We start from the raw sequence: 72,089 nt of genomic DNA, 5'->3' as shown, positions 1-72,089 counted from the left end.
CTGCAGAGAGCAAGGAAAGGTTGTGGCTGCCATTGGAGGAGCCACATCATCTCTCTCTATTCAGATGGGGACCCTGCTTGACCTCTACCGTTTACCCCAGGTGAATGAGATAGAACCTAATACATTCTCTGTTCTTCTGTACAATCTAGCAGTCACAGCAGTAGTATTAGTAGTAGATGTAGCAGGAGCAGCAGCAGTAAAAACAAATGCATTTGTGTATATCTTTCAAAATTAAAAAAAAAAAAGTTTATATATGTATTTCTTTTGATCCTCACAACAACCTCATAATGAAGATATTCTTATAACTCCCGTTTATACCAGAGACTACTGTGACTGAGAAAAGTTAGATGGTTGTTATGCAGCTAAAGATTAACTGGGATACTAATTAATCTGGGTTTTCTTAGATCAGTTTAGCTCTCTAGTGACTGAACAAAACCACTGTCCTCATCATCAGAGAAAATAAGCAACTCCTAAAAAAGCAACCATATTGTGAGCCAAGAAGGCTTTTAGACTTCAACCCAAGAAAGGATCTGAAAGCAAAACTAGTTCTATTTGCCCATTATACAGATGAGTTCAGTAATGATTGGAGAAGTTAAAGTGTTTACTCAACACTACACATTTTACAGAAGGAAGAGAACTGATTAAATCTTACTGTTATTGGCTTTAAGTTGAATGAACTTTCAGTGGTTTCTACCTTATTCTATGAGCTTCATTCTTCATAATCTCTTAGTCCCTCACTATTAGTCCAGAATTTATTGAGATGAGAATTATTTATAAAAGGATACTGAGCATGAGCACTGATGTATAAGGTGCTTGTTTTAGGCAGCACTGGGAAGCTTATGCACAGAGCTGTCCTAAGAACTTCATATTTACATTTACGAATGGACAAGAATTTGAGAACATTCTTATTGTTAATAACTTTAATAATGGGCACAGAAGGAGAGCAGAAGCATTCGGTGCAAGGAGTGACATTTCAGAAAGCACCTCATCTTTTCCAAACTGAAAAGAGAACCCTCTGGGCACTGTAGTTTAAGCTGGCTGCTTAGTGAACTCTGTCAATGGTCAGTCAGATGGGTGACTGTTTTGTGTGTTCAGAAGAAAGAAGAAATTTGGGGATGATTTCATGGAAGAGAAATAATAAATATTTAGATTGTTTGCTTTAAAGGAAATAGAGGTCAGTATTGAATGTGGAAGTATGCATATGAAAAGGTGAAGGACTGGAAGCCTTTCTCCATTTCTATCCACATTCCTTATTTTAAAGCTCTCCTGATTTAACCTAACATTATTTAACTATAATTTCTTTACTGATACAGATTCAATATTTAAGGCTCTTGGAGAAAAAGCAATTGGGATCTTTGTTGTATCACTAACATTAAAATTATAAATAGTCCTGACCATATACTTAGAGAAGAGTAAAAACAAAAACTTCTAAGCTCAAAGAGTATAGGAATTAACTCTAGATGTCCTTGTGGAAACATGACTGAACTGTCTAAGGGAGGGATTCATGAGAAGCCTTCATCTAGGGCCTTTGTTGCCAGATGATATAAACAGCAGGAAGTCTGGTCAAGAGAAGAGGCAATCTGTTCTATTCTGGGATTATTTTTCCTTGATCCTGATCAGACAGAGCATGGCTGGATAAGTTGAATAAGTCTCCTTCACAAAAAGGCAGAATCTTCCCTACTGTGACGTGTGGGTATATATGTGATCCTCAGATCTGAAATACTATTTGTCATAGAGGATTTGAGTTTTTATCAGCCCTCTTATGCAGTCCACGAATATCTGTATTTGTCAGAGACAAATATCCTTGACAAAGATTGTGGTAATGATCATCAAATTTTCAAACAGGCGTTCTGATGTGTCTTAGAGAACAAACAATACATATGAAGTTGTGTCTGATGATAGTTAATGTGGGCTCATCTGTAGAGTAATGGGGTATAAAGAGTCATGAATGTCTTACATGGTGTTTCCATGTTTTCCATAGTGTTCATGTGTATGAGAACTTTAGAGAAGCATTAGACCACTTATGTGCAGTTTAGGACATGTTTCAGCTGTTTTTAATCATTTTAAAATTGTATTTATTTATTTTCTTAAATGTTTACAAGCAATTGTTACTATATCATATTTCATTGCTTCCAATAATAGCATGTCAAAAACAATTTTTTAATGTTCTGAGCTCCCCATTCTCTTTCTCTTTCTTCCTTTATGGTGTCCCTACTTAAACTGGTAAGCGTGCAGATATCAGTTATACATGTACAATCATGAAAAACATTTGCTATTCATTCATTTTTGTAAAACAGAACTCAAAAGAAAGAAATAAAAAACAAGAAAAATAGTATGCTTCATTCAGGATTCAGACAATATCAATTCTTTTTCTATTGATGAAACATATGTCTCTTCAATAGTTCCCCTAGAATTTCTTGATTCATCGTATTGATGAGAATTTCTAAATCATTCAGAGTTCCTTATGGTACAATAGTACTATTTCAGTGTAGGAGGCTTTCCAGGTTATGCTCCCTACACTTTACAACTTTATACCTAGAACTTTCCAGGGATTTTCTTTTCCTTCTCATTTATATCAAACTATCTACATTCCCTAATCATCATACACGGTAGTTAGTATAGCCATTTTACAATAGAAATATGTGCATTTGACTTCCAATCTTTAGCCATATTTTTGCTATGGCTAAAGATTGGAAGTCAAATGCACATATTTCAACACAACTGCTTAAAGAATTTAGTTCAAATTAGTCCTTTCTCACTTTTGTAATAATATTGGTATATAGATTGATCAAAGGTATTGCTGGATGGAAGGATATGAACAGTTTTAAAGCCTTTTGATCATCTTTTCAAATTTTTTCCCATAATAATTGGAGCGGATTACAATTCCAGTGTGTTATGTCCCCAGTTTACAATATCCCTTACAGGATTTTTTATGATTCTCTTTTTCGTTATGTTAATCAATCTAATAAGTGGGATGTGGTACTTCAGAGTTGTTTCAATTTGCACATCTCTAAAAATAGTGACTTAGAATTTTTTCATATGCCTGGAGATAACTTTATATTTAAGAAATGAAGTCAATCTACAATACACATTGCCCAGTTTGCTGCTGAATTTTACCAGAGACACTTCTTACAAAAATTTTCCACGTTTTCTGCTTTCCTTTTATGTTTTTGGGATATTTGTAAATCTGATAGGATTCTTTTCCTACATCCAACTCATTTTGAATTGCATTTCTCTAATGTTGAAAAAACATTTTTTTGTTTCCTGTTTGTTTTATTTATAGCAATGATACATGAAGAAGAATGAGCTTTATCATTATACTTGAAAAGTCATATTCTTGGACAGCTTTAGTGATTGGGAGGATGTCAGCTACTCAGCTACATTGTACTGGGGGTGTCTTTCCTGTATCACTCATTTAGATCTCACTAAACTCCTTTAGCAATCTCAGTTTTCTGATTTCATAAAGCCAGAAATACATATTCAGGGTCTACTGGAAACCAGTTAGATTTTCTTGTTGAAAATACCACAATTAAAACCCATAATGACATCTATAGGTGAATATTATTTTGTCCCAAATTTAAAAAGTACACAGTTCTGATCATGTGGTTTTCTTTCATTCACCAAAGAAAACCTTGTCTTCAGCCTCAATCATATAGAGCTGGTTTACTCTAGAAATTTGTTCTGGGCCAAAGATCAAATGAAGAAATAATTTATATATTCTGGTTCCCTTGGGAAGCTTAAGGAAGTTTTGTTACTTGAATACCTTCAATAAGTCAGTGTCTTTTTGAGAGCTCACAGAGACTTAGACTTTCAGAGAGAAATTTTCATTTATGATAAACTACAATAAAATCTAAAACTTTCTTCTAACAATAAATACGCCCATTTGACTTTGTATTTTACTTAAGTTCTTCTAACAATAAATACGCCCATTTGACTTTGTATTTTACTTAAGTTCTCTCAGGAGCAGCATGCACCTGCTCATCCATATTTTTTCCTCAGCCAGATTACTTCCGGTCCATTTGATCGCAGTCTTGCTGACAAAGTCCAGTTTCCTTCCCTCTATCAGATGGCCCACAAATCCTCTTCTCTTCACCGAGGAATTGTCCGCTTATTGGCATATTTTCAATGGAACTGGATAGGTCTGATTGTCTTTGATGACATGAGAGGTGAGGAATTCCTCAAGGAAATGAGAGAGGAAATGAAAAAGAACAGAGTTTGTGTGTCCTTCACAGAGAAGATCCCTCTCAGTGAGAGAAAAGTTAGGGAGACCTCTGAGGCCTTCACGTCCAGGATCCTAATTTCAGAAGTCAAAGTCATTGTCATTCATACTGACACAGACTCATTAACAATTATGGGAACCCCACCATCATTTTTATTTCCAACCAAGAAGGTGTGGATTGCCACATCTCATTTAGACATTACAAGGAGAGCCCTGTACCATTATGGTTTCACTTTCCATGCTTCTCTCTTCTTTTCACACTTGACTAGTCCACTCCCTTGGTTTGAGACTTTTATCAGGATGATTAATTCTCCTTTAACTATGAGGAACAGTTTTATTCAGGCACATAGGCCATCACCTTTGAAATGCTCAGATCAACCAGATATCCCAGAGCAAGATTTATATTTACCAAATGCCTCCCTGAAACATTCACCTTTTTACCCTGTGGACATGACCCCATCCGCCTTGGGTTACAACATCTACAATGCTTTTTATGCTGTGGCTTGGGCTCTCCATGAAATACTGATGAAAAGATCTGAGAAAAGATCCTTGGGAAATGAAGAATCTGCATTGCCTCGTCCATGGCAGGTAATACGGAAAGAGTGGTGCCTTTTTAGCTATGATTTTTTGAGTATGTATTTTAGTATGAAATGGGACATGGGAGACATTGAAGATTTTTCAATTTCTAAAACTATTCTAATTGTGTATTCCAAAAAGTTTTTATTGTTGGTTTCCAATATTTGTCAAATAGCATATAAAGTTCAGAAGAAAATTCCTTCCTAGAGTCTTAGAGTTGTAAATAATCTTAGGTTTCATATTTCCTATTTAGCTCTGGACTTCTTTTATCAGAAATATTTGAAGGCCCTTTATTTCATTAGGAACCCATTTTTTTTCCTGAAGGACTGAACTTAGGATTTCCAGGTAGGTGATTTTTACTTGTAAGCCAGATCCTTTTTTCTCCAAATTAGGCTGTTCTCTGCACTCTGATCTTTCCATTAAGAAGGTGGGGATTCTTTTTTCTTCCTCAATGTGGTTCCAATATATAGATGTGTTTCTTTCTGCATCCTTGCACTATTTCCTCCTTCACCTTGGAAGTCTAGAATTGGGCTATAGTATCCCTGGTGAGGTCCTTTGGGGATCTTTTTCAGTAGATGATCTGTAGTTTCTTTCATACTCTATTTCCCCTTCATATTCTAGAAAGCAGGAGAAATTTACTTGATACTTTCTTGAAATATAGAATCCATGTTCTTTTTGATTGTAGAACTCATGTAGTCTCATAATGTTAAATGATTTCCCTTCCTACTCTTTTCCAGGTCAGCATTTTCCATTGTGATACTGCATACTGTTTTTCATTCTTTTTCCTTTTGGTTTTGTCTTTAATTTCTGAAAACATCATTACCTTCTACCTTCTTAGTTCTAATTTTTAAGGAAATATTGTCCTCAATGAACGTCTACATTTCCTGTTCAATTTGTTGAATTCTGAATTTTAAGGCTTTTTTCTCTTCTAAGTCTTTTTCTGCTTCCTTTTACATCTCTCTCATTTTTATTAATACTTTTTTCTCTACTTCTCTGACTTCATTTTGAAAATTCATTTATAACTCTTTTGTGGCTTTAAACCAATTCTCAATTTCCTTGAGGATTTTGGATATAGGAGCTTTGACTTTATTTTTTTCTTAGTATAGATTTTTCATCTTCCTGTTCATCACATTAATTTTCAAGGAACAGGATAATTTTTGGTTGTTTGCCAATTTTCCCAGCCTATTCTTTGATTTTACCTGTGTATTGGAGAAGTGCCCTGTTTCCAGGGTAAAGGGGCCAATGTCCCAAGCTTCAGGAATTTTGTGCAGTTATATTCAGGGATTCTTCTAGGGAGCTGGAAGTTTCACTTCTCTTAAGGTTGTCTGATCTTGGAAGAAATCTCTTTATTAATGTCTTGGCCTCTATTCTGTTCTGTGAATCTTGTGTGATAATTGTTAGGATTACCAGGTGAGAACTCAGGTTGTCTGGACAGTGACAAGGTGACAACACAATGACAAGGTGAGAATTCAGCTTGTCTGGACAATGACAAGGTGAGAACTCAGGTTGACTGGACAGTTCTCTAGCTCAGACCTTTGGTTCAGGCCTTTAAAGGGAGTTTACACCTTAGGAATTCTAAGAGGAACAAGTTCATTGGTGGAAGTATTTCTCCAAGCCCCATTGAGTTCTCACCTGCCTATTTTCTGGGAGGATAAAAAAAGGGCAGCATTGGGTCTGAGAGAATTGATTCTGGGCTGAAAGGACAAGAACTGGAGGAGATTCAGAGCTCCCAAGAAACCTGCACACAGAGGAAAAGATTTTACAGATCTCCTCCCAGAGAAGGATCATGATTGAGCAGACGACCAGACCCTCACAATTCAAGAACTTTACAGATAATTATCTTCCTAACTCTCCAACTGTGAGTCAGGAAGATATGCTCGATCTGGGTACTGGCAAAACAACCAAGTCATGCCCCAGGGCTTTAAAAGAGACCCCTGTAATACCCTTCTGACAAGCTCTTCAACCCTCTTAACATCTGTGGTACAAGAACTGCTGCAATGACTGCCACTCCTGCAGCCTCTTCAGGTGTTCTTTATTCAGTGGCTAAGGTATTGAGCTCCTGGTTGTCTTTGAATGTCACACAAATGGTTTGATAGTCTATCCTGGAGATGGCAGAAAACCACTGGAGATAATCAAGGATGGGAGTGTCAAAGTCTGGCCTGCACTTCAGAACAATCCCTTCCCAGGCAGGGTGGAAGGTAGAAGAGTAGAGGTTTAGTCAGAGGCAACCAGCAGGAGGATATTGCAATAATCCAGGTGTGAAGTCATGTAGATGTTCCAGTAGCAGAGAACAGGAGGGGAACATATTAGAGAGATTTTGCAAGCAGACCTTGGCAATACATTATATATAGGGGGCGAGAAACAATGAGGACTTGAGTGTGAAACTGAAACTACAGACCCAGGAGATGCAGGCAACCCTGCAGGTGGCAGAGGTTAATTTCTGTGTCCCAGAAGAAACCCAGATTTGACCCCACCTAAAAATCAGAGCACAAGACTCCATAAATTCTCATGTCCAATTGCCTTTCCTTGAGGTACCGCTTACTGATGAGCATTTCTCTTCTTTTTCAGCTGCACTCCAACCTGAAGAACACCCAGTTTAAGAACATTGTTGGTGAGCAGGTGTTTCTGGATGAGAACAGACGGACAGAGGCCCAGTATGCCATTATGAACTATGGATACTTCAATTATGATAATGATCATCTTCTGTATGTGGGGGACTTTATCCCAGAAGCTCCGCCCGGTCAAGATTTTACAATTTGTGCAAATGTCATAGTGTGGAACCTGTGGAGTTCAAAGGTCAGAGACATTATTATTATTTATGCTGCTACACAGGAAGAAACCTTGACTTATGTGGTGTACTCTCCATTATTGACAGGTGCAGCTGGGTGGGAAAATGGCTAGAATGTAAGACCTGGTTGTCTTTCACTTGTCATAAGTTCATACATGTGTCCCCTGTTTTCTCTGCAGCAATCCTCTTTATCATTTTTATAACATTATAATACTTTATTATATTTACAACATCTACATAAGTATATTGTTAAATGCACAGAGAAATTTAATTGCATATATATATATACATATATGTAAAGTTATATGTATGTGTTCACACAGATATCTATAAATATAATATGTAGTTCAACAAATCTCCAATTTCATATTCCCATTTTTTGCCATTTTGAAAGCAGGCATAAATATAATTTTAATTTGTATTGTTTCAACTTATATAGCAAAGAAGGAAAAAACCTTTAACTTTACACAGCACAACATAGAGATTCAATATATAACCATGACTTTCCATTACTTATTGTTTACTTTCTTCCTACAAGATGTATATATGTATCTATATATCTATTTGTATGTGTTTGTGTGTGTGCGTGTGTACATGTGTGCAAAACAAAAGTATCCATGTTCTATCTCTCTTTGCAGGTAAATTGTTTATAGTTGTATCTGTCCTTTGTAATTGATTTTAGAAGGTATAGCACACAAAATGTCTTAGACTTCAAAAGTTGTATTAGAAAACCATTGCTGTTACTGTCCACAATATTTCTTAGTTCAAATCAATTTATTTTTTATTATTTCATGCAAATTTTCCCCTCTTTTTCTAAAATCAACCAGGTCACCATGTCTAATAGCACACCACTATTTTCTCACTATTTTATACACCAAATCTTATTTAGTCACAGTGGATAGAACACCTACACTAGAGCCAGGGGGACCTGAGCTTACATCGAGTTTGAGACACTGAACACTGCTTAGATGTTTGACTCTAATCAAGTTGCTTAATCCCAATTCATGCACACACACACACACACACACACACACACACACACACACACACACACATATTCACTCACAACCAAATAAGACCAAACTCTCTTAGAATTATCTTTTATTATCTAATTGCTGAAATGAATCAAGTCCATCAGAGCTGATCATAATCTTACTCCTCTGTAAAATGTTCTCAGGGTTCTGTTCATTTCACTCAGCATCAGTTTAATTCAATCTTTCTGAAATCATCCTAGTCATTCTTTCTTACAGAACAATAATATTCCAGTAGACTCCTATGCTATAACTTATTTACCCCTTCCCCACCTGATGGGAATTGACTCAATTTCCAATTCCTTGTCCCTATAAAAAGAGTTGCTTGAAACCTTTTTTCATATATGTGTTCTTTGCCCTCTTTTATGATCTCTTTGAGAGAGATACTCAGTAGAGACACTGCTGGATAAGAGGATATGCACATTTTCTTAGTCCTTTGAACATCATTGCTCTCAAGAATGGTTGAGTCATTCCAGTACTCCACCAATAATAATTAGCATCCAAGTTTTTCCATATCTCTACCAACATTAATTATTATCTTTTTCTGCCATCTTACTCAATCAGAGAATGTTAGGTTCTCACTAAGTGCTACGTTGGTACTTGACAATTCTCTAGTTCTGGCCTTTACTGGGAGTTTTCCTTGTGAATTCCTGGGGAGGAGCTTGCATGCTCAGGAGGAGCAAATTCATTGGTTGAAGTAATTTTTCCCTGAAGCCCTTGTGTTATCCCAAGCCCATTCTCTGGGAGGATAAAAGAGGGCGGCATCTAGAGATAGGGAGTCTTGTCGAAGCCAGACTTGAGGTGGCTCTCTGGAGGGAGAGAAAGAGTCTCTACACCAGGTCAGAATTGGAGGCAGTTAATGACAGTAGATCTCCTCCCAGAGAGTGATTAACAGTCTCTGGAGATGACAGCACATTACAAGAGAAAGTTTCCTTTATTTGGACTTTCATAGTCAGTATTGATTTAGAGCAGTAGTCTTCAAACTTTTTAAATAGGGGGCCAGTTCACTGTCCCTCAGACTGGTGGAGGGCTAGACTATAATAAAAACAAAAGCTCACACTCTGTATCTGCCACTCAGCCCATTTGCCATAACTAGGCCGGCCACACAAACCTGGTCAACGGGCTTCTTCTGGCCCACAGGCCATAGTTTGAAAACTCCTGATTTAGAGCATATTTTCATATGACGAGAAATGGCTTCAATTTCTTCATTCTGAAAATAGTTGGTTCATTCTTTTGACCATTTATCAATTGGGGATTGGCTTATATTTTTATAAAATTGACTCATATACATACATAACATATATATATATATATGTATATATATATATATATACATATGTGTACATACATATATAAATCTATGTATTTATGTATTGAGAAATGAGACCTTCAAAAGAGAGAGTGCATTAAAAAAAAAATTTCCAAATCTTACTGGTTCTATTCAAATCTTGGCTATCCTGTTTTTTGTTGTTGTTGTTGTTGTTGTTGTTTTGTTTTTGTTTTTGTTTTTTGTTTTTTTGATTTTTTTGTGCAGAATGTTTTCCATTTGATTACTCAAAATTATCTGTTTTGCATGTTTAATGTTCTCCATTTCTTCTTTGGTCATAAATTCCTCCCTTCTCCAAATATCCAAGGGATAGATCAGCCTTTATTCCCATAATTTGCTTATAGTATCACCATTTATGTCTAAATAATGAATCATTTTTTTTTCTTATCTTAATATAATACTTTGGATGTTGGTTAATGTCTAGTTTCCAGGTTTCCCAGCACTTTTAGTCAATGAGTGCATTCTTCTCCCAGAACATCGAGTCTTTCATTTTATCAAACACTAGATTACAATAATTGTTGACAATTCTGCATTGTATACTTATTTTATTCCACTGATCCACTATGTTTTTTGCCAATACCAAGTACCTTTGAAAGGTACTGTTATAATGGTTTTATTTCTATAAGTTCTAGACCTTATTTGTTTGCATTTTTCATTATTTCATTAATTCCTGACATTTTGTTTTTCCAGATGAATTTTTAAAATTATTTTTCTGATTCTAAAAAGCAAGGTCTTGGCAGGAGGATTAGAATGGCACTGAATAAGTAGATTAATTAGAATTAACATTTGATTAGATTAGCTTGGCCTACAAATGAGCAATTGATATATTTCTGATTGTTCAGATCTCACTTTATTTGTAGGAAAAGTGTTTTGTAATTCTGTTCCTATTTTTCCTGCCTTTATCTTAACAGACAGACATCCAAATATTTTATATGCCTACCATTATTGTCTTTTTCCTTTCCATACCTTGCTGCTAAGATTTATTGGTAACATATAGAAATACTGATAATATATTTGTTTATTTTACATCCTGTGGAACTGATAATGTTGTTAATTGTTTCTAGTAGCTTTATAGTTGATTCTCTGGAATTGTATAAATATAACATCATGTTATCTACAAAGTGTGATAGATTTTTTTCCTGCACAAATTACCAGATTCATTCAAAAATTTCTTCCATTCTATTTGCTTAAATTAACACTTCTAGTACATTACTGAATAATAGTGGTGAGAATAGGTAACCCTATCTTATTGTAGATGTGTTGAGCTTATCCTCATAAACATATAATATTTTCTGAAAGGTTTAGCTAGATGCTATTTATAATATTTAAAAGAACTCCATTTATCCCTATGCTCTCTAGTGTTTTTAATAAAAAGTAGATGTTCTATTTTCCAAAATAATTTCTCTGCATGGATGGAGATAATTGTATGACATCTGTTACTTTTGTTTTTGATATAGACGGTTATGCTGATAGTTTTCCTTATACTGAGCCAGCCTTGCATTTCAGATATAAATCCCAGTTGGGCATAATGTATTATGTTTCATGACAAGCTACTAGAATCTCTTTTCCCTAGGTTTTTGCATCAATATTAATTAGGGAAATAGGTTTGTAATTTTCTCTTTCTATTTTGGAGTTTTTTGGTTTCCACATCAATACAATTTCTATGTCATAAAAGAAATGTGGTAGAACAACTTCTTAAATCATTTTTTTCCAAATAGCTTACACAATATTAGAATTCATTGTTCTTTAAATGATGAAGAGAATTCACTTGTTCAGGAAATTTTTTTGAGGGGATTGAGTTAACTGATTTTCCAATTACATTTTCTAAAATGAACCTCTTTAATTATGTTATTTCCTTTTCTATTATTTGGGATGAGCTATATTTTTCTAAGGATTCATTCATATCCTTTAGATTCATGTCATTTTTATTAGCATAAGTTTGGGGAAATTGTTCCTAATTTTTGCTTAAATTTCTACTTCATTCATGATAAGTTCATGCTGTTCATGATTCATACTGGTAACTTGATTTCCTTCTTTCCTTTTTCTAATCATATTAACCAAAATTTAATCTATTTTGTTGTGTTTTTTTCATAAAACTCAAATTTCAATTTTATTATTAATTCAAGTTTCCTCCCTTTCAACTGTATCGATGTCTAATTTAATTCAGAATTTCTGTTATTTAATTGGAAATATTTAACTTGTTCTAACTCTATCTTTTTTACTTGAACCCCCAGTTCGTTGGTCTCCTCTTTATCTATGTTATCCACAAGAACATTTAGAGACATAAATATTCACCATTTACTGTTTGGCTGCAATCCATAATTATTGGCATGCCATCTTATTATTGACATTTTCTTGGAAGAAATTATTGACTTTTCTATCATCTGTTGTTAGACTTACTCATTATTAATGATTGAATTATTTACTTTCTAATTAATTTTGGGTCTACTTTTCCATGGTCATTTATTAGAAGTATTTTTTATTGCATCATGATCTGAAAAGCATACATTTCGCACATCTGTCTTTCTATATTTGATTCAGAAGATCTTATGCTCTAAGAAGTTTTTGTAGAAGTGCTATGATCCACTGAGAAAAAGATCTATTCTGCTCTATCCCTTTTCAATAGTCTTCAGAGCTCTATCTTACCTAATTTTCTAAAGTTCTATTCACCTTCTAAACTTCTTTCTTGTTTACTTTGTGGTTGGATTTATCCACTACTTACTATTTTGTCGATCCTGGTTCTATTTTCCACATCATTAGTTTCTTCAGTGAAATATTTTATGTTTTCTTCAAAATTTTCACTTAATTTTTACTTTTGTTTCATTGATTTTATTTGCCTACTTGAGTCATTCGTTTCCATCTGTCAGATTCTAAGTTTTAGTAACTACATTTTTTTTTTCTATCAGTGTTTCATCTTCTTTTGCATTTGGCCAATTATAAAAATGCCCATGGACATGGAAATGGAAATTTTGTTCCATGGCTTTTTAAAAATTTCTCTAATTTTATTTTTAAGGTATTATTTTCTTTTTCAATTTGCTCAAATTGATTTTCATTTTTTAACAATTTTTTTAATAATAGCTTTTTATATACAACACATATGTGTGGGTAATATTTCAACACTGGCCCTTGCAAAACCTTCTATTCCAACTTGTCCCCTCCTTTCCCCTCTCCTCTATATGGCAGGTAGACCAATACATGTTAAATATCTTTTTTTGTGTGTGTGTGTGTGTGGTTTTTTTTTTTGAGGCTGGGGTTAAGTGACTTGCCCAGGGTCACACAGCTAGGAAGTGTTAAGTGTCTGAGACCAGATTTGAACTCTGGTCCTCCTGAATTCAGGGCTGGTGTTCTAGTCACTGTGCTACCTAGCTGCCCCACATGTTAAATATGTTAAAGCATATGTATTTAACACATGCAATACATATATATATATATATATATATATATATATATATATATATATATATATATATATATATATATATATATATATATATATACACACACACACACACACACATATATATATATATATACATATACATATACATAAAAGGATCTTAAAAGAGAGCTAGAAAAAAATGGGTAAAGGAAAGCTTTGCAATAGGTTCAGGATAACATATGTAGCTCATTAAAAGATAGAGTAGAAAAAGAAATCAACTCCCTGAAAAACAGAATTGTGAAATGGAAAAGATAAACAACTCCCAGGAAAACAGAATCTGTGAATTGGAAAAGGTAAACAATTCCAAAGAAAAGAGAATTTATGAACTGGAAAAAGAAAATAATTATTTTTTAAAAAACTTGGCAAATTGGGGAAACATTTCATAAAACAATACAACTCACTAAAAAACTCAATTGGACAAATACAAAAAGAAATAAAAAAGTTAACAAAGAAAATCATGCTATGGAATATTATTGTTCTGTAAGAAGTGACCAGTAGGATGATTTTAGAGAAGACTGGAGAGACTTACAAGAACTGATGCTAAGTGAAATGAGCAGAACAAGGAGATCATTGTATACTTCACCAACAATACTATATTATGATCAATTCTGTTGGACATTGATCTCTTCAACAATGAGAAGATCAAAATGTCTTCCAATGAACAGAAGCAATTACATCCAGAGAAAGAACAATGGGAAATTAATATGGACCACAACATGACATTTCTGCTCTTTCTGTTATCGTTTGCTTGCATTTTTGTTTTTTTCTCTCAGATTATATTTACCTATGTGGTAGGGACGAGATCAGATCCACCTTTAGGTCTAGCGCCAATCTGATTTTGGCTTCCACAGGGTCTGAAATCTGCTCTCTTTCCCTATAGAAATTATCAACACTTAGTTAGAGCTTGCATTGCCTTTTTGCTCATTTTAAGGAAAAAACACAAAAGCTACAGTCTACTTATGGGAGGCAATGTCTTATGTCCAAGCTGCCTCTGTAGACAATAGCAAGTGGCAATGAAGCTGCCTTGAGATTAGCCATTGTGCTGAAATCAGTGGCAGAGGGAAGGCAGTATCTGCACTGGGAGCAGTGACTGTGGCTGCACTTGGATCATTCTGAGTCACTCCATTTGTTGGGTGGGTGTGTCCAGGTCTCTAGAGACTCCAGCATTTTGGGGTTATGGCCTTTACCCCTGTGTTTATAGCTTCTCTGCTGATCTACTGGCTTGCTGCCAGGGCAGAGTGGCAGCCACTGTGCTAAAGTGCTCCCCCCAGATTTTCCACCAGCAGAGACCACACCCCGCCCCTTTCCAGTCTGCTCAGCATGAGCTGTTTCTTGTGGTCTCACTGCCTGCCTGAGGTCTGTGCCTGGCCTAACCCAGTCTGTCCCCATGCACGAGCAAAACAGATCTTTTCTGGAGAATTTCGAGAATATTTTCAGTTGGCAATATGTTGTACACCCAATATCCACAGGTTCTGACAGTCAAGCACTAATTCTGAGGCTGAATTTTGTTAAAATTGATTCAGGGTAAAGGAGAGCTTAGGAAGACTCATGTGTTCTCTCCAGCATCTTGTTACCCCCCCCCCAACCAAATTGATTTTTAAGAAATAATTAATTTCTATATATTTTTATTTTTGCCAAATTCGTTTTTTAAAGAGTTGTTTCTTCTAGACATTTCCATATTTCCTCTTCCAAGCTTAGGTTTTATTTTCGCCATCATTTTCTTTCATAATTCTCATTCTTGCACATTTTTTCTGTCATCTCTTTTTTAAGATATTTTTTGAGCTTTTTCAGGAGAGCCTTTTGAGCTTAACAAGAGTTCATATTCCCCCCTTAGATTTTATTCATAGGCATTTTCTCATTGTTACCCTCTTCCAGTCTTCTATTATGATTTTCCCTGACTGATATCTCTTTATGGGCAGAGCTTTTTTTTTTCTTTTGCTCCTCTTTTCACTTCTAAAATTTGAGCTCTGTTGCTTGGACACACAAGAGATATCCTCAAGCTTCTTTTGCATAATAACAGGGGTCTCTCATTGACTGTGTGGGGCCAATGGTGCTGCAGGCTTTGCCACTGGACTGGCTTGCTGAGGTTTACTGACTCCCAGGTTCTCTTCTATGTTTGCCCTGGATGTCTCACAGCTGAACTGCTGATGCACTGGCTTTCTAGATGAGGACACAGTAATCACTATTACTGTACTTTGGCTAAGTGACTCCCACTAAATTCCCAATGCTGGACTTCTCCAGGCTGTCCTAGATGTACCCTATGTCTGCCACAAAGGTCTGTCTTGAAGGCATATTTGAAGCTCAAAAATTACATTCCAAATGTTTCTGGGTTCTGTCATCGGGCACTTGTTCTGCCAAAAGTGTACACCACTCCTTCGCCAATTCCTTCAATTTCTCTTTCATCATCTATTATTGAAGAAAACATTTCCAGTACAATATTGCATAATAATGGTGTTAATGGGCACCCTTGTTTAACCCTTGACTATATTAGGAATACTTCTAGGCATATAACATTCACATTACTTTGGGAAAAGTACTTGCAATACAATGGCCACCCCCAAGAAGAAGCTTCAAGGTCTTTTTTGGGATCTCTCCCACATCTATGACTGAGACAAGGGAAGTCATCTTCTCTGTAATTGGCCAACATATAGACTATCCTTAAATGATCAGGGTGTGAAATACATTTTTGTGAATGGTTCAATAGGAGAAGGTTTGTCACTGAGTGTTGCAGAAGAGTGGGTGACAAATGCAAAGAATAAGTTGGATCATGTGATAATTCAAATACACTTTTAATTCTGTATCTGTGGAGGTTGTTCTCAAAATCAGAATGGCAAAAAACAGCTGCGTTTTTCTTCACAAACATAAATAGCTATCAGTTAAAAATGTTTATTCTCATCTCCTGTCACTATCTTAGGTTCCCTCTGCAGTATGTAGTGCCAGTTGTCCTGCTGGATTCAAGAAGTTGCCTTTGGAGGGGAAGCCACCTTGTTGCTTCAGCTGCTCCCCATGCTCAGAAGGAGAAATCTCCAGTCATAGGGGTGAGTTACTTACTGCAAGGAACCCTAGTTCTTGGTAATTTGGGGCAGTACTAGCATGTCTCTTTGGGTCTTCACTGTGGATGTGATAGGGCAATAAAAAAGTGAAGATCACAAAAAAGAGGGAGAAACAATGAGGAGAAAAATATTTTTTAGGAAACAGAATGCTGAAAGCAAGGGTGGATCTGGTGTGTCACTGAAGCATTCTAGATGCTAATTTCAGATCTCATGGACCTGAAACATAGGGTGAAAATAAGGTGAATCCAATATTTGAAATACTAGTTAAAAAAATCCAATGAAGGATTCAAAGAGAATTTTTCTTTTAATTAATTGATGAAATGAAGGGATTAAAGGGTTACCTTTTCATTGTTGAATATATCCTGGAAATGGTTCATTTCTCTTGGGATTTTGAAAAGGAAAAATGACAAAACAAAAGAAACATGTTTTCTGTAAGAAACTTGCCAGATATTTGGTAAGTCATTATTCAATCAATCAATCAATAGTCATTTAGTATGAGAAGAAGTTGGTCATAAATAATGGGACAGAGTGATAAAGAGGAGGTGAATCCTTCATTAAGGGAGATTCTATTTCAAGAGAGGAGACAAGAAGACACACACTGTATCTACCAAGAAAATGTTTAAAAATTCATATAAATTCAACAATAGTAATTGTTGAAAGATGTAAACTGGGAGATGGAAAGAATGAGGAGTATTGATATAGGCACCACTTTAACTTGAGTTGTTGCCCAACCCAACACAGGAAAAATCTGGATGTTTGATGCTAAAGGTCTCCACTGTCTAAGCTTACTGTCCTTAGTGATTAGGTTAAGAAGAAAAGGTGACATCACTTTATGTAAAAGGAATAAAGAGAACTTGAACCAAAGCCAACCAGTGATCAAGGGCAAGAATAGTTTTGATCTGACCAGTGTACCAAGTAACTTACCAGTGACTGTGTCATCCCAGTAAAGAGAGAATGGGGTTTTGTGTTCTATGGAAGCAGAAGGACTTGTTGCAGCTCTCCTGACTATTTCCTGCTGTGGGAATCTAGGGAAATGTTTTAATCTAAATTTTAAGTCCTTGTTTGTCTCCTGCAGATGCTGAACTGTGTCAGAAATGCCCAGAGGATGAATATCCCAATGAGCAGAGAGATCACTGCCTCCCCAAGACTGTGACCTTCCTGGATGTGAATGACCCTTGGGGGAAGGCAGTGACAGCTGTAGCTCTTTCACTTTCATTCCTCACAGCCCTGGTTCTGTGGGTCTTTGTGAAATTCCAAGACACTCCCATAGTGCAAGCCAATAACAGGAACCTCAGCTACCTGCTCCTCACCTCCCTTTCCTCCTGCTTCCTCTGCTCCTTGCTCTTTGTGGGCCGTCCCACCACTGCCTCCTGCCTTCTGCAACAAACAGTATTTGCAGTTGTGTTCACAGTGGCTGTTTCCTCCATTTTGGCTAAAACCATCACAGTGGTTCTGGCTTTCAGGCTTACAGGACCAGGGAGCAGGATGAGGATATTCCTTCATCCTAGAGTGCCCTACTGTGTTGTTCTCATCTGCTCCGGAATTCAAGGGCTTTTCTGTGCCATCTGGTTGGGGACCTCTCCCCCCTTTCCAGAAGCAGACACACACTCTGAATCCAGGCTCATCATCCTCACATGTAATGAGGGCTCTGCTTTTGCATTTTACTGTGTTCTGGGCTACATGGGCTTTCTGGCCCTGGGAAGCCTCACCGTAGCCTTCCTGGCCAGGAACCTGCCTGATGCCTTCAATGAAACCAGGTTCATCACTTTCAGCATGCTGGTGTTTTGCAGTGTCTGGATCTCTTTCCTATCCACATATCAGAGCTCCAAAGGGAAAGCCTTGATGATAGTGGAGATCTTCTCCATTTTGGCTTCCAGTGCCGGGTTACTGGGCTGCATTTTTATTCCCAAATGTCTTGTGATTCTCCTGACATCATGGGAAAATAACACAAAACAGAACAAGAATCAAAGGCCTTCCAGGAGCAAGAATTTATCTTTTTTTAAAATTTGATATCTTTATTTGCCCCAGTTTCATTTAAAACACTATTTTTATCTTTATTTTTAAAGCTTTGACTTTCACATTCTCTCCTTTCTTCCCCAAGCCCAGAAGCATCGAGCTTCCACATGCGCAGTTGCATAAAATATTTTATAAATATCATAATGCCTACATGCATCATTCCTTAGCTTAATAAAAAGAACATATATATATATATTTAAACCTGTGTTACATCATCAGTTTCATCATAAAGCCCTTGAGAGTACTTTTGGATCATTGTGTTGTTGAAAAACAAAGTTATTTGCAGGTGACCAGTCTGCTATATTGCTTGACTTTGTACACATTATCTTTTAGTTTTCATATTTTCATGTATATCTTTCCGGATTTTTCTGGTCATTATACATAGAGAATCATCAAAGTATTCCATCACAATTACATACCACAATTTCTTCAATCATTCTGCATTTGATGGGAATTCTCTCAATTTCCAATTCTTTCCCCAAGTGACATCCAGATTTTTGTACATATAATTCCTTTTTCTTTTTTCTTAATCCTTTTTGGGTTTCAAGCCATGTTAGTTTTAGGTGGCTGAATTTGCCTAATTTTATGGCCTTTCAACATAGATCATATATTTTTATCAATATCAATTGGGGATTGGCTCATGTTTTAATATATTTCATTCCTTTATCTATACATTTGAGAAGAGCTGCTACATCAATGAAAGTTGCTTCAAAATTGTTTTTACAATGACTGTTGCTAACTGTCTTTCTCCCATTAATTCCATTTTTTTCAATTTATCCCTCATCAAAGGGGTTTACTTCTCACCACACTTTTCACAATATCCCTTCTTTTCTCAGCCTACCCCCTTCTCATATTCATTTTTCCTCCTACTATCTTCCAAAATAATATGGATTTCTATAACTATTTTGAGTGTGTATGTTATTTCTTCTTACAGTCAGTTTGACTGATTGTAATATTCACTCACTGTCCATCCCCTCCTTTCTTCCCCTCCACTAAATGCTGTGTTTCCTCTTTAATAGAAGATAATTTATGCCATTCTCCTTCTCCTTTTCCCTTTCTCCCAATTCATTCCTCCAGCCCTATAATTTAATGAAATTTCTTTCAAAAAGAATTATATCAATTCACACCTATGCACTCTCTTAATACACACGCCTTCTAACTTCCCTAATAATGGGAAATTTCTCATGAATTACATGGAAGAATGTCAGCAGATAAATCAGGTTAAGTCTCTTATCATTTCCACTTGCTGATTAATTACTTGTGATTTTCCTGAGTCCTGTAAGTGAAAGTCAAATTTTCTGTTCAGCTCTGGCCTTTTCCTCACAAATACTTGGAATTCTTCTATTTTCCTGTATTTTTCTGTTTTCCGTAAGGTTTCTCATCAGTTTTACTGGGCAGGTGATTCCCCACAATCCTCTCTCTGGTTATACAAGGCTCTCTTTATCAAAACCATTGGACCTGGTCTGAAGCATCTCATTGTTGAAGAGAGCCACATGTTCCTGAATTGATCATCATATAACCTTGTTGTTGCCATGCACAATGATCTCCTGGTTCTGCTCTGTTCACCATCATCAGCTCATATAAGTCTCTCCGGGCCTCTCTGAAATCTTCTTGCTGGTCGCTGTTATAGAACAATAATTAGAGTAGAATTTTTTGGGATATTTCTGGGATAAAAGGCTTGAAGAATGTAATAGGAACAAGGCCTTCCTGAAGTACACAATTTTTGACTCTGTTACAATAAGTAGAATGTTACCACCAAGTGCTACAGTTTATCATTGTTACAATAGGCAGACTTACTGCTAATCTCTGTTTAATGTTCAATGCAAGTCACAAGGAAGAGCAGGATGTGTATCTGTAATCTTGAAACATTCACTAAGTAACCTGAAGAGTCTAGTGTTTTTGCAATATGAGCTTAGAGAAAATACAGACCCTGGCTCTCAGAACAATAAATGGAATGCTTAGATGGTACCTGGCTGGTTCCTGCACTTTTGTTTCCACACTCATCCTAGTTGGGGGAGCGGGCATCCACATGGGGCACTCAGCTAGACCTGAATGCCATTGCAGAGGAGAGGGGCCTCTTGATGAGCTCTAGGATTTAGGTAAAAGGTAAAATCACTATCTCCAGGCTAACACAAGAATTAGGTAGAAGTAACACTGAGTTTTGTACCACTGATACCTATGTAGTGCACATAGTGAATCAGAATGGGGCAAAAGCAATCAGGTGACAGGGACCTAGAATGTTACCTGAAAGTATTAAAGAAGCTGGGAAAGGAAAGAGAATTGGGAATTACTACAGGACAGTTACAGGAATTTTTAGAGTTTATAGAAAAATGCTGTTTTTGGTTTTCACAAGAAGGAATAATTCATGTGGAGAAATGGAAGAGAGAGGGAAAATCAATGAGTGAATATTTTAGAGAAACAGGGCCAGGAGTTTTTCCAGTTATTATATTTTCTAGCTGAAACATTTTGAAAATCTCTCTTCTGCCTCCAGAGGGGGCTGTTTTAAGTTCTAGAGTGCTTAAAGTAGATTTATCTGCTAGTTCTGTGGAGGAAGAAGACTTGCCCCAAGTTATAGAATGTGTAAATGTTAACAAAAAGGATAATTCACAAAACCTACAGATCCCTGGGTAGAGGAACAGATCTGAAGGGAAACTAAATTCTTACAGAAATGAATTAAGTAGATGAGTTCAGGAGGCAATTAAGAGAGCTAAAGAAAGAGAAGACATCTTTTTAGAAATGCAGTTAGCTTTGCCTGTTATTGAAACCGCAGATCCAAGTAATCCAGGACAAAATAGGAGAAAATATCAAGCTCTGGACTTGTAATTACTGAAAGTGTTACATCAGCTGCTTCCAGTGATGGTTCCAATAGTCCACATGCCTTTACCCTGTTAGATTCAGTCTCATGAAGCGCCTCGCCTCCTTTAGCCAGGTGTTCAATGGCAAAAACCACCTTAGAAGGAGGACATTAATTAATATGGAAGGCAGCCGTTTTTTAGGAATGGCAAGACCAAGTCCAGATCAATGATCACACCGGGGTCAGAATCACCTTTGAGATTCTCACTGGAATGGGAGTAGTTAGTCAGTGAAGAAATCAATGAAATTATGAATTAATCGCTTATGAACAAGTGATGAAGACAGCTAGAGCAGCATGGGTAAAGATACTTGGGAAACCTGGCAGAGAGACAGCAGACACAAAAATCATCCATGGACTTAATGAGGCCTTGGCTGAGTTTGTCAGTCACTGAATGACAGCAGTTCAGTATTCTCTCAGGGATGGGGAGATAGCCCAGATTTGATTAAGACAACTTGCCCTTGAAAATGCTCATGGAGATTGTAAAAATGCATTATCTGGGGCCAAACCAGAAATGTCTTTAGTAGAAATGTTCTAAAGCTGTCAGAAAGTTGGAACTCCTTTCAAGCCCCGGCAATGACTGCTGCACTGAATCAGGATAATCACAATCTCAGAATTTTTCAAACTGCCATGGATGCCATAATTGGGGACAATGGGGTCACATGAAGATAAATTTTAGTAACCAGAAGGTTTCACCACGTTGCAATTCAGCAGATAAACTTTTGAATTTATGTCTAAAATGTTGGAAGGGCCCAGAGTTGTGCTTTTCAATGTCCTTCTCAGTATAACATGCAGGCTAATGAGATATTGGAAACTCTCCTCAGGGCCAGCTCCAGCCCCAGATGATGGGAAGCACACTTTCCCTTATTCCCCCCAAACTGTGTCTGCAACCAATACCTTAAATCCTACTTATTGACAATAGCAGCGGTAATACATGTGACTCCGGGAAGGACAGGCCTTGATTTATGTTCCTCGATGTCACATTGAGTGACTGACCATGTGGGAAGATGTTCTCTCTCAACAGTAGAGTCTCGCGTCTTCTTCCTTTGGGCATAGGAGGGCTCATGTCAGCACTTAATTCACAGTCACTGCAAGGATTTATGGCTATTCCACAAGCAGTAGATTCTGATTTCTGAAGGGGAAATGTGTATTCCTCGCTTGCTGCTCCTCACCAGGACATTAAGTAAAAAGCAGGAAAGGACAGCACAGTTACTGATAATATCTTACAAAAGAGTAGAAAGAGAATATTAAAACGTTCTGGAAGTACAGGAAAAGAGGAGTTCGGGATGCAATCTATAGCTGATTCTAGGCCACTTTTATGGTTGGAAATAGAAGGAAAACTCTTTGAAGGGTCGGTGGACACAGGAGCTCATAAGTCGGTGATGTCACAGTGCTTTTGCTCAAGCTTGGCCAACATACAAGCGCACAAACCTTTATTAGGCATAAGTGCTACATGGTTATTGCAGACAAAGGAGGATAAAAACGGCCGTTCAAATCTGAGGCTTCCTACTTCACTGTGCAGAGGACGGGCCAGGCCCCTCCCTGTGCAGCTCAGGGCCAGGGACAGCCCTCTCCTTGGCAAAGGAAGCTGGACTCTCTCTCAGGGACATCTAGCAAGGGGGGGATGTGAGGGTACCTAAAAATGCCCTGGGCCTTCACTGGAGCTCTTTATCCTGTAACTAAAGGAAAGCCTATGGTTCCCTGGCCCCTACTTTTGGGGCCTTCCCAGCTCCATTTTCTAGGTCTTCCTCCCCTTCCCCAGCTGCAGCCAATGGGATCCCCAGCATTGCCTGAGTCTCAGGTCCTGTGGGGCCACCATGTTCTCCCCTTCCTGGCTGCTCCATCCCAGAAGCCCCTTCTCCCTTTGCTGAGTGGGTATGATGAGAATAATTTCCAACAACAACAACAACAACTGGCATTTTTTGGCCCTTTAAGGTGAGAAAAATCCCCTGTGTGTATATAGTGTACCTGTATATGTAGGAAGTTGTAAAAATGCACATGGACATATATTCTTACACACTTTTTGTTTCCTTTGAGCTCTGGAGCCACGTGCTTCCAGAAGACATCTTCTGCCCCCCAGGTGTGTTCTCTGTTTTTTATACACAAGGTCCTGGCACACAGTAGGGGCTTAACAAATGTTTCTTCCATCACCCTCCCCTTTGTACTTCAATTTTCCTTTGGCTTTATTTTGCTTTTCTTGCTCAGCCATTGTTTAATCACGTCCCTCTCTTTCTGGCCCCATTTGGGATTTTCCTGGCAGTAATACTGGAGTGCTTTGCCATTCCCTTGTCTACCTCGTTTTAGACATGAGGAACTGAGGCAAACAGTGACTTGGCCAAGGTCACACAGAGAGTAAATGTCTGAGCCCGGATTTGATCTTAGAAAGATGTTTCCCTGACTCCAGGCCAGGGCTCCCACCCCTGCCCCACCCAGCTGCCCCTTCTTCCTTTAGTTCTGTACATGTTATATCTCCCCCAGAGGAAGGTAAACCAGAGGGGGAGGCCTGTCACTTTTACTAGGCATCTAATAAATGTGTGAGGGGTGAATCGAAGGCCTCTCCAGCTTTTGGGGGATACACAGAAGGAGTGTCCCAGGAGGAGGAGGCCTCCAGGGCTGGTGAGCTGCTAGAATGGACCCACGTCCCAGGGAGACCCCGAATCCTGGGAAACCCGAGTGTGCAGGGAAAGTCCTGGAGCGTCCCGCTCGCCCCCCGGGGCTGCAGTAGTAACTGCCAGGTATAAAGTGCCCACTGTGTGCCAGGTGCTGTGCTGAGCCATTCACAGACATTAACTCATTTACTACTAATCATGGTTGTGGCCAGAACTGGGAACAGAGCAAGGGGCTGAGTCAGTGGGATTGACAGAGACAATGGTTCCCTCCTTCAGCCTGGCTCAGGGGGATTGGTCTGACCCTACAAGGAGATGTTGGGCTGGAACCGGAAACAAGGCCCTGAGTGGGATTGAGGAGAAGTGGTTAAACCCAGGTCAGCATTGATTTAATCCTACAACAAAGAATGGTTCCCAGGGGTGTCATGACAGGGGTGTGCTCAGTGAGGGGCACAGAAGGACGAGCTCTCAGGCCCAGAAGAGACAGAAGCACCAGAAGCTCCCGGGGCAGGGACAGATTCATCCCATTGTCCTCCTTGGTGGTGGCTGAGGCTGGAGCACAAACCTATGGAGTCGGGGGGAATCAGAGGCAGAGAAGGAGGCGGGAGCTCAAGCTCTGGGATGGAGGAGAGAGAGAGGCCCCCAAGAAAGCTAACGGGGCCAGGAAAGGAGCCGAGACTTGGAAAGAGACAAATAAGGATTTGGACTTTAACCCCCGGCTGCACTTGTGGTGATTACTGAAGTGAAAGGAAGCTCCCAGAGACCCCAAGGAAACCGAAACCAAGAACATTACAAATAATAATAATAATTACTACTGTTTATGGAGCACATCCTATGAGCCGGGCCCTGTGCTAAGGGCTTCACAATCACCTCATTTGATCCTCACTGCACCCCCAGGAAGTAGGTGCTATTATTATCCCATTTTACATCAGGGCAAACTGAGTCAATCAGAGGGATTTCCCAGGGTCCCACAGCCAGCAGGTGCCTGAGGCTGCAGTGGGACTCGGTTCTCCCTGGCTCCAGCCTGAGCTCCATGTTCTGCCCCCTTAGCTGCCCCTTTGTTCAGGCCAGGTGCCCCTGGAGCTCCTGACTTAGCCCCTGCCCTCCCCCTTAGCTTGACTCTCTCCCTTCCCAGAGAACAATAGACTTGGCCAGAACCATGGAGAGCCCTAGGCCCCTCCCCCACAGGCCCCCACTGTTCTGCCTGAGGCTGAACTAGATCATGGACCTGGAGCCAGGAGCCCTCAGAGGTCAGGAGTCTGACCCCCTCCTGCTCCAGAAGACACCCAGGGAGGTCAGAGATCTCAGGCAATCACAGAGGTCAGCTGGGATCCCCCTGGGGGTAAATGATGGGGGATCAAAGGAGCCTGTGCTGAGAACTCCCTCTGTGCCGGTCACTGTGTAAATCAAAAGCCACATGGGAGGTTTGGGAGCTCCTGGTCCCCGGTTCTAACGGCAAAGAGGCCCAGAGAGGGGATTGAGCTTCAAGGCCTGGGAAAAGGTGCTCAGGGAGCCCTGGCAAAGCAGGGGCAATGCTGCCTGTTCTTGTGTATTATTCCCATTATTACAATGCTCTGTGGGTCAGATATGGGCGCTCCTGAGCCCTCGGGAATCCCCATTTCCTTCTGTTTTAGGAGCTGTGATTACTGAGGAGGCAGCGCCCTGAAAGTCCTTCCCTTCCAGGAGGATGATGGGAACATATTAGATGCATCTCAGATGCCTGGTTCTGAGTCCTTGCTGTTGGGCCTTCTCTCTGTGGGGAAGGAAATGAAGATCCGTCCTGCTGCCAGTCCCCCTGTGTGTCTCCTGTTCCCTTTTCTAGCCAGGATGGCAGTCGTCTCTTCAGTGTTCTGGATGGGCTGCAATGATCCCCTCAGAACCTGGAGCATCAGTTCCACCTTGTCTTTACCAGAAACTCACTCCAACATCCCCAGCTAAAAGCGGTTCCTGAGGAGGGTCAAAGTCAAAAGAAACAAAGTTCTGTGGAATTCCCAGAGTTCTCTGCCAGAGGGGGAGGGCTGACTGAAGTCTCCTTGTCCAAAGGCTCCCAGCAGGATCCCAGATGAATCCACCTGGAAATGAAGTCCTTACAAACCACTGGTCTCTACCACAGCTTCTTTACTCACAAAATGTCCCAGGAAATGTTGTGGTTCTTGTGTGTGTGTGTGTGTGTGTGTGTGTGTGTGTGTGTGTGTGTGTGTGTGTGTGTGACTGAAGCCTCCCTCATTCCCCCAATATCCTCTGCTAGGAGCACTTTGAGGAGACCCCACACAGGAGTCATAATGAAGCTTTGTTTTAACATTATTTTTTCCCTCAGATTATTCCAAAGTGGGAAGAACGAGCCCCAGAGAGGACCCTGACCTCCCCATGTGGAGGGGCAAGTTCCCTGAAGGTCCAAGAGTGGATCTTCCATTGGAAGGGTCTCAGATTGGACAGGGACAGTTAGGGGACAGGAGGCAAGTTCTAATCTGGCCTCAGGCACTTACTGGAACCACTTTGTGACCCAAGGCAAGTCCTTCACCTTATTTCCTTCAGTTACTTCATCAGTCAAAGGCCTTGGAGGGGGAGGGGCAAAGCCCTCTAGGGAAACCTCAAGATGAGGTCACTGAGAATTAGACCTGACCAAAAGGACTGAACCTTGCAGGGCCCATTTCCTAGATCTAGAGAAGGAAGGGACCAAACTAGAATCACCAGGTCTCTGAGGTCTCTTCTGACTATATGCTCCTTTATCTTGTTATAGGTAATCAGGTTGGGAAGATGGCCTGGGATCACATAGCAAAGGCAGATTTACCAAAGTAGTTTGTATTTGATTCTCTTCATTTTTCATCCTCAGCTCTGACTGGTTTTCACTGCCAGGAGCAGCATCCCCTCCCCCAGGACTAAACTGATTTCCTGAAGTGGAATCACTGAGCAATATGTCCCCATCTCATGCACTCGGGGGCCTCTCCCTCAGACTGGAGGCTGAAGGATGGAGCCATAAGCTCTGCTCCAAAGGCTTTCTGACTGCAGGAACTCCCCCTGTGACCTTCTCTAAGGGCAGTGGTTGGGAGTAGGAGGGAATTAGCTTTTGGGTAAAACCTCAGGATTGTTCTGCTCCATATTGTGTAAAGGCAGGCAAGTCATTCTAATCCCCTGGGAGTCATTTCCTCATCTGTAAAGTCAAGATTTCATGAAAGATTTGCTGCAAATGTCTCTGGGACTTCAGAAGTCTTTGCTCCCACCGCCCAAAGTGCAAAGGTGAAGCTGAAGATCCTGTGATATTAATCTCAGGTGGGGAAGATGGGCCTGCAGGTGTCTTTGTTCTGGTTGTTGGAGAGTAGAAATCTGTCCTCAAAATCCTGGACTGAGGAACCTCTGAGGCTCCTTTCATCTCTAACAGACGGATGTTACAATCCTACAGAAAGAGGGAGACCCACTAGCAGAGGAAAACTCTGAGCACTGGACTTTCTGTAATGACTCTTCTAAATGGATTTCACTGCGCCCTGAGCCTGGGACCTGGCTCACATGGACTCTGGTGCAGGGAACTTATGAGCATCAAGGCTACAATTTTACTGACTTTTAGGGAAATTGTCATCTCGGAATGATTTAATAAATCTTGTGACCTACAATGGAATATTTCATGAGGTTTCTCCATCACGGGCTGAAGTCAGGTCACAAAACTATTTTCCTACAAAAGGCACTTCTGGGATGGAACCTGACTTGGAACAAGGAAAAGAGAGGTCAAAACATAATTTTGCACTTATGATTTCCCTGGATGCAGGGACTCAGCTGGAGATGCCCCAGGCAGGCTGGTCCCCAGAATTCTTCTGAGACTGAGACTTCTCTGTGGAATATGGTGTAAGAAGAATGGACCCAATAACTATCTAAAAATAAATGTACCGGCAGACAGAGAGAAAGTATATAACGGTCACTCATCTTGCACCTTTGTCCTTGTCTTGCACATGGACCTGACCAATGTCCCTCTGTTTCCTCCAGGGTGACCTGGAGATCAGAGCCCGGGCTTCTGTAGATAGACAGGTCATGTCTGGTGCTGAAAAGTTCCTCCTCAGTCCCTGACTCCAGCAGCTGACTTGGCAGTAGTATCAGCAGTCACTCCATTTCTCAGAGTTAAAACTTTGGTTACTGTTCAGGGAGATGTGGCCCCATATTGTGAGAAGCATTTCTCGCCTCATTTCTTCCCTTGCTGTGTCTCTGCTGCTGCAGCTTCCAGGTTCTAGGCAGGACTGCTATGAGGATCAACCCATGCGTTACATCCGTGGAGATGTGGAGATCGGCTTCTTTTTACCCACATTATCACCTGAAGTGAGCAATGTAACCGGAGCAGAGCAGTTTCAGAGGCCTCCTAACAAGGCTTGTAGGGATTATAGGTAAGTATCTCTCTCTTCCTGGGCTCATTTTCACTGTGAGGATGCAAGAAAGGTCCTCATTGTTCAGTATGAGTCTCTCTCCTCTCTCTGTCTCTTCATGTTTGTATCTTCTTGGCAGCTTTCATTGTGTCTCCTACCTTCAGAGTTGAAGAAAGGAAACCTCTCTCCTCTCTATACTTTTATAAATATTTATAAGAATTGTGTATATTTTTTTATCTAAGGAATAAGGCCATTAAATGGTAATTCCTTTAATGCTTTAGTATGTTTCTTTTTATTCTATTTGATGTTCATCATCTAGGAAAAGGGGGAATTTTGAGCTAGAAAGAGAAGTTTCACCACCCATTTTGAAACATTAAATCACAATATTTTTCTAAATCAAATGCCCTTTTCTGTGTTATGAATTATTTGATTTTTCCTTGAGAACTGCACCCCATGGAGAAGGCAAGGCCCCTATATTGTCAGCACTGATGATAATTTGATGCAAATTGAATATAAGTGAGTATAATGTCACAGAACCTTATTTCTCCCTTCCATTATATTCTTTAAAGTCCACAACTATCCATGTCTTCTTGTGGAATGAGTGAATGGCTCAAGCAAGTAGAGTTACGTGAGGACATGAAGCCAGTAGTCCTCACCCTTTAAGAAATTACAAAAATAAACGTATATTGGAACAATGTGTATGGACAGAGGCTAGTTTGAATTCAAACAGAAGAGCTAAACAGCTATTGCAGTCCTTAGTTGTGTCTAAATGTTGACAAAGTCCCTCTTCTGAAATAATTCTGGGTGAAGGTTGTTTTAATGTTCCGTAATATTTACCATTAATTCACCAGAGTTATTGACAAAAATTTCCAACAATTCTTCATGTCGGCCTTCACCCTGCATGAGATTAACAGGAATCCCAGTCTGTTGCCCAACATTTCCCTGGGATACAGTATGTACAACACCTATTTCAGTGAAGAAAGGAGCTTGGAGCACTACCTGTGGTGGCTATCTGGAACACACCAGCTCATCCCTAATTACAACTGCAGAGAGCAAGGAAAGGTTGTGGCTGCCATTGGAGGAGCCACATCAGCTCTCTCTGTTCAGATGGGGACCCTGCTTGACCTCTACCATTTACCCCAGGTGAATGAGATAGAACCTAATACATTCTCTGGTTTTCTGTGCAACCCAGTAGTCAGAGCAGTTGTGTTGGTGGTAGATGTAGCAGGAGCAGCAGCAGTAAGTTAAAATGCATTTAAAAATACCCTTAATAAATTAAAATGCTTTACATATTTATTTCTTTTGATTTTCACAACAAACTCATAATGAAGATATTCTTATAACTCCCATTTATAATGGAGACTATTGTGACTGAGAAAAGTTACATTGTTATCATGCAGCTAATGATTGACTGGGATACTAATTAATCTGGGTTTTCTTAGATCAGTTTAGCTCTCTAGTGACTAAACAAATCTGCTGTCTTCATCATCAGGGAAATTGAGCAACTCCTGGAAAAGCAACCATATTGTAAGCCAAGAAGGCATTTAGCCTTCAACCCGAGAAAGGATCTTAGAGCAAAACTAGTTATACTTGCCCATTATAAAGATAAGTTCAATAATGATTGGAGAAGTTCAAGTGTTTACTCAACACGCACAATTCACTGGTGGAAGAGAACTGATTAGATCCTACCATTTTGACTTTAAGTTGAATGATCTTTCAGTCTTTTACATCTCATCCAATGAGCTTCGTTTTTGATAATCACTTAGTCCCTTACTATTAGTCCAGAATTTACTGAGATGAGAATTATTTATAAAAGGAAACTGAGCCTGAGCACTGATGTATAAGGTGCTTGTTTTGGGGAGCACTGGGAAGCCTGTTCACAGTGCTATCCCAAGAACTTCGTAAGCACTTTTAGGAATGTACCAGAGTTTGAGAACATTCCTGACGTTGTGCTCAAAGAGGATACTATCTTTATTAATGGGCACAGAAGGAGAGCAGAAACATACAGTGCAGGGAGTGACATTACGGAAAGCACCTTATCTTTTCCAAACTGAAAAGAGACTCTCGAGCACTGCAGTTTAAGCTGGCTGCTTAGTGAACTTTGCCATTGGTCAGTCAGATGAGAGACTGTTTTGTCTCTCAAGACAAAATTAGGGATGATTTCATGGAAGAGAAAAAATGAAAATTTAGATGGTTTCATTTAAAGGAAATGGAGGTCAGTTTTCAAAACTGAATATGGAACTATGGATATGAAAAGATGAAGTAGTGGAAGCCTCTCTGCATTTATATCCACCTCCCTTATTTTAAAGCTCTCCTGCTTTAACCTAACATTATTTAACTATAATTTCTTTAATATCCAATATTTAAGGCCCTTGGAGAAAAATCACTTGGGATCTTTGTTGTGTCACTAACATTGAAATTATAAATAGTCCTGATCATATACTTGAAGAAGAATACAAACAAAAACTTACAAGTTCACAGAGTGTAGGAATTAACTCTAGATGCCCTTGCTGAAACATGCTGACCTGTCTCATTGAGGGAATCTTGAGAAGGGTTCATTAAGCATCTTTGTTGCCAGATAATATAACTGCAGGAAGTCTGGTCTAGAAAAGAGAAAACCTGTCACATCTGGGATTATTTTTCCTTGATTCTGATCAGAGAGAACATGGCAGCATAAGTTGAATAAGTCTCCTTCACAAAATGGGCCGATTCTTTCCTACTGTGATGTGTGGGTATATATCTGACCCTCAGATCTGAAACACTATTTGTCGTAGATGAATTGAAATTTTATCGGCCCTCTTATGCCGACCATGAATATCTGTTTTTTTGTCAATGACACAGATGTTCGGCCAAAGATTGTGGTAATGATTAACAAATTTGGGGATAGACGTTCTGATGTCTCTTGGAGAGTAAACAATACATTTCAAGACATAAATAGAGGGAATTTCAGATAGAAATTGTTATCTGTGATAAACTTTACAATAAAATCTAAAACTTACTTCTAAAAATGCATATGCCAATTTGAATAAGTGTATTTTACTTTAGTTCCCTCAGTAGCAGCATGCACCTGCTCATCCATATTTTATTTTCTCATCCAGATTACTTATGGTCCATTTGATCCCACTCTTGGTGACAAAGCCCAGTTTCCTTCCCTCTATCAGATGGCCCACAAATCCTCTTCTCTTCATCGAGGTATTGTACACTTATTGGTGTATTTTCAATGGAACTGGATAGGCCTGATTGTCATTGATGACATGAGAGGTGAGGAATTCCTCAGGGAAATGAGAGAGGAAATGAAAAGGAATAGAGTTTGCATGTCCTTTACAGAGAAGATCCCAGTCAGTGACAGAAAAAGTAGGGAAACAGCTGAGACCTTCAAGTCCAGGATCCTAACTTCAGAAGTTAAAGTCATTGTCATCCATCTTGACACAGATTCCTCAACAATTATGAGAAACCCACTAGGATATTTATTCCCAACCAAGAAGGTGTGGATTGCCACATCTCATTCAGACACTACAATGAGAGCTCTGTACTATTATGGCTTCATTTTCCATGCTTCTCTCTACTTTTCACACTTGACTACTCCAGTCCCTGGGTTTGAAAATTATATCAGGAAGATTATGCCCCCTTTAAGTAAGGGGAATATTCTTCTTCAAGCATATAGGCCATCACCTTTGAAATGCTCAGATCAACCAGATATCCCAGAGCAAGATTTATATTTTCCAAATGCCTCCATGAAATATTTACCTTTTTACCCTGTGGACATGACATTATCCTCCTTGAGTTACAACATCTACAATGCTTTTTATGCTGTGGCTTGGGCTCTCCATGAAATACTGATGAAAAGATCTGAGAAAAGGTCCTTGGGAAATGAAGAATCTGCATTGCCTCATGCATGGCAGGTAATATGGAAAGTGTGCTCCCTTTTTAGTTATGATTTTTTGAGTATGTATTTTAGCCAGAAGTGGGACACAGGAGACATTGAAGACTTTTCACTTTCTAAAATTATTCTGATTGTATATTCCTCAAAAAGTTTATTGTTGGTTTCCAATATTTGTGAAATTGCATATAAAGTTAAAATGAAATTTCCTTCCTAGAGTCTTAGAGTTGTAAATAACCTTAGGTGTCATATTTACTCTTGAGCTCTGGATTTTTTTATCATAAATATTTGAAGGCCTTTTATTTCATTAGGAATCCATTTTTTCCCTGACGGACTGAACTCAGGTTTTCTGGGTAGGTGATCCTTAGTTATAAGCTAGATCCTTTTTTTCTCAAAATTATCCTATTCCAAGCACTCTGATCTTTCAATTAAGAAGATGAGGAGTCTTTGGTCATCCTAACTGCAGCTTCTTTCTGCCTCCTTGCACTATTTTGTCCTTCACCTTGGAGGTCTAAAATTGGGCTAAAATATCCCTGGTGACTTCCTCTGTAGATCTTTCTAAGTAGGTGTTTTGTGACTTGTTTCCTACTCTATTTTCCCTTCATATTCTGGAATGCAGGAGAAATTTATTTGATACTTTCTTGAAAGATAGAATCCATGTTCTTTTTCATTGTAGAATTCTTGTAGTCTTATAATATTAAATGCTCTCTCTTCTATCTGTGTTCCAGCTCAGCATTTTCCATTGTGATACTACATATTGTTTTCCATTATTTTCCCTTTTGGCTTTTTCTTTTATTTCTCAAAGTGTCATTACCTTCTACCTTCTTAGTTCTAATTTTTAAGAAAATATTCTCCTCAATGGGCCTCTATATTTATTATTCAATTTATCCAATTCTCATTGTTAAGGCTTTTTTTCTCCTCTATTGTCTTTTTCTGCTTTCTTTTATATCTCTCTCATTTATCTTCACAATTTTTTCTCTATTTTCCTTTGAAAAATTTCAAATTTCATTTTGAACTCTTCTGTGGGTTTTGATCTATTCTTACTTATTGTGCGGATTTTGGATAAAGGAATTTTTACTTTGTTATTTTCTTCTTAGTATGGATTTTTCATCTTCCTGTTCACAGTGATTTTCTATGATCAGACCCATTTTCTGTTGTTTGCCAGTTTCCCCAGGCTGCTATTTGACTTTATTAGAGTAGTTTATTAGAGTAGTGCCCTCTTTGCAGGATAGAGGGGCAAATATCACAAGATTCAGGAGTTTTGTGCAGCTATTTTCAGGGATTCTTCTAGGGACTTAGAAGTTTCAGTTCTTCCAAGGGTGTCTGATCTTAGAAGAAATATGTTTATTAATGATCCAACCTCTAGTCTGTTCAGTGACTTATCACAAGAACTTTTTCCTGCCCTACAAGAGTGAGAAGGTCCATATTCTGATGTTGCTAAATGTTCTGCTGTGCTAGTTCTCTTCCTCATTCTCAAACTGTGAGACAGGAAGGTGTGCTTGATCTGGGTACTGCAAAAACAAGCAAGTTCTGTCCCAGGGCTTTAAAAACGACCCCTGTAATACCTTCTGACAAGCTCTTCAACCCTCTTAACATCTGTGGTCCAAGAACTCCTGAAATGGCTGCCACTTCTGCAGTTTCTTCAGGTGCTGTGTATTCAGTGGCTACTGTATTGAGCTCCTGGTTTACACTGAGTGCTTTGAAAGTCATACAAATGGTTTCATAGTTCATCCTGGAAATGGAGAAAACCACTGGAGATTATCAAGGATGGGAGTGCCACAGTCTAGCCTGCACTTCAGAACAATCCCTTCCAAGGCAGGATGAAGGGCAGAATAGGAGAGGTTTAGTCAATGGCACCACCAGGAGCCTATTGCAATAATCAGGGTGTGAAGTCATGAGGATGTTCCAGTAGCAGAGAACAGGAGGGGAACATATTAGAGAGGTGTTGCAAGGATACCTTGGCAATAAATTAATAAAGGGGGTGAGAAACTATGAGGATTTGATTGTGAAACTGAAATTATAAACTAGATGTGTCCCAGAAAAAACTCAGATTTGATCCCACCTGAAAATCAGACCCCAAGACTCCATAACTTCTTATATGGCCTTTCCCTGATGTACCGCTCATTGATAAGCATTTCTCTTCTCTTTCAGCTGCACTCCTACCTGAAGAACACCCAGTTTGAGAACGTTGTTGGTGAGCAGGTGTTTGTGGATGAGAACAGACGTACGGAGGCTCAGTATGCCATTATGAACTATGTATACGAGTTTTATAATGATCGTCTTTTGTACGTGGGGGATTTTATCCCAGAAGTTCAATTCAGTCAAGAGTTTACAATTTGTGCAAATGTCATAGTGTGGAATGCATGGAATTCAAAGGTCAGACACATTATTAATGTTAATTTATGATCTTAAACAGGAAGAATCCTTGACTTATGTGGTGTACTCTCCATTATTGATAAGTGCAGCTGGGTGGGAAAATGGCTAGACTCTAAGCCCTGGTTCTCTTTCACTTGTCATAAGTTCATATATGTCTCCCCTGTTTTCTCTGTAGCAATCCTCTTTGTCATTTCTTGCACCACTATAATACTTTATTATATTTATGCACATCTACATAGGTATATTGTTAAACACAGAGAAATTTCGTTGCATATATATATACATATATATGTACATTTTTATCTATGTATTCACACAGATCTAGAAATATAGGTAGTTCAACAAATCTTCAATTTTTAGATTTCATTTCATATTCCCATTCTTTACCATTTTCAAAGAAGGTATAAATATATTTTAATTTGTATTTGTTTTCAACTTCTATAGGAAAGAATGAAAAAAATCTTTAACTTGTATGCAGCTCAACTTAGAGAATTTAATACATAACCATGACTTTCCATTTCACATTGCTCACTTTTTTCCCAAAAAATGTATCTGTATATCTATCTGTTTGTGTTTGTGTGTGTGTAAACAAAAGTATCTATGTTCTATCTCTCTTTTGCAGCAAATTGTTTATACTTCCACGTGTTCTTTGTAATCTATTGTAGAAGTTATAACACACAAAATGACTTAGACTTCAAAAGTGTTCCTTGAAAACCATTGCTGTTACTGCACAAAATGTTTCCTTAGTTCAACACATTTTACTTTTTGTTATTTCATGCAACTCTTTCCCTCTTTTTCTAAAATCAATAATGTTATCATGTCTAATAGTACACCACTGTTCTCTCACTATTATATACACCACATCTTGTTTAGTCACAGAGGATAGAGCATGGACCTTGGAGCCAGAGGGACCTGAGTTTACATCCAATCTGAGACACTCTACACTGCCTAGTTGTATGACGCTGAGCAAGTCACTTAATCCCAATTCACACACACACACACACACACACACACACACATACACACACACACACACACTCAAAACCAAGACCAAAGTCTATTAGAATTATCTTGTATCACCTTATTGTTGAAATGAACCTAGTCCAGCTGATCATCATGTAATCTTACTACTTTGTAAAATGTTCTCCAGGTTCTGTTCATTAGTATTAATGTAATATCTTTATCTCTGGTACTCCTCAGTAAGATTTTGTGTTCTTCCTTATCTCTTTGAATTGTATCTATTTTTGATTTTACTTGCTCTAGGATCAGGATCATTACTCCTGCTCTTTTTTTTTTTTTTTTTTTTTTTTTTTTTTTTACTTCAGCTGAAGAATAATATATTCTGTTCTACTGTTTACCTTTAATCTATATGCATATTATTGCTTCACATTTGTTTATTTCAAACAATATATTGAGGATTCTGGTCTTTAATCCATTCTGTTCTCTACTTCTCTTTTCTGGCCATGTCCATCCCATTCAAATTAAAACTTAAGATTACTAACTCTGTATTTCTCAGCAATTGATGTTTTCTATATTATACTTTTCTCTCCCCCTTCACCCTCCTCTCCAGTCTTTTACTTCTGATCCTCTCATCCCTCAATCTGCCCTACCCGTTTTCAATCACCTCCTATTTTCTTTATCTTGTTCCCTTCTACTTCTGGATTCCCTTCCATTAGCTTTCTTTTTTTTCACAGTCCCATTTCTACTTAAGACAGTGAAATAAATTTCAATACTTAACAAAATATGTAGGATATTCCCTCTGTGAGTCCAAAAGAAGGAGATTAAGAGTCCACCCATGTTTATACCTCTCCCTTCTTTCCTTATACAGTAATAGGCCATGTGTGCCTCTTTGAATGATGTCATTAGCTCATTTTACTTCCCCTTTTTCTTCTCCCAATGCAATTATTTTCCACCTTTAATTTATTTTTTATATTATCACTTTAATGTTCACTTATTTCTATACCTTCTGCATAGGTACACTTTCCCTCTTTTTTATCCTGATTTCACTTTTTTCTCTGATACTCTTTACTCTTTTATTTAAAGTTCCATTTTAATTATAACTTTGGTCTTTGCATTGGAAAAGATTGAAATTTTCCTATTTCATTAAATATCTAATTTCCCCACAGAAAGATAATGCTTAATTTTTCTGAGTAGCTGATTTTTGGTTTTGTCCAAACTCTTTTACCTCCCAGAATATAGAATTGTAGGCTCTCAAATCCTTTAATGTAGTACTTTTTAAGTCCTAGATAATATTGATGGTGGTTCTTCGATTTTTGCTTCTTTTTCTGTTATCTTGAAGGATTTTCCCCTTGATTATGGAACTTAGCTGCAATATGCCTCAGAGGTTTCATTTTAGTACTTTTTAAGGAAGTAATCTCTGTATTCTTTCTTTCTTTCTCTCTGTTTTTTAATTTAATTTAATTTTTTAATTAATTTTGTAATTATAACTTTTTTTGACAGTACATATGCATAGGTAATTTTTTTTACAACATTATCCCTTGTACTCTCTTCCATTCCGAATTTTTCCTCTCCTTCACTCCACCCCCTCTTCTAGATGGCAGGCATTCCCTTACATATAAAATATGTTATAGTATATCTTAAGTACAATATATATGTGCAGAAAAGAATTTTGTTGCTATTTTTTTTTTTGCAAAGGAGGAATTGGATTCGGAATGTAGAAATAATCTGGGGAGAAGAACAAAAAATGTTAACAGTTTTCACACATTTCCCATTGTTCCTTTTCTGGGTGTAGCTGATTCTGTCCATCATTGATCAATTGGAAGTGGATTAGCTCTTCTCTATGTTGAAGATATCCACTTCCATCAGAATACATCCTCATACAGTAGCATTGTTGAAGTGTATGATGATCTCCTAGTTCTGCTCGTTTCACTCAGCATCAGTTGATGTAAGTCTCTCCAAGCCTCTCTGTATTCATCCTGTTGGTCATTTCTTACAAAAAATAATAGTCCATAACATTCATATACCATAATTTACCCAACCATTCTCCAATTGATGGACTTCCATTCTTCTTCCAGCTTTTAGCCACTATGAAAAGGGCTGCCGCAAACATTTTGGTACATACAGGTCCCTTTCCCTTCTTTAGCATTTCCTTGGGATATAAGCCCAGTAGTAGCACTTCTGGATTAAAGGGTATACACAAGTTTGATAACTTTTTGAGCATAATTCCAGATTGTTCTCCAAAATGGTTGGATTCTTTCACAACTCCACCAACAATGGATCAGAGTCCCAGTTTTCCCACATCCCTTCCAACATTCATCATCATTTGTTCCTGTCATCTTAGCCAATCTGACAGGTGTGTAGTGGTATCTCAGAGTTGTCTTAATTTGCATTTCCCTGATCAATAGTGATTTGGAACACTTTCATATGAGTGGAAATAGTTTTAATTTCATCATCTGAAAATTGTCTACTCATATCATTTGACCATTTATCAATTGGAGAATGGCTTGATTTCTTATAAATTGAAGTCAATTCTCTGTATCTTTTAGAGATGAGGCCTTTATCAGAGTCTTTAACTGTAAAAATGTTTTCCCAATTTGTTACTTCCCTTCTAATCTTGTTTGCATTAGTTTTGTTTGTGCAAATGCTTTTTAATTTGATGTAATCAAATTTTTTTATTTTGTGATCAATAATGATCTCTAGTTCTCCTTTGGACACAAATTCCTTCCTCCTCCACAAGTCTGAGAGGTAAACTATCCTATGTTCCTCTAATTTATTTCTGATCTTATTCTTTATGCCTAACTCTTGGACCCATTTTGATCTTATCTTAGTATGTGGTGTTAAAGGTGGGTCCATGCCTAGTTTCTCCCATACTAATTTCCAGTGTTCCCAGCAGTTTTCATCAAATAATGAATTCTTATCCCAAAAGTTGGGATCTTTGGGTTTGTCAAACACTAGATTGCTATTTTTATTCACTATTTAGCCCTGTGAACCTAACCTATTCCACTGATCAACTAGTCTATTTCTTAGGCAATACCAAGTGTTTTTGTTGACTGCTGCTTTATAATATAGTTCTAGATCAAGTACAGCTAGACCACCTTCATTTGATTTTTTTTTCATTAATTCCCTTGAAATTCTCGACCTTTTGTTGTTCCATATGAATTTTGTTGTTATTTTTTCTAGGTCATTAAAATAGTTTCTTGGGAGTCTGATTGGTATAGCTCTAAATAAATAGATTAGTTTAGGGAGTATTGTCATAATAATTATATTCACTTGGCCTATCCAAGAGCACTTAATGTCTTTCCAATTATTTAAATCTGACTTTATTTTTGTGGCAAGTGTTTTGTAATTTTGGTCATATAATTCCTCACTTTCCTTTGGTAGATATAATCCCAAATATTTTATATTCTCAACCGTTATTTTGAATGGAATTTCTCTTTGTATCTCTTGCTGTTGGATTGTGTTGGTAATGTATAAAAATGCTGAGGATTGATGTGGATTTATTTTGTATCCTGCAACTTTGCTAAAGTTCTGAATTCTTTCTTTTTTTTTTTATTCATTTTTCCAAATTATCCCCTCCCTCCCTTCACTCCCTCCCCCCGATGGCAGGTAATCCCATACATTTTACATGTGTTACAATATAACCTAGATACAATATATGTGTGTAAATACCATTTTCTTGTTGCACATTAATTATTAGCTTCCAAAGGTATAAGTAACCTGGGTAGATAGACAGTAGTGCTAACAATTTACATTCGCTTCCCAGTGTTCCTTCTCTGGGTGTAGTTATTTCTGTCCATCATTGATCAACTGGAAGTGAGTTGGATCTTCTTTATGTTGAAGATTTCCACTTCCATCAGAATACATCCTCATACAGTATTGTTATTGAAGTGTATAGTGATCTTCTGGTTCTGCTCATTTCACTCAGCAACAGTTGATTTAAGTCTCACCAAGCCTCTCTGTATTCCTCCTGCTGGTCATTTCTTACAGAGCAATAATATTTCATAACCTTCATATACCAAAATTTACCCAACCATTCTCCAATGGATGGACATCCATTCAACTTCCAGTTTCTACCTACAACAAAAAGAGCTGCCACAAACATTTTGGCACATACAGGTCTCTTTCCACACTTTAGTATTTCTTTGGGATATAATCCCAATAACAGCAATGCTGGGTCAAAGGGTATGCACAGTTTGATAACTTTTGGGGCATAGTTCCAAATTGCTCTCCACAATGGCTGGATTCTTTCACAACTCCACCAACAATGTATCAGTGTCCCAGTTTTCTCACATCCCCTCCAACATTCATCATTATTTGTTCCTGTCATTTTAGCCAATCTGACAGGTGTGTAGTGGTATCTCAGAGTTGTCTTAATTTGCATTTCTCTGATCAGTAGTGATTTGGAACACTCTTTCATATGAGTGGAAATAGTTTCAATTTCATCATCTGAGAATTGTCTGTTCATATCCCTTGACCATTTATCAATTGGAGAATGGTTTGGTTTCCTATCAATCAGGGTCAGTTCTCTATATATTTTGGAAATGAGACCTTTGTCAGAACCTTTACTTTTAAAAATATTTTCCCAATTTGTTACTTCCCTTTTAATCTTATTTGCATTATTATTGTTTGTACAGAAATTTTTAGTTTGATGTAATCAAAATCTTCTATTTTGTGATCAATAATGATCTCTAATTCTCCTCTGGTCATAAATTCCTTCCTCCTCCACAGGTCTGAGAGGTAGACTATTCTCTGTTCCTCTAATCTATTTATGATCTCATTCTTTATGCCTAAATCATGGACCCATTTTGATCTTATCTTGGTATATGGTGTTAAGTGTGGGTCCATATTTAATTTCTGCCATACTAATTTCCAGTTTTCCCAACAGTTTTTTTCCGAATAATGAATTTTTGTCCCTAATGTTGGTATCTTTGGGTTTGTCAAAGATTAGATTGCTATAGAGGTACCCTTTTTTGTCCTTTGTATCTAATCTGTTCCACTGCTCTACTGTTCTATTTCTTAGCCAGTACCAAATGGTTTTGGTGACTGCTGCTATATAATATAGCTTTAGGTCAGGTACACTTAGACCACCTTCCTCTGACTTTTTTTTCATTAGTTCCGCTGCAATTCTCGACCTTTTATTCTTCCATATGAATTTTGTTGTAATTTTTTTCCAGGTCATTAAAATAGTTTCTTGGGAGTCTGATTGGTATAGCACTAAATAAATAGATTAGTTTTGGGAGTATTGTCATTATTATATTTGCTCGGCCTATCCAAGAGCACTGAATGTCTTTCCAATTATTTAAATCTGACTTTATTTTTGTGGCAAGTGTTTTGTAATTTTTCTCATATAATTCCTGACTACTCTTTGGTAGATGGATTCCCAAATACTTTATACTCTCAACATTTGTTTGGAATGGAATTTCTCTTTGTATCTCTTGCTGTTGCATTTTGTTGGTGATATATAAGAATGCTGAGGATTTATGTGGATTTATTTTGTATCCTGCCACTTTGCTAAAATTCTGAATTATTTCTAATAGCTTTTTAGCAGAGCCTTTGGGGTTCTCTAAATATACCATCATGTCATCTGCAAAGAGTGATAGTATGATTTCCTCATTTCCTACTCTAATTCCTTGAATCTCTTTCTCGGCTCTTATTGCCGAGGCTAGTGTTTCTAGTACTATATTGAATAGTAATGCTGATAGTGGGCAACCTTGTTTCACTCCTGATCTTACTGGGAAAGGTTGCAATTTATTTCTATTGCATATTATGCTTACTGAAGGTCTTAAATATATGCTCCTGATTATTCTAAGGAATAATCCATTTATTCTTATACTCTCAAGAGTTTTTAGTAGGAATGGATGTTGAATTTTGTCAAATGCTTTTTCTGCATCTATTGAGATGATCATATGGTATTTATTAATTTGATTATTAATATGGTCAATTATACTAATAGTTTTCCTAATATTAAACCAGCCCTGCATTCCTGGTATGAATCCTACTTGGTCATAGTGTATTATCCTGGGGATGATTTTCTGAAGTCTTTTTGCTAATATCTTATTTAAGATTTTAGCATCAATATTCATTAAGGAAATTGGTCTATAATTTTCTTTCTTAGTTTTCAATCGACCTGGTTTAGGTATCAGTACCATGTCTGTGTCATAAAAGGAGTTTGGTAGGACTCCTTCATTCCCTATTTTTTCAAATAGTTTATGTAGCATTAGGGCTAATTGTTCTTTAAATGTTTTGTAGAATTCACAGGTAAATCCATCTGGCCATGGAGATTTTTTCTTAGGGAGTTGGTTAATAGCTTGTTCTATTTCTTTTTCTGAAATGGGACTATTTAGACTACTTACTTCTTCCTCTGTTAATCTGGGCAAGCTATATTTTTGAAGGTATTCTTCCATTTCATTTACGTTATCAAATTTGTCGGCATAAAGTTGAGCAAAGTAGCTCCTAACTATTGTTATAATTTCCTCTTCATTATTGGTGAGTTTTCCCTTTTCATTTTTAAGACTAACAATTTGCTTTTCCTCTTTCCTTTTTTTAATCAGATTTACTAAGGGTTTGGCTATTTTGTTGGTTTTTTCATAGAACTAAGTCTTAGTTTTATTAATTAATTCAATAGTGTTTTTTTTTTTTACTTTCAATTTTATTAATCTCACCTTTTATTTTTTGAATTTCAAGTTTTCTGTTTGTCTGGGTTTTTTTAATTTGTTCCTTTTCTAGCAACATTAGTTATAAGCCCAATTCGTTGGCCCTCTCTTTCTCTATTTTATGCAAGTAGGCCTATAAAACTTCCCCTTATTACTGCTTTGGCTGTATCCCACAAATTTTGGTATGATGTTTCATTATTGTCATTTTCTTGGGTGAAGTTATTAATTATGTCTATGATTTGCTGTTTTACCCAATCATTCTTTAGTATGAGATTATTTAGTTTCCAATTATTTTTTGGTCTATTTTCACCTAGCTTTTTATTAAATGTAATTTTCATTGCATTGTGGTCTGAAAAGGATGCATTTACTATTTCTGCATTACTGCATTTGATTTTGAGGTTTTTATGCCCTAGTATATGATCAATTTTTGTATAGGTTCCATGAAGTGTACTCCTTTCTGTCTCCAATTAGTTTTGCCAAAGATCTATCATATCAATCTTTTCTAGTATTCTATTTACCTCTTTGACTTCTTGCTTATGTATTTTGTGGTTTGATTGATCTAATTGTGAGAGTGCAAGGTTGAGATCTCCCATTATTATAGTTTTGCTATCTATTTCTTCTTGTAGCTTTCTTAATTTCTCTTAAGAATTTAGATGCTGCACCACGTGGTGCAAATATGTTTAAATATTGATACTGCTTCATTATTGATGCTAATCTTTAGCCAGATATAATGCCCTTCCTTATCTCTTTTAATTAGATCAATTTTGTTTTTGCTTGATCTGACATGAGTATGGCTACCCCTGCTTTTTTGGCTTCATATGAAGCATAGTACATTCTGCTCCACCCTTTTTCTTTTATTTTGAATGTATCACCCTGTTTCAGGTGTGTTTCCTGTAAACAACATATAGTAGGATTCTGGCTTTTAATCCAGTCTGCTAAGTGCTTCTTCTTTATGAGGCAGTTTGCCCCATTCACATTTATGGTTAGAAGGACTAATTCTATATTGCTTGCCATCCTGTTAACCCCTGCTTATGCTTTTCTCCTTTCCTTCCCTCTTACCCCCCTACCCAGTATTAAACTTGTGAACACCACTTGCTTTTCACAGCCCTCCCTTTTTAGTATCCCTCCCCCACCTTAAAGTTCTTCCCCTTATTTTACCCCTTTTCCTCACAATTTCTGTTTTCCCTTCCCCTTAGCTTACTCCTTCCCTCTCACTATTCAATGAAGTTGAAGAAGTTTCACCATAAATCAAATATGTCTATTGATATACACTATGTTCATCCCCCTCCTTTCTTTCTCTCAGATATAATAGGTTACCTTTACCTCTTCATGAGATGTAGTACCACCACTTTACCCTTTTTTATGATATAATTTCCTTTCCGCCTCTAGTTTCTAGGACAAATTATACATTTGTTCTTTACATATCTTTATGGCGGAAATATAGTTCTCAAAATTTCTTTTTATCTTTTTAGAAATCTCTTGAGTTCTGTATTTGAAAATCAAACATTTTGTGTAGATCTGTTTTTTTGTTTTTTTTTAATCAAGAATAGATGGAATTCATTTATTTCATTAAATGTCCATCTTCTTCCCTGGAAAATGATGCTCATTTTTGCTGGGTAAGTTATTCTTGGCTGCATACCAAGTTCCTTAGCCTTTTAGGAATATCATATTCCAGGCCCTTCGTTCTTTTAATGTGGATGCTGCTAGATCCTGGGTCATCCTTATTGTGGTCCTCCTTATCTGAATTGCTTTTTTTCTAGCAGCTTCCAGTATTTTTTCCTTCATATGATGGTTCTTGAACTTGGCCACTATATTTCTTGGCATTTTGATTTTAGGGTCCCTTTCAGTAGGTGTTCGATGCATTTTTTCAAGGTCTATTTTACCCTCTGTTTCCAAAATGTCTAGGCACTTCTCTTTGATAATTTCCTGGAAAATAGTATGCAGGCACTTTTTTTCCTCACATTTTTCAGGAGTCTGATTATTCTCAAATTGAATCTGTTTTCCTGGTCTGTTGTCTTTCCAATAAGGTACTTGACATTCTTTTCAATTATTTCGTTTTTCTGGTTTTGCTTGAATACTTCTTGGTTTCTCCTTGAGTCATTCATTCCTACTTGTTCGAGTCTAATTTTCAATGATGTATTTTCTTCACTCACTTTTTTTATATCTTTTTGTAATTGTCCAATTGAGTTTTTAAGTGAGTTTTTTTCTTCTGTGGAATTTTTTTCCATTTCATACATTTTACTTTTTAGAGAGGTGTTTTTTTTTTTCCAACTCACTAATCCTGTTTTCCTTGGAGTTATTTGCCTTTTCTAATTCACTAATTTTATTTCTCCATGATTTGATCTCTTTATCCACTCTGGATAACTTCTCCAGACTCTCTTGCCAAGCTTCCCTTTCCTTTTCCCATTTCTCTTCTTGCTCTCTTGTGAGAGCCTTTTTGATTTCCTCTATGAGATTGTTTTGTATTGAGTTGCAGATCATATCCCCCTTAGGGGATTCCTCTGGAGACAATCTGCTTTTAGTCTCCTCAGTGTTTGAAGTCTGCTTTCTCTATATAGAGGAGCTGTCAATGGTTAGAGCCCTTTTAAATTTTTTGATCATTTTGTCAGAGCGGGAAATGAAGAAAACAAATTGACAAGAGAAACAATTGGTTTGTTTGGGGGGGGGGGATGGGGCTGGATAGTGTCACCAGGCTTCCTCTACAGACTGTGGGAGACAGCAGCAAGGCACTTACAGGACAGTGATGGCTGTGCTCCGTCTGTGCTCTGTGTCTGTAAGAACGTGCTGAGTCACTCCAGGTGGGGGGTGGGGGTGGCTGGGTCTTGAGAGATGCTAGCTTTCCGGGGTTTTATTCTTCACCTCTGGTGTTTACACCCTCTCTGCTGTTCCTGGGTTTCTGCCAAGACAGAACATCCACACTGGGGTTAAAGTCTTTTCTCAGAAATGGAAGAGATCACACCCCTCCCCTCTCTGGTTTGAGCTGTGTGAGCTGCCTGTGTCACTCTGGCTGCCTGCCTTCAGTCTGTACCCTGTCTGTTCAACCCTCCCCAGAGCATACATAGACCTTCTCTGGCGAATTTCAAGGATGGCTTCTGTTGGTAATTATGTGTGGGTTTCTTTTCTGGTCAAGCATTAATTCCGAGGCTTGTCATGAAGTCAGTCCTGAGAGAAAACCCAGAAATCAAGCAGCTGTCTGCCTCCATGCTTCTCAAATATCAGGACAGTTTTCCTTGATGATTTCTTGAAATATGTTTATTGGTTTCTTTTATTTAGCATAGATTTCACAACATCCAGTAATTACTATTTTGTCACTCTTGCTTCTGTTTTCCATATCATTTGTTTCTCCAATGAAATATTTTATATTTTCTTCAAATTATTCACTTATGCTTACTTTTATTTCATTGATTCTAGATTTCTAGTTGAGTCATTCATTTCCATTTATCAAAATCTAAGTTTTAGTGAATTACTTTTTTTCTTTGAGTCTTTCACCTCCTTTTAGATTTGGACAATTGTACTTCAGAAGAATTTTTGTTCTATGGCTTTTTTTTTTTCATTTCTCCAATTTTACTTTGTGTTATTTTCTTTTGCAATTTCCTCAACTTGATTTTTAAGAAATAATTATCTTCTATGTTTTTCCCGTTTTGCCAAATTTGTTTTGTGAGGAGTTTTTTCTTCTAGGCATTTGACTATTTCTTTTTCCAAACTTGGGATATTATTCCCAAATTGTCATAAATTTCCTTCATAATTCTTATTCCTGCAAATTTTTCCTTACATCTCTTTTTAAAGATCTTTTTTGAACTTTTTCAAGACAGGCTTTTTGCTTGACCTGAATTCATATTCCCCTCTGAGAATTTATTCATAGACATTTTGCCATTGTAATCCTCTTCCAGGCTTCTATTATGATTTTCCCTGACTGATATCTGTCTATGATCAGAACTTTTTACTCGTCTGCTCACTTTTGAAATTTGAGCTCTGTTCCTTTTACACACAAGTGATTGTCTCAAGCTTCTTTTGCAGAAGAATAGGGTCTCTCACAGACTGTGTGGGGCTAATGGTGCTTCAGGTTTTGCACTAGGCTGGCTTGCTGAGGTTCACTGATGTCCCAGTTCTCTTCTATGTTTGCCCTGGAGTTCTCACAGCAGAACTGCTGATGCGCTGACTTTCTGGATGAGGACACAGGAGGCACTGTTGCTGTACTTTGGCTAAGAACTTCCCACTAAATTCCCAATGCTGGAATTCTCCTGGCTATTCCTAGATATACCCCACCTCTGCTGGGCCATGATCCACCCTTGCTGTCCACACAGACCTGTCCTGAAGGCATTCCAATGAATATTAAGCTGAAAAATTACATTCCAAATGTCTCTGGGTTCTGTCTCTCCAAAATCCAATCTGGCACTTGATCTCCCAAAAGTGTTATTTTTGTTTTTATCTTGAGTTCACTAATTCCTTCAATTTTTCTTTCATCACTTATTATTGAAGAAAACATTTGCAGTACAATATTGTATAATAGTCGTGTTAATGGACATCCTTGTTTAACCCTTGATCTTATGAGGAATATTTCTAGGAATTCAAAATTCACATTGCTTTGGGAACAGCACCTGAAGTACAATGGCGCTCCCCAAGAAGAAGCTTCAAGGTCTTGTTGAGATATCTCCCACATCTATAACTGAGACTGGGGAAGTCAACTAGGCTGTAATTAGGCAATATATGGACTATCTTATAAATGACCAGCGTATGAAATACCTTTTTGTGAATGGTTTTGTCACTGAGAGTTGCAGAAGAGTGAGTGACAAATGGAAAGAGTAAGTTGGATCATGTGATCATTCATATGCACTCCTAATTATGTATCTGTGGAGGTGGTTATCAAAACCAGAATGGCAAAAAACAACTGCATTTTTCTTCACAAACATAAAAAGCTATCAGCTAAAAATGTTCATTCCAGTCTCCTGTCACCATATTAGGTTCCTTCTGCTGTATGTAGTGCCAGTTGTCCTGCTGGATTCAGGAAGTTGCCTTTGGAGGGGAAGCCTCCTTGTTGCTTCAGCTGTTCCCCATGCTCACAAGGAGAAATCTCCAGTCATATGGGTGAGTTACTGAAAGGAGCTTGCTTCACACAGCCTCTGAGAGTGAAAAAAACTAAGAGGTATACTTTTGTGTCAATTTTCTAGAAATGTCACAGTCTCTGTAAATGATGAAATGAGCCAGAGAAAGAGCAAAAGTAAGGAACTTTTCCAGTAAGATAAAGGGTGAAAACAAGAATGCCCATTCCAACCAATATTAGGAATCTTTGTACTAGAAATGTTACCTTTGGCAATAAGAGACCAAAGTGAATTTGAAGGAATTAATATATGCAATGAAAAAACTAGTATCACTCTTTGCAGGAGATATGGTATATTTAGAGAATCCTTGAAAATCAACAAAAACTACTTGAAACACTTAATAATTTTAGCATAATTGGTGGATATAAAACTAACAAACATTTGTCACTGCCATTTGTATGTTACCAACAAAGGCCAAGAATGAGAGGTAGAAAGAGAAATCCCATGTAAGTCTAAAGAAGAAGAAAATATGTAGAAGTCAACTTGCCAAGACACAGCCAGGAATTGTACAAACACAATGTCATGATAAATTTTTACTGCTGCAAAATGAGAAAGATAATCTATATGAAGAAATTATTCATCATCTTATTTCTTTGATGAACTGCAATCACTTACCCTTTTACAACAAGATAGTATATCATGGTTATACACAAAGGTAAAGATTAAAAACAGTATATACAAGTGTCTCTACATCTATATGTATATATGGAAAATAATAGTTGTACATACTTATTTATGCACATATATGTAAATGTATAAGTTTATAGATAAGGGACTAAGAGATGCCTTTGCAAGAAATAGAAAGGGAGAAACAGATAGATGTTGAGAGACAAAGGCAGAGATAGAGATAGAAAGAAATGAATAGAGAGACAGAAATAGAAACAGAGATATTGAGATGGAAAAGGCAAAACAAAGAATGTCACCTAATGGGGGGGGAGTTGTAATCCACACATTATAGATTGCAGACTTTTCTCTAACTTGTGGGCCTGGTTTCAGAGGAAAATTTACTCAACACTGACCAAGAGTTGAAAACTAGCAGGGTCTTCAGAGATCATGCTTCATGTCCCATATGAAACCCAGAGCAATTAGCTAATTGTGTAAACCCCATAGGAGTCATCCGAGCACTTTCTACTGATGATCCAATATTGCCTTTGCACATTTCATTGTTCTAATGCTTTATGGTATTGAACAATATGGTAAAAAAAAAAGTCAGGCATAGTGAGGAATGCTAAACAAATTGTCATTTTCCCCTGACATTTTAATCAACACAATTAAAAGCAGGGATAGCCCTGGGACAGGACCTGTGACTTGTGGTTAGAGGGAACTCCAGCAGCAGGAACAATCTCTACCTAAGAAGGTCAGGCATTTAGCTGGGCCTTGTTTTCTGGGCCCACATTGTGGAACAGACTGACTTCCACAGTATTAAAAGTGCATCTGCCCCTTCATGGCCATCACCTGTTTTCATCACACTGCACATGGAGTGACATCAGATAACGAATCAGCTCAGGAGGTTAAAGAATGAGACATGGGATAAGGAAATCACCACTTGGGTCACAGGCTTGTGGAGTCAACACTGCATCACAAGCTCAAAGCAGAATGGATGCGGCCATGGCTTATTCAATAGTATTGCATTTGAGCCTGGCCTTACATTGTTTTGAATCCAAGAGAGAAGGCAAAAGAGGTAAGCAGAGAAAAGGCTGCTTCTATGAAAAGATCCTACAATTTGTAAAAAATCTAGACCCTCCCTTAAGCTCATCTGTTGCCTACTAGTGGGTCACACATGGGTCTTTCCCCTGCAATGAGGGCAAACTCTTGATTTAGTGATGAGAAGGATGAGGATGATGGTGCTAAAAATTGTAAAAACCATGTAAATAGAGCCTCAATTTTGTGCTACATGTTGTCTCTCATTTGTTGCTTATAATAACCTTACAAAAATGGTGTGATTATTATCCTTATTTCACTGAAAGGAAAACAAAGGCAGACTAAAGGATATTAATTGCTGAGAGTCACATAACAACTGTGTTTCTGACGCAGGCTGTAAACTCTGACTTTCTTGACTTCAAGTCCTATTCATTCACAAGTAGTCATGTTCTCACTGATAGTGCAGAGTAAAATTGAAACAGTTGATGGTAACTTATGACATAGCTAGTATGTCTCTTGGGTTTTTCACTGTAAATGTGTTGGGTGCAATTAAAGATCTGTGAAGATCTTAGAAAAAGGGAAGACTCAATTAGGAGAAAAAAATAATTTTTAGGCAACAGAGAGACTGCTGATATAAATAAAGGGTCTAGTGTGTCGCTGAAGCATTCTAGATGCTAATTTCAGGTCTCTTGGATCTGAAAGCTAGGGTTAAAATAAGGTCAATCCAACATTCCAAATACTAGTGAAACAATCCCATTGAGTATCAAAAGAGAATTTTTCTTTAGGTATTAACTAATTATCATTTTCACTATTGAATATATCCTGGGAAGACTTCATTTCTCTTGGGATTAAAAGGAATACTTCCAAAACAAAAGAAACAGGTTTTCTATAAAAAACTTGCTAGCTATTTAATAAGTCATTAATCAGTCGATCAATAGTTATTTAGTATGAGAAGAACTTGGTCATAAATAATGAGACAGAGTGATAAAAAGGAAGTGAATCCTTCATTCAGGGAGCTTCTATTCCAACAGAGAAGACAAGAATACACACACTGTATCTACCAAGAAAATGTTAAAATCCATATCAATTGGTTGTGTAAAGGCGTAAACTAGGAGCTGGAAAGAATGAGGAAGTATGGATACCGGGACCTCCTCAACTTGAGTTGTTGCCCAACACAACACAGAAGTAATCCGGATGTTGGATACTGAAGGGCTCCACTGTCTAAGCTTACTGTCCTTAGTGATTAGGTGAAGAAGAAGGTGACATCACTTACAAAAAAGGAATAAAGAGAACCTGAACCCAAGCCAACAATGATCAAGGATTTTAACAGAGCTGATCTGGCCAGTTGTACCAAGGAACTTACCAGTGACTGTGTCATCCAGTAAAGAGAGAATGGGGTTTTGCATCCTATGGAAGCAGAAGGACTTGCTGCAGCTCTCCTGACTATTTCCTGCTGTGGGAATGTAGAGAAATGTTTTAATCTAAACTTTAAGTCCTTGTTTGTCTCCTGCAGATGCTGAACTGTGTCAGAAATGCCCAGAAGATGAATATCCCAATGAGCAGAGAGATCACTGCCTCCCCAAGATCGTGACGTTCCTGGATGTGAATGACCCTTGGGGGAAGGCAGTGACAGCTGTAGCTCTTTCACTCTCATTGCTCACAGCCCTGGTTCTGTGGGTCTTTGTGAAATTCCAAGACACTGCCATAGTGCAAGCCAATAACAGGAACCTCAGCTACCTGCTCCTCACCTCTCTTTCCTTCTGCTTCCTCTGCTCCTTGCTCTTTGTGGGCCGTCCCACCACTGCTTCCTGCCTCTTCAGACAAACAGTATTTGCAGTTGTGTTCACGGTGGCCATTTCTTCCATTTTGGCTAAAACCATCATAGTGGTTCTGGCTTTCAGGGTTACAGGGCCAGGGAGCAGGATGCGGATATTCCTTCATCCTAGAGTGCCCTACTGTGTTGTTCTCATCTGCTCTGGAATTCAAGTGCTCTTCTGTGCCATCTGGCTGGGGACTTTTCCCCCCTTTCCAGAAGCAGACACACACTCTGAATCCCGCCACATCATCCTCACATGTAACGAGGGCTCCGCCTTTGCATTTTACTGTGTTCTGGGCTACATGGGCTTTCTGGCCCTGGGCAGCTTCACCATAGCCTTCCTGGCCAGGAACCTGCCTGATGCCTTCAATGAAGCCAAGTTCATCACTTTCAGCATGCTGGTGTTTTGCAGTGTCTGGATCTCTTTCCTCCCCACATATCAGAGCTCCAAAGGGAAAGCTGTGATGATTGTGGAGATCTTCTCCATCTTGGCCTCCAGTGCTGGGTTACTGGGCTGCATTTTTATTCCCAAATGTCTTGTGATTCTGCTGACATCATGGGAAAATAACACAAAACAGAACAAAAATCAAGGGAATTCCAGGAGAAAGAATTCTTCTTTTTTAAAAATTTGATATCTTTATTTCCCTCCATTCCATGTAAAACAATATTTTTTCTTTCTTTTTAAAACTTTGACTTCCACATTCTCTCCCTTCTTTCTCAAGCCCAGAACCATTGAGAAGCCATAGTGCAGTTATACAAAATATTTATATAAACATCTTGGTGAGAAATATACATGCACCATTCCTTGGATTAATAAAAAGAACCCTTAAAATAATATTTTACAAACTGTGTAACATCAACACTTTCATCATAAAGCCCTTAGAGTAGTTTTGGATCATTTTGCTGCTGAAAAAGTAATTTGCAGATGACCAATTCACTCTATTGCTTGACTTTGCGCACCTTATATTTCACTTTTCATATGTTCATGTATACTCATCCAGATTTCATCAAAGTATTTCATCACAATTACTTACCACAATTTCCTCAGTCATTGTGCATTTGATGAGAATTCACTCAATTTCCAATTGTTTCCCCAAGAACAGAGGCGACATCAATATTTTTGTACCTTTATTTCCTTTTCCTTTTTTTCATAATTCTTTTTTGGGTTTCAAGCCATGTAGTGTTAAATTTAGGTGAATGAATTTGCAAAATTTTATGGGCTTTTCAACATATATCACATATTTTTATCAGTATCAATTGGGGAATGGCTCATATTTTAATATATTTCATTCATTTATCTATACATTTGAGAAGAGCTGGCTGCATCAAAGAAGGTTGTTTCAAAATTGTTTTCACAATGACTATTGCTAACTGCTTTTTTCCGTTGATTCAATTTTTTTCTTTCAATTTAACCTTTTATGGATCTAGCAGCATCCACATTAAAAGAACTAAGGACCTGGAACATGATATTCCAAAAAGCTAAGGAACTTGGTATGCAGCCAAGAATAACTTACCCACCAAAAATGAGCATCGTTTTCCAGGGAAGAAGATGGACATTTAACAAAATAGATGAATTCCATATATTCTTGATGAAAAAAGCAGATCTACACAAAATGTTTGATCTTCAAATACAGAACTCAAGAGATTTCTAAAAAGGTAAAAAGAAATCTTGAGAACTATATTTCTGCCATAAAGATATGTAAAGAACACATATATAATTTCTCCTAAGACTAGAGGTGGAAAGGAAATTATATCATAAAAAATGGTAATGTGGTGGTACTACATCTCATGAAGAGGCAAAGATAACCTATTATATCTGAGAGAAAGAAAGAAGGGAGATGAACATAGTATGTATCAATAGACATATTTGATTTATGGTGAAACTTCTTCAACTTCATTAAAAAGTGAGAGGGAAGGAGTAAGCTAAGGGGAAGGGAAAACAGAAATTGTGAGGAAAAGGGGTAAAATAAGGGGAGGAATTTTAAGGTGGGGGAGGGATACTAAAAAGGGAGGGCTGTGAAAAGCAAGTGGTGTTCACAAGTTTAATACTGGGTAGGGGGGTAAGAGGGAAGGAAAGGAGAAAAGCATAAGCAGGGGTTAACAGGATGGCAAGCAATATAGAATTAGTCCTTCTAACCATAAATGTGAATGGGGCAAATTGCCTCATAAAGAAGAAGCACTTAGCAGACTGGATTAAAAGCCAGAATCCTACTATATGTTGTTTACAGGAAACACACCTGAAACAGGGTGATACATTCAAAATAAAAGAAAAAGGGTGGAGCAGAATGTACTATGCTTCATATGAAGCCAAAAAAGCAGGGGTAGCCATACTCATGTCAGATCAAGCAAAAACAAAATTGATCTAATTAAAAGAGATAAGGAAGGGCATTATATCTGGCTAAAGATTAGCATCAATAATGAAGCAGTATCAATATTTAAACATATTTGCACCACGTGGTGCAGCATCTAAATTCTTAAGAGAAATTAAGAAAGCTACAAGAAGAAATAGATAGCAAAACTATAATAATGGGAGATCTCAACCTTGCACTCTCACAATTAGATCAATCAAACCACAAAATACATAAGCAAGAAGTCAAAGAGGTAAATAGAATACTAGAAAAGATTGATATGATAGATCTTTGGCAAAACTAATTGGAGACAGAAAGGAGTACACTTCATGGAACCTATACAAAAATTGATCATATACTAGGGCATAAAAACCTCAAAATCAAATGCAGTAATGCAGAAATAGTAAATGCATCCTTTTCAGACCACAATGCAATGAAAATTACATTTAATAAAAAGCTAGGTGAAAATAGACCAAAAAATAATTGGAAACTAAATAATCTCATACTAAAGAATGATTGGGTAAAACAGCAAATCATAGACATAATTAATAACTTCACCCAAGAAAATGACAATAATGAAACATCATACCAAAATTTGTGGGATACAGCCAAAGCAGTAATAAGGGGAAGTTTTATATCTCTACAGGCCTACTTGCATAAAATAGAGAAAGAGAGGGCCAACGAATTGGGCTTATAACTAATGTTGCTAGAAAAGGAACAAATTAAAAAAACCCAGACAAACAGAAAACTTGAAATTCAAAAAATAAAAGGTGAGATTAATAAAATTGAAAGTAAAAAAACTATTGAATTAATTAATAAAACTAAGAGTTGGTTCTATGAAAAAAACAAAAAAATAGACAAACCCTTAGTAAAAACTGATTTAAAAAAGCAAAGAGAAAAAGCAAATTGTTAGTCTTGAAAATGAAAAGGGAGAACTAACCACTAATGAAGAGGAAATTATAACAATAGTTAGGAGTTACTTTGCTCAACTTTATGCCAATGAATTTGATAACGTAAATGAAATGGAAGAATACTTTAAAAAATATAGCTTGCCCAGATTAACAGAGGAAGAAGTATGTAGTCCAAATAGTTCCATCTCAGAAAAAGAAATAGAACAAGCTATTAACTCCCTAAGAAAAAATCCCCAGGATCAGATTGATTTACATATGAATTCTACCAAATATTTAAAGAAAAACTAACTCCAATGCTATATAAACTATTTGAAAAAACAGGGATTGAAGGAGTCCTACCAAATTCCTTTTATGACACAGATATGGTACTGATGCCTAAACCAGGTAGATTGAAAACTGAGAAAGAAAACTGTAGACTAATCTCCTTAATGAATATTAATGCTAAAATCTTAAATAAGATATTAGCAAAAAGACTTCAGAAAATAATCCCCAGGATAATACACAATGATCAAATAGGATTTATACCAGGAATGCAGGGCTTGTTTAATATTAGGAAAACTATTAGTATAACTTACCATATTAATAATCAAATTAATAAAAACCATATGATCATCTCAATAGATGCAGAAAAAGCATTTAATAAAATCCAGCATCCATTCCTACTAAAAACGTTTGAGAGTATAGGAATAAATGGACTATATCTTAAAATAATAAGGAGCATATATTTAAAACCGTCAGTAAACATCATATGTAATGGCGATAAACTGGAACCTTTCCCTGTAAGATCAGGAGTGAAACTAGGTTGCCTACTATCACCATTACTATTCAATATTGTACTAGAAACTCTAGCCTCGGCAATAAGAGCTGAGAAAGAAATTAGAGTAGGAAATGAGGAAATCAAACTATCACTCTTTGCAGATGACATGATAGTATACTTAGAGAACCCCAAAGACTCTACTAAAAAGCTATTAGAAATAATTCAGAACTTTAGAAAAGTTGCAGGATACAAAATAAATCCACATAAATCCTCAGCATATTTATACATTACCAACACAATCCAACAGCAAGAGATACAAAGAGAAATTCCATTCTAAATAACGGTCGATAGTATAACATATTTGGGAATATATCTACCAAAGGAAAGTCAGGAATTATATGAACAAAATTACAAAACACTTGCCACAAAAATAAAGTCAGATTTAAATAATTGGAAAGACATTCAGTGCTCTTGGATAGGCCAAGTGAATGTAATTAATATGACAATACTCCCTAAACTAATCTATTTATTTAATGCTATACCAATCAGACTCCCAAGAAACTATTTTAATGACCTAGAAAAAATAACAACAGAATTCATAAGGAACAACAAAAGGTCGAGAATTTCAAGGGAAGTAATAGAAAAAAAAAAATTAACTAAAGGTGGTCTAGCTGTACCTGATCTAGAACTATATTATAAAGCAACAGTCACCAAAACCATTTGGTATTGCCTGAAATAGGCTAGTTGATTAGTGGAATAGGTCAGGTTCACAAGACAAGATAGTGAATAAAAATAGCAATCTAGTGTTTGACAAACCCAAAGATCCCAACTTTTGGGATAAGAATTCATTATTTGATGAAAACTGCTGGGAAAAATGGAAATTAGTATGGGAGAAACTAGGCATGGACCCACCTTTAACACCACATACTAAGATAAGATCAAAATGGGTCCAAGATTTAGGCATAAAGAACGAAATCATAAATAAATTAGAGGAACATAGGATAGTTTACCTCTCAGACTTGTGGAGTAGGAAGGATTTTGTGTCCAAAGGAGAATTAGAGACCATTATTGATCACAAAATAGAAAATTTTGATTATGTCAAATTAAGAAGCTTTTGTACAGACAAAACTAATGCAAACAAGATTAGAAGGGAAATAACAAATTGGGAAAATATTTTTACAGTTAAAAGTTCTGATAAAGGCCTCATCTCCAAAATATACAGAGAATTGACTTTAATTTATAAGAAATCAAGCCATTCTCCAATTGTTAAGTGGTCAAAGAATATGAACAGACAATTTTCAGATGATGAAATTAAAACTATTTCTACTCATATGAAAGAATGTTCCAAATCACAATTGATCAGAGAACTGCAAATTAAGACAACTCTGAGATATCATTACACACCTGTCAGATTGGCTAAGATGACAGGAACAAATATTGATGAATGTTGGAGGGGATGTGGGAAAACTGGGACACTGATTCATTGTTGGTGGAGTTGTGAAAGAATCCAACCATTCTGGAGAGCATCTGGAATTATGCCCCAAATGTTATCAAAATGTGCATACCATTTGACCCAGCAGTGCTACTACTGGGCTTATATCCCAAGGAAACACTAAAGTAGGGAAAGGGACCTGTATGTGCCAAAATGTTTGTGGAAGCCATTTTTAGTGGCTAGAAACTGGAAAATAGATGGATGGCCATCAATTGGAGAATGGTTGGGTAAATTATGGTATATGAATGTTATACAATATTATTTTTCTGTAAGAAATGACCAACAGGAGGAATACAGTGAGGCTTGGAGAGACTTACATCAACTGATGCTGAGTGAAACGAGCAGAACTAGGAGATCATTATACTCTTCAACAATGATACTGTACAAGGATGTATTCTGATGGATGTGGATATCTTCAACATAGAGAAGAGCTAATCCAATTCCAAATGATCAGTGATGGACAGAATCATCTACATCCAAAAAAGCAATAATGGGAAATGAGTGTAAACTGTGAGCACTTTTTTTTGTTTTTCTTCCCAGATTATTTTTACCTTCCGAATACAATTCTTCCTTTGCAACAACAACAACAACAACAACAACAACAAAATTCAGTTCTGCACATATATATTGTACCTAGGATATACTATAAGATATTTAATATGTATGGGAATGCCCACCATCTAGGAGAGGGGGTGGAGGGAAGTAGGGGAAAAATTTGGAACAGAAGGGAGTACAATGGATAATGTTGTAAAAAAAAAAAAAATAAACCTATGCATATGTACTGTCAAAAATGTTATAATTATAAAAATTAATAAAAAAAATTTCTTTAAAAATAATTTTTAAAATATGTGCATGGATAATTTTAAACATCAACCCTTGTAAAACTTTGTGTTCCAAAAATTTCCCTCCCTTACCCCCACTACCTTCCCTAGATGGCATGTAATCTAATATATTAAATATGTGCCAGTCTTTTATACATATTTCCACAATTATTGTGCTGCACAAGGAACATCAAATCACAAAGGAAAAAAAATAAGAAAAAACAATACAAGCAATATAAACAAAATGGGTTTGGATCCACACTCAGTTCCCACAATCCCCTTTTTGGGTTCAAATGGCTCTTTTATCGCAAGACCATTAGAACTGACCAGAATCATCTCATTGTTGAAAAGAGCATGTCCATCAGAATCAAGCATGATATAGTTTCCTTCTTGCCATGTACAATGATCTGCTGGTTCTGCTCAATTCAGCATTATTTCATATGAGTCTTTTCAGGCCTCTCTGAAATTAACCTGCTTATTATTTTTTGTAGAACAATACTCCATGACATTCATATACCAGAGCTCATTCAGGCATTTTCCACCTGATGGGCAGTTTTTTTCCACTACAAAAAGGACTACCACAAATATTTTTGCATAAGGGGGTCACTTTCCATCCTTTAAGATCTCTTTGGGAAAACTATTAGCATAATCGACCAAATCAATAACCAAATCAACAAGAACCATAGGATTATCTCAATAGATGAAAAAAAAAAGCATTTGATAAAATACAACATCCATTCCTATTAAAAAACACTAGAGAGTATACAAATCAATGGACTTTTCCTTAAAATAATTAGTAGAATGTACTTAAAACCATCAGCAAGCATCATATGTAATGGGGATAAACTGGAATCATTCCCAATAAGATCAGGGATGAATTAAGATTGCCCACTATCACCATTACTATTCAAAATTGATTTAGAAAGTTTAGCTTTAGCAATAAGAGAAGAAAAAGTGATTAGATGAATAAGAGTAGATAATGAGGAAACCGCATTACCACTCTTTCCAAATGATATGATGGTATGCTTTAGAGAACCTAGAGAATCAACTTTAGAGAACAAAATAGATAATTTTGATTATATTAATTAAGCTAAAATTTTTTTGCCCAAAGAAAACTAACATAGACAAGATTAGAGGGGAAGCAATAAGCTGGAAAAACATTTTTTTGCATTTAAGGGTTCTCATAAAGGCATCATCAGTTACAGAATGGATTGAATTCTTTTAAATTTGAATCAATCCTCTATATATTTTAGAAATGTAGTCTTTATCAGAATCCTTGAATGTAATAATTTTTCCCATTTTGTACCTGATCTTCTAATCTTGTCTTTATTGGTTTTCTTTATACATAAACTTTTTGATGTAATATAATCAAAATTATGCATTTTACATTTTACAATGTATTGCTCTTCTCCTTTGGCCACAAATTCCTTCCTTCTCCATTGATCTGAGAGGAAGCCTATTCTTTATTCTTTGAATTTCATTAAAGTATCATTCTTTATTTGTAAATCATGAACGCATTTCTTACCTTAGTGTAGTATGTTAGGTTCCAATAAGTACCTTGCTTCTGCCATATTAATTTCCAATTTTCCAGATTTGATAAACTGGAAAAAGAAAGCATCTGCCAGAAAAAAAAAAAGAATTTTTGAAGCAGAAAAAGAAAGAAACTCCCAGCAAAACAGAATTTGTGAAATGGAAAAATTCCATAGGAAAAAAACAATTAATTTAAAAATTCAATTGGAGAAATACAAAAAGAAGTAAAAAAAAAAAAAGTAAATGAAGAAAACACACTAAAATTCAGAATTGAACAAGTGGAACTGAATGACTCAATAAGACAACAAGAATCAGTCAAGCAAAACCAAAAAAAAAAAAATGAAAAAACAGAAGAAAATGTAAAATAACTAATTGGAAAAAACTGACATGGAAAATAGGTCTATGAAAAAAAAAATCTAAATTGTCTCTTTCTCTAAGGAAAGAAGCTCTTTCCATGGGAAAGCCTGCTGTTCTCCAGACTCATTCTGCCTCCCCCCTGGAGGGGAAATGGGTAGAAATCCTGCTCCTCAGTGGGGGGCACATGGACAGGATGCTAGAGCTCTAGTTAGAAAGAAGCCATTTCAAGCCCAGACTCTTACACTTACTAGTTGTGTGATCCTGGGTAAATCTCTTCACCACTGTTTGCTTCAATTCCAGCTACTGAAAAAAAAATGTGAATAATAACAGCAACATGGCGGGATGGTTGTGAGAATCAGGATTGGCTACTTTCCTTCACTAAGTGCGAATGTCACCATCTTATAGAAACCAAGCTTTCTGATCTGAGGATGTCTTTCTCCAGCAAAACAAATGGATCAGCCCAGGGGCATCAAGGGCCACAGGAGCATTTGCCTCTCCACAGGCCCAGCTACCACAGCAGACTGTGCTCCCCCCATGGACTTAAACTCCTGGCTACATTTGGGATTATTGAAACTGGACTGAAACTAAGGCTGCCTCCAGAAGCTCCCCAAGAAACCTGCTCCCAGAGAATGATTATAATTTAGAGAAGAGAACACCACATATACGTGTACCTATATGTATGTACTTATATAAAGGCATGTGTATGTATATTTTTATACTCATTTTGTTTCCTTTAAGCTCCAGAGGCTTAGCTCAGGTGCCACGTGCTTCCAGGAGACCTCCTCTGCCCCCCAGGTGTGTTCTCTGCTCTGAATACACAAGGTCCTGGCACACAGTAGGGGCTTAACAAATGCTTCTTCCATCCCTCTTCCCTTTGTACTTCAATTTTACTTTCACTTTATTTTTGTTTTCTTGTTCAGCCATTTTTCAATCATCTCTTTCTGATCCCATTTGAGATTTTCTTGGCAGTAATACTGGAGTGTTTTGTCATTCCCTTGTCTAACTCATATTAGACATGAGGAACTGAGGCAAATAGTGACTTGGCCAAGATCACACAGATAGTAAATGTCCAAGACCGGATCTGATCTTAGAAGGATGTTTCCCTGACTCCAGGGCCAGGGCTCTCACCACTGCCCCACCCAGCTGCCCCTTCCTTCTTTAGTTCTGTACCTGTTAAATCTCCCCCAGAGGAAGGTAAACCAGAGGCAGAGGGCTGTCACTATTACTAGGTGTCTAATAAATGCATAAGGGGTGAAGTGAAAGCCTCTCCAACTTTTGGAGGGATACACAGAAGGAATGTCCCAGCATGAGGATGCTTCCAGGGCGGGTGAGCTGCTAGAATGGATCCATGTCCCAGGGAGACCCCGAATCCTGGGAAACTCGAGTGTGAAGGGAATGTCCTGGCATCTCGGACTTGCTCCCCCATGCTGCACTAGTAACTGCCATGTTTAAAGTGCCCATTGTGTGCCGGGTGCTGTGCTGAGCCATTTGCAGATATTAACTCATTTACTAATAATACTAATAACTATTGTTTATAGAGACATCCTATGAACTGGGCCCTGTGCTAAGGGCTTCACAATTACCTCATTTGATCCTCACTGCACCTCCAGGAGGTAGGTGCTGTTATTACTTCATCAGGACAAATGGAGGCAATCAGAGGTGTTTCCCAGGGTCCCAGAGCCAGCAGGTGCCTAAGGCTGCAGTGGGACTCAGTTCTCCCTGGCTCCAGGCTGAGCTCCATGTTCTGCCCCACTTAGCTGCCCCTTTGTTCAGGCCAGGTGTCCCTGGAGCTCCTGACTTAGCTCTTGCCCTCCCCCTTAGCTTGATCCTCTCCCTTCCAGCTCAGGGGTCAGAGACCAATAGACTTTGGCAGGACCATGGAGAGCCCTGGGCCCCTCCCCTGTTCTGCCTGACTCTGGATCAGAGCATGGACCTGGAGCCAGGAGCCCTCAGAGGTCCGGAGTCTGACCCCCTCCTGCTCCAGAAGAGGCCCAGGTGGTCAGGAACCTCAGCCAATCACAGATATCAGCTGGGATCCCCCTGGGGGTAAATGAGGAGTGATCAAAGGAACCTGTGCTGAGAAATCCCTCTATGTGGATCAATGTGTGAACCAAAGACTACAGCAGAAGTTTGGGAGCTCCTGGTCCCGGTTCTAATGGCAGAGGCCCAGAGAAGGGAAGGCCTGGGAAAAAGTGCTTAGGGAGCCCTGGCAAAGCAGGGGGCAATGCTGCCTGTTCTTGTGTATTATTCCCCTTGATACAGTGATCTGTGGAGGCAGAGCCCTGAAAGTCCTTCCCTTGAGGAAGGATGATGGACCCTTATTAGATGCATCTCAGATGCCTGGTTCTGAGTCCTTGCCTTTTGGGGCTTCTCTGTGAGGAAGGAAATGAAGAGCCATCCTGCTGCCAGTCCCCCTGCGTGCCTTGTGTTTCCTTTTCTAAACAGGATGGCAGTCGTGTCTTCAGGGTTCTGGATGGGCTGTTCCCCCTTGTCTTTACCAGAAATTCATTCCAATATCCCCAGCAACAAGTGGATCCTAAAGATACAAAGTTCTGTGGAATTCCCAGAGTTCTCTGCCAGAGGGGGAGGGCTGACTGAAGTCTCCTTGTCCAAAAGGCTCCCAGCAAGATCCCAGATTAATCCACCTGGAAATGAAGTCGTTAAAAACAACTGGTGTCTACCACAACTTCTTTATTCAGAAAATGTCCCAGGAAATGTTGTGGTGTGTGTGTGTGTGTGTGTGTGTGTGTGTGTGTGTGTGTAAATGAAGCCTTCCTCATCCCAATAATATCTTCTGCTAGGAGCACTTTGAGGAGACCCTACAGAGGAGTCATAATAAAGCTTTGTGTTAATGATATGTTTCCCTGAGATTTACTCCAAAGTGGGAAGAATAAAGCCCTGAGAGAACCCTGACCTCCCAATGTGGAGGGGCAAGTTCTCTGAAGATCTGAGAATGGATCTTCCATTGAAAGGGACTCAGATTGGACAGGGACAGTTAGGTGACAAGAGGCAAGTTCAAATTTGGCCTCAGGCACTTACTGGAACCGCTTTGTAACCCAAGGCAAGTCCTTCACCTTATTTCCCTCAGTTACTTCATCAATCAAAGGCCTTGGAGGGGAAGCAGCAAAGCCCTCAAAGTGGGGTCACTGAGGATTAGACCTGACCAAAATGACTGAACCTTGCTGGGCCTATTTAGAGAAGGAAGGGACCAACCTAGAATTGCAAAGTCTCTGAGGTACCTGACAGTTCTGGCTGTTTTATCCTTTATCTTGTTATAGGTAATTGGGTGGGAAAGATGGCCGGGGATCCAGCAGACAAAGGCATAAATATCAAAATATTTTGTATTTGATTCTCTTCATTTTTCATCCACATCTCTGACTTGTTTTCCCTGCCAGGAACAGCATCCCCTCCCCCAGGACTAAACTGATATCCTGAACTGGAATCACTGAGCAAAGTGGCCCATCTCATGCACTTAGGGGCCTCTCCCTCAGGCTGAAGGGCTGAAGGATGGAGCCATAAGCACTGCACCAAAGGCTTTCTGACTGCAAGAACTCGGCCTGTGAACATCTCTAAGGGCAGTGGTCGGGAGTAGGAGGGAATTAGCTTTGGGGTAAAACCTCAGGATTGTTCTGCTCCATATTGTGTGAAGGCAGACAAGTCATTCTAATCTCCAAGGAGACATTTCTCATCTGTAAAGTCGAGATTTCATGAAAGATTTCCTCCAAATGTCTCTGGGACTTCAGAAGTCTTTTCTCCCATTGCCCAAAGTGCAAAGGTGTGTCTGTGGATCCTGTGATTTTGACCTTCTGAGGTGGGGAAGATGGGCCTGCAGGTGTCTTTGTTCTGGTTGTTGGAGAGTGGAAATCTGTCCTCAAAATCCTGGACTGAGGAACCTCTGAGCTCCTTTCATCTCTAACAGACGGATGTTATAATCCTACAGAAAGAGTGAGACCCACTAGCAGAGGACAACTATGAGCACTGGACTTTCTGTAATGACTCTTCTAAATGCATTACACTGCGCCCTGAGAATGCGACCTGGCTCACATGGACCCTGGTGCAAGGAACTGGATTTTAGGGAAATTGTCATCTCTGAAGGATTTAATAAATCTTGTGACCCATAATAGAATATTTCTTGAAGTTTCTCCATCACAGGTTATGGGCTGAAGTCAGGTCACAAAACTATTTTCCTACAAAAGGCACGTCTGTGATGGAGCCTGACTTGGAACAAGGACAGAGAGGTCAAAATATAATCTTGCACTTATGATTTCCCTGGATGCAGGTACTTAGCTTGCTGTGTTTCTTTTGCTGCAGCTTCCATTTTCTAGGCAGGACTGCTATGAGGATCAACCCATGCGTTCCATCCCTGGAGATGTGGAGATTGTCTTCTTTCTCCCCCTACAGTCACCTGAAGTGAGCAATGTAACAGGAGCAGAGCAGTTTCAGAGGCTTCCTAACAAGACTGTGCTCATTTTTACTGTGAGGATGTAAGAAAAGACCTCATTGTTCCATATGAGTCGGGGTGCTCTCCCCTCTCCCTGTCTCTTCATGTCTGTATCTTCTTGGCAGCTTTCATTGTGTCTCCTTAATGTCAGAATTGAAGAAAGAAAATCCCTCTCCCCTCCTTTCCCCTTCTCATTCTCCATCAAAAAGATCATGCCCAGGTTTCTCTGTCCCTACCAGGCTCAGTCTTTTGTTTCCCTCCCTTCCAGGCCATCCTGACTTCATGTAAATAATGAAGGGTTAATGGCCTGAAGCAGCAGAAGTACTTGGACCCTGCTGCCTCTCTATCCTAGGACAGAGTTCTTGCTGAGTGTCCAGATCCTGAGCAAGGGGAAATCTGCCCTGTTCACAGAAAGGGAAGCTGTGTCTCCTCTCCAGCTTTGCCTATCTGACAACAAAAGAGCACCCATTGTAAGGAACTCATGGGACCCCTTCTTAAGGAAATTTAGGCTTTGGGATAATTCTGCTCCCCCCACCTCACTTATGAGTGGGAAACATGATCTTAGGTTACTCCTTCCTGTGTGGGTAAATGAATTTATCATTATTTTCTATTCCTTTTGCATGAAGTAATGTTGTCATGAAAGTCAGTGTATCCCAGCTTAGGGAATCTCAAAGGTACACGCAATTTTGTGAGCTCTCTTCTTCCCTCATTACCAATTAGTTAAATCAGCCTCAAAAATAATGCTGGACTGATAGAAACCACAAGGACTGAAAGCACGACTTACCAGCTGAAGAGAATCTGGAGTTTCAACAGAAAAGGTTGGTTACCAGGGGAGGAAAAAAAAAGGCCAATGCAGACAGGGTGAGGTGCTAGCATATTGCACTGATTGGGCTGGGAAGAGCTCCTGGATCAGAGAAGCCACCGAGATAGAGGAATCTGGCACAAGCTGTTAGCTCTTCTGTGCTTATAAAACAGCAGTTCCAAAGAGAAATCAAGCCACTTTAAAATATAAAGCCAGATCCTAGAACCACCCCAATCTGGAAGTGACCTAACAGATCTTGGCATGGCAGTGCGCCTGGCTTCTGCTGCCTGGGGCTTCATCTGGGGGTAGTTAAGAGACTGAAAAGCAGGGACACAGCCCAAAGCAACTCTAATTCACACAGTGCCTGGCTTGGCAGGAAGCTGTGGAACTTAGCCCCAGAAGTCCCAGAGAAGCAGAACCTTTGAAATAGGGACCGCGGTTTCTGGGCAGACACTTCCAGTTTGAGGGCAAGGGCTTTTCTCATCAGCGGCTGACATTCACGCCCCACAGGACGCATTGGCTGGGCTTTGTGTCGCCTTTACTGTTCAGTCTTAAACTTCAGGGAAGTTGCTAGGACACACAGTGCCACCAAAGTGCAGCCCTGCTAATCACCTCTGGGGCATTTCCAGGGAGGGGGTGGGGAACTCTCACCCAGAGCTCTTTCTTACCTCAGGTGCAGGAGTGGTTGCATCCATCCAGTCTGGGAGGAAGCTGGTAAAGAAATAAATAAATAAACTTCTTACCCCAGGGACAGACCCCCAGAAATTTTTTAACCATGACTAAAAAGCCAAAAAGAACCATCAATTCCTTCTACACAGAGAAAGAGCGGGTATCCAACCCTGAGGAAGTTAATAGCAGAGAGTCAGCAGATAACACCTAAAGGGGAATGATACCTGCCCCCCATGACATAACTCTCTCCTCAAAGAGACTATTAAAAATTAAGAGAGTTTGAAGAAAAATGGGGAAAGGAAAGAGAAGCTATGATAGAGAATAACAACGTCCTGAAATCTGAGTTGAAAAAATAAAGAATTCAAAGGAGATTCAGGGAAACAAAATTTGTGAATTAGAAAAGGTTAAAAAATCACAGGAAAATAGGATTTCTGAATTGGAAAAATAAAATAATTCTTTAAAAAAAATTAGGGAAATGGAAAAAAATTCAATAGAGCAAAAAAATTCATTTAAAAATTGGGCATATACAAAAGAACTAAAAAATGTGAATGAAGAAAATAACTCATTAAAAATCAGGACAGAACAAATAGAAATGAATGATTCATTGAGAACCCAAGAATCAGTCAAACAAACAAACAAAAAAAAAAAAAAAAGAAAGAAAGAAAGAAAGAAAAGAAAAGCTGGAGAATAAAGTTAAATACTTACTGGGAAAATCTATAGACCTGGAAAATAGATCTAGGAGAGATAATCTGAAAATCATTGGACTTCCCGAAAACTATGACCAAAAAAAGAGCCTAGATTCTATTTTACAGGAAATCATCAAAGAGAACTGTCCAGAGATAATAGAAACAAAAAGGAAAATAGGCATCGAAAGAATTCATTGAACTCCTTCTGAAAAAGACTCTAAAAAAAGAACACCATGGAATATTGTGGCTAAGCTGCAGAATTACCACACAAAGGAGAAAATCTTGCAAGCAGCTAGGAAAAAAAAAACAATTTAAATACCAAGGTGCCACAATAAGGGTCACTCAAGATCTGGCTGCCTCCACATTAAAAGATCAAAGGGCCTGGAACATGATATTCCGGAAAGCAAAAGATCAAGGATTGCAACCAAGAATAAACTACCCAGCTAAGGTTAGCATTTTCTTCCATGGAAGAAGATGGTCATTCAATGAAACAGAGGAATTCCATTTGTTTCTAAGAAAAAAAACCAGACTTAAACAAAAAATTTGATCTACATCCACAAGACGGAAGAGAAACAGAAAAAGGTACACAGAACCCTTGAGAACTGTATCTCTGTTGTGCATATATAGAAAGTCCACATGGATAATTTGATTTTACTGATATAAAAAAAGGTGGGGGGAGTAGTAAAGGGAAGGAGGTAGTATCAGAAAAAGGGGAAGGAGTGATAAAAAGAAGGAAACTGCATCCCATGAAGAGGCATAGAAAATATACCGTATCTGAGGGAATTTAGAGAGGGGAGAAACATTGTGTGAATCTTACTCCCATCAGAAGAGGCTCAAAGAGTAAATATTTGACATATTTCTTTTTCAGAGAATTCTCTCTCATTCATTAAAAGGGGGGAGAGGAAAAGGGAAAGGAAAAGGGGAATAAGGGAAGGGAATTGGAAGGAGGGGGGAGGGATACTAAAAGAGGGAGGGCTGGGCGTCACAAGGGGGGCTATAAAATAAATACTGGGGAAGGAGTTCAGGGGGATCAAGGGAAAAAGCATAATCTGGGGATAATATGATGGCAGGAAATACAGAATTAGTCATTTTAACTGTAAATGTGAATGGGATGAACTCTCCCATCAAACGGAGATGGATAGCAGACTGGATCAAAAGTCAGAACCCTACAATATGTTGTTTACAGGAAACACACTCAAAGCAGGGAGATACATATAGAGTAAAGGTAAAAGGTTGGAGCAGCATGTATTATGCTTCAGGTAAAGCCAAAAAAGCAGGGGTAGCCATCCTTATCTCAGATCAAGCAAAAGCAGAAATTGATATAATTAAAAGAGATAAGGAAGGAAACTATATCCTGCTGAAAGGTAGCATAAATAATGAAGCCATATCAATACTAAACATATATGTACCAAGTAGTATAGCATCTAATTTTCTAAAGGAAAAGTTAAGAGAGTTGCAAGAAGAAATAGACAGTAAAACTATAATAGTAGGAGATCTCAACCTTGCACTCTCAGATTTAGACAAATCAAACCACAAAACAAATAAGAAAGAAATTTTAAAAAGTAAATAGAACATTAGAAAAACTAGGTATTATAGACCTTTGGAGTAAACTGAATGGTAATAGAAAGGAATTTACTTTCTTCTCAGCAGTTCATGGATCCTATACAAAAACTGACCATTTACTAGGACATAAAGATCTCAAAATTAAATGTAGGAAGGCAGAAATAATAAATGCCTTCTTCTCAGATCACAATGCAATAAAAGCTACATTCAGTAAGAAGTTAGGGGTAAATAGACAAAAAAGTTACTGGAAAATTAATAATCTCATCTTAAAGAATGACTGGGTGAAACAGCAAATTAAAGAAACAATTAATAACTTCATCCAAGATAATGACAATGATGAGACATCATACCAAAATCTGTGGGATGCAGCTAAAGTGGGAATAAAGGGAAATTTTATAACTTTAGAGGCTTATTTGAACAAAATAGAGAAAGAGAAGATTAAGGAATTGGACGTGCAACTTAAAAAGTTAGAAAAAGACCAAATTAAAAACCCCCAACCAAAAATCAAACTTGAAATACAAAAATTAAAAGGAGAAATCAATAATATTGAAAATAAAAAAAAACTTAATGCATACAAGATTAGAAGGGAAGTAACAAATTGGGAAAATATTTTTTAAAGTTAAAGGTTCTGACAAAGGTCTCATTTCCAAAATATATAGAGAACAAACCATAATTTATAAGAAATCAAACCATTCTCCAATTGATAAATGGTCAAAAGATATGAACAGACAATTCTCAGATGATGAAATTGAAACTTTATCTACTCATATGAAAGAGTGTTCCAAATCACTATTGATCAGAGAACTGCAAATTAAGACAACTCTGAGATATCATTACACACCTGTCAGATTGGCTAAGATGACAGGAACAAATATTGATGAATGTTGGAGGGGATGTGGGAAAACTGGGACACTGATACATTGTTGGTGGAGTTGTGAAAGAATCCAGCCATTCTGGAGAGCAATTTGGAACTATGCCCCAAAAGTTATCAAACTGTGCATACCCTTTGACCCAGCATTGCTGTTATTGGGCTTATATCCCAAAGAAATACTAAAGAGTGGAAAGGGACCTGTATGTGCCAAAATGTTTGTGGCAGCTCTTTTTGTTGTAGCTAGAAACTGGAAGATGAATGGATGTCCATCAATTGGAGAATGGTTGGGTAAATTATGGTATATGAAGGTTATAGAATATTATTGCTCTGTAATAAATGACCAGCAGGAGGAATACAGGGAGGCCTGGAGAGACTTATATCAACTGATGCTGAGTGAAATGAATAGAACCAGAAGATCACTGTACACTTCAATGCTGTATGAAGATGTATTCTGATGGAAGTGGATATCTTCAACATAAAGAAGATCCAACTCACTTCCACTTGATCAATGATGGACAGAAATAACTACACCCAGAGAAGGAACACTGGGAAGTGAATGTAAATTTTTAGCACTATTGTCTATCTAACCAGGTTACTTATACCTTTGGAATGTAATACTTAATGTGCAACAAGAAAATGGTATTTACACACCTATATTGTATCTAGGTTATATTGTAACATATGTAAAAGGTATGGGATTGCCTGTCATCGGGGGGAGGGAGTGGAGGGAGGGAGGGGATAATTTTGAAAAATGAATACAAGGGGTAATATTATAAAAAAATAAAATAAAATAAAATAAACTATTGAATTAATAAATAAAACCAAGAGTTGATTTCATGAAAAAGCCATTAAAATAGATAAACCTTTGGTAAATTTGATCAGAGAAAGGAAAGAGGAAAATCAAATTGTTAGTCTTACAAATGAAAAGGGAGGTCTTTCCACCAATGAAGAGGAAATTAGAGAAATAATAGGGAATTACTTTGCCCAACTTTATGCCAACAAATTTGATAAATTAAGTGAAATGGATGACTTCCTCCAAAAATATAGGCTTCCTAGATTAACAGAGGAGGAGATAAATTGCTTAAATAGTCCGATTTCAGAAAAAGAAATAGAACAAGCTATTAATCAACTTCCCAGGAAAAAATACCCAGGACCAGATAGAGTTACAGGTGAATTCTACCAAACATTTAAGGAACAATTAGCCCCAATATTATATAAACTATTTGAAAAAATAGGGGATGAAGGAGTCCTACCAAATTCCTTTTATGACACAGACATGGTACTGATACCTAAACCAAGTAGATCAGAAACTGAGAAAGAAAATTATAGACCAATTTCCTTAATGAATATTGATGCTAAAATCTTAAATAAGATATTAGCAAAAAGACTTCAGAAAATCATCCCCAGGATAATACACTATGACCAAGTGGGATTTATACCACGAATGCAGGGCTGGTTTAATATTAGGAAAACTATTAGTATCATTGACCATATTAATAATCAAATTAATAAAAACCATATGATCATCTCAATAGATGCAGAAAAAGCATTTGACAAAATCCAACAGCCATTCCTACTAAAAACGCTTAAGAGTATAGGAATAAATGGATTATTCCTTAGAATAATCAGGAGCATATATTTATGATCGTTAGTAAGCATAATATATAATGGAGATAAACTGGAACCTTTTCCAGTAAGATCAGGAGTGAAACAAGGTTGCCCACTATCACTATTACTATTCAATATAGTACTAGAAACTCTAGCCTCGGCAATAAGAGCCGAGAAAGAGATACAAGGAATTAGAGTAGGAAATGAGGAAATCAGACTATCACTCTTTGCAGATGACATGATGGTATACTTAGAGAACCCCAAAGACTCTGCTAAAAAGCTATTAGAAATAATTCAGAATTTTAGCAAAGTTGCAGGATACAAAATAAATCCACATAAATCCTCAGCATTTTTATATACTAAAATGCAACAGCAAGAGATACAAAGAGAAAGTCCATTTCAAACAAATGTTGAGAGTATAAAATATATGGGAATCCATCTACCAAAGAACAGTCAGGAATTATATGAGAAAAATTACAAAACACTTGCCACAAAAATAAAGTCAGATTTAAATAATTGGAAAGATATTCAGTGCTCTTGGATAGGCCAAGTGAATATAATTAAGATGACAATACTCCCCAAACTAATCTATTTATTTAATGCTATACTAATCAGACTCCCAAGAAACTACGTTAATGACCTAGAAAAAAATAACAAAATTCATATGGAAGAATAAAAGGTTTGAGAATTTCAAGGGAACTAATGAAAAAAAAGTAAGATGAAGGTGGTCTAGGTGCACCTGATCTAAAGCTATACTATATAGAAGCAGTCACCAAAACCATTTGGTATTGGCTAAGAAATAAACCAGTCGATCAGTGGAACAGATTGGATACAAAGGACAAAAAAGGGTACATCTATAGCAATCTAGTCTTTGACAAACCCAAAGATACCAACATTAGGGATAAAAATTCATTATTTGGAAAAAACTGTTGGGAAAACTGGAAATTAGTATGGCAGAGATTAGATATGGATCCACACTTAACATCCTATACCAAGATAAGATCAAAATGGGTCAATGATTTAGGCATAAAGAATGAGATCATAAATAGATTAGAGGAACAGAGAATAGTCTACCTCTCAGACCTGTGGAGGAGGAAGGAATTTATGACCAAAGGAGAACTAGAGGTCATTATTGATCACAAAATAGAACATTTTGATTACATCAAACTAAAAAGTTTCTGTACAAAAAATACTAATGCAAATAAGAGTAAAAGGGAAGTAAAAAATTGGGAAAATATTTTTACAGTTAAAGATACTGATAAAGGTCTTATTTCCAAGATATATAGAGAACTGAACCTAATTTTTTTTAAATAAATCAAGCCTTTATTTGAAGCATTTGATGATTTGTGAGGTGAAAATGCAATAAAAATTTAACAATGGGCTCTTTTTTTACATGTTAAATATATTATAATATATTCTAGATACAATATATGTGTGTAGAACCGAATTTCTTGTTGCACAGGAAGAATTGGATTCAGAAGGTAAAAATAACAATTTACACTCATTTCCCAGTGTTCCTTTTCTGGATGTAGCTGATTCTGGCCATCATTGATCAATTGGAATTGGATTAGCTCTTCTCTATGTTGAAGATATCCACTTCCATCAGAATACATCCTCATACAGTATCATTGTTGAAGTGTATAATGATCTTCTGGTTCTGCTCGTTTCACTTAGCATCAGTTGATGTAAGTCTCTCCAAGCCTCTCTCTCTGTATTCCTCCTGTTGGTCATTTCTTACATAACAATAATATTCCATAATATTCATATACCATAATTTACCCAACCATTCTCCAATTGATGGACATCCATTCATCTTCCAGCTTCTAACCATTATGAAAAGGGCTGCCACAATCATTTTGGCACATACAGGTCCCTTTCCCTTCTTTAGTATTTCCTTGGGATATAAGCCTCGTAATAGTATGGCTGGGTCAAAGGGTATGCACATTTTGATAACTTTTTGGGCATAATTCCAGATGACTCTCCAGAATGTTTGGATTTTTTCACAACTCCACCAACAATGCATCAGTGTCCCAGTTTTCCCACAGCCCCTCCAACATTCATCATTATTTGTTCCTGTCATCTTAGCCAATCTGACAGGTGTGTAATGATATCTCAGAGTTGTCTTAATTTGCAGTTCTCTGATCAATAGTGATTTGGAACACTCTTTCATATGAATGGAAATAGTTTCAATTTCATCATCTGAAAATTGTCTGTTCATATCCTTTGACCATTTATCAATTGGAGAATAGCTTGATTTCTTATAAATTAAAGTCAATTCTCTGTATATTTTGGAGATGAGGCCTTTATCAGAACCTTTAACTGTAAAAATGTTTTCCCAATTTGTTACTTCCCTTCTAATCTTGTTTGCATTAGTTTTGTTTGTGCAGAAACTTTTTAATTTGGTGTAATCAAAATGTTCTATTTTGTGATCAATAATGGTCTCTAATTCTCCTTTGGACACAAACTCCTTCCTCCTCCACAAGTCTGAGAGGTAAACCATCCTATGTTCCTCCAATTTATTTATGATTTCATTCTTTATGCCTAAATCTTGGATCC

At 37.8% G+C, this 72,089-nt stretch overlaps 2 protein-coding genes across 2 annotated transcripts; both read left to right on the top strand.

Annotated features, from left to right (window-relative positions):
* Nucleotides 1-15,640: 15,640 nt before the first annotated feature.
* LOC141557273 (vomeronasal type-2 receptor 26-like) lies at nt 15,641-18,761 on the top strand. Its single transcript, XM_074293133.1, has 3 exons — nt 15,641-15,655; nt 16,295-16,418; nt 17,509-18,761. Exons 1-3 carry the CDS (start codon nt 15,641-15,643, stop codon nt 18,441-18,443), a joined length of 1,074 nt encoding a protein of 357 aa, XP_074149234.1. The 3' UTR covers nt 18,444-18,761.
* Nucleotides 18,762-28,040: 9,279 nt separating this feature from the next.
* On the top strand, nt 28,041-51,309 carry LOC141556738 (vomeronasal type-2 receptor 26-like). The gene is made up of 5 exons (XM_074291846.1): nt 28,041-28,273; nt 29,104-29,491; nt 34,284-34,421; nt 47,083-47,206; nt 50,375-51,309. The coding sequence occupies exons 1-5, from the start codon at nt 28,041-28,043 to the stop codon at nt 51,307-51,309; spliced, it is 1,818 nt and encodes a 605-aa protein (XP_074147947.1).
* The last annotated feature ends 20,780 nt before the right edge of the window (nt 51,310-72,089 follow it).

Source organism: Sminthopsis crassicaudata, chromosome 1 (assembly GCF_048593235.1).
Source record: "Sminthopsis crassicaudata isolate SCR6 chromosome 1, ASM4859323v1, whole genome shotgun sequence".
Lineage (NCBI taxonomy): Eukaryota > Metazoa > Chordata > Mammalia > Dasyuromorphia > Dasyuridae > Sminthopsis > Sminthopsis crassicaudata.
The sequence above is the reverse complement of the archived record's forward strand: the minus strand, read 5'-3'. Positions and strand labels throughout refer to the sequence as shown.

Coding starts and splice junctions, on each gene's coding strand:
- LOC141557273 (XM_074293133.1), top strand. Junction 16,419..17,508: donor AGAAATCTCCAGTCATAGGG/GTGAGTTACTTA, acceptor TGTCTCCTGCAG/ATGCTGAACTGTGTCAGAAA.
- LOC141556738 (XM_074291846.1), top strand. CDS start 28,041: ATGTGGCCCCATATTGTGAGAAGCATTTCTCGCCTCATTTCTTCCCTT. Junction 34,422..47,082: donor ATAATGATCGTCTTTTGTAC/GTGGGGGATTTT, acceptor TCACCATATTAG/GTTCCTTCTGCTGTATGTAG. Junction 47,207..50,374: donor AGAAATCTCCAGTCATATGG/GTGAGTTACTGA, acceptor TGTCTCCTGCAG/ATGCTGAACTGTGTCAGAAA.